At 38.9% G+C, this 65,371-nt stretch overlaps 2 protein-coding genes across 3 annotated transcripts; one reads left to right on the top strand and one right to left on the bottom strand.

Annotated features, from left to right (window-relative positions):
• Nucleotides 1-5,388: 5,388 nt before the first annotated feature.
• On the top strand, nt 5,389-50,126 carry FAM151B (family with sequence similarity 151 member B). Of its 2 annotated transcripts, XM_080804702.1 has the most exons (9): nt 5,389-5,532; nt 12,401-12,526; nt 15,390-15,555; nt 23,782-23,999; nt 27,461-27,596; nt 35,041-35,139; nt 35,626-35,773; nt 39,637-39,732; nt 50,005-50,126. In XM_080804702.1, exons 1-9 carry the CDS (start codon nt 5,508-5,510, stop codon nt 50,026-50,028), a joined length of 1,038 nt encoding a protein of 345 aa, XP_080660828.1. In that variant the 5' UTR covers nt 5,389-5,507; the 3' UTR covers nt 50,029-50,126. The 2 variants fall into 2 exon arrangements, with proteins under 2 accessions (XP_080660828.1, XP_080660829.1); XM_080804703.1 differs by lacking the exon at nt 35,041-35,139.
• On the bottom strand, nt 48,236-59,726 carry ANKRD34B (ankyrin repeat domain 34B). The gene is made up of 3 exons (XM_080804701.1): nt 59,639-59,726; nt 56,565-56,653; nt 48,236-51,488 (listed from the first exon to the last, which is right to left on the bottom strand). Exon 3 carries the CDS (start codon nt 51,464-51,466, stop codon nt 49,922-49,924), a length of 1,545 nt encoding a protein of 514 aa, XP_080660827.1. The 5' UTR covers nt 51,467-51,488; nt 56,565-56,653; nt 59,639-59,726; the 3' UTR covers nt 48,236-49,921.
• Nucleotides 59,727-65,371: the final 5,645 nt, after the last annotated feature.

The following is a 65,371-nucleotide window of genomic DNA, read 5'->3' as shown; positions in this document are numbered from 1 at the left end:
GAGGTGAGTAACGGGACATATTTGGTAGTAAGGTTTCTATATTTTACTTGAAGTGGTAATAAATTCTAAGCAGATTATAAAAAGTTTGGTATAATAACGTTTAGAGGGACACCTGGGTGCCTCAGTCCATTAAGCATCTACTTTCCACTCAGGTAGTGATCCTGGGGTCTGGGATCAAGCCCTACATCAGGCTCCCTGCTCAGCAGGGAGACTGCTCCTTCTCCCTGTCTGCCCCCCACTCGCACTCTCTCTCACACTTTCTCTCTCTCAAATAAAATCTAAAAAAAATAAAACTCTGCAGTAATCACTAAAAAATATAGCATGGAGAGATATTTTTAAAAAGCCAATATATAAATTAAAATGAAATTCTATAAAATAATAAAAAAAATTTTTGAAAGGAGGCCAGAAAGGAAAACAGAACTGAAAAGCAGAGAGACAGACAATTAATGATAAGTGGTAGACCTAAATCCAACGAAATAAAAAATTAAACTGAAATGGTGTAGTATAGTAATTAAAACACACAGACTAGCTAAAAAAACAAGACTTGATTATATACTATCTACAAGAAACTTTCTGAAACATAATGGGATATATAGGCTAAAAAGTAAAAAGAAGAGTAAAAAATACACCTTGCAGGCACTTAAATTAAAAAAAAAAAAAAAATCTGGAGTGGCTTTGGTGATTCCCAGAGAGAGCAGACTTCAGTAAAAGGAAATTTACCTGTGGTTTATTATTGCATTTCATAGGCAAGATAATAAAAGAATAACTTGCTTAAAGTCACACATCTAGGAACTAACTATTGGAATTTAAGGAGAAACTTTTTAGCAATTAGGACTCTCCAAACTAATCTCTATTAAATTTATGCAGAGTTTTGATGGCTCTGCTTATAATTTCAGAAGCAGGAAAAAAAAAGCATTAAGGTCATCTAATGAAACGTCCCTACTTTCACTAACAAAATGAAATCCTAGTTCAAGGGCGCAAAGACTACTTATATAGCTAGAGGTCACATAGCTGAAACTAGAACCCAATGGTCTCCTTCTGACTATTGCTCTTCTCACTATAACCAGTGCTCATATTCTACATGGTGTGTAAGGTTTATTTTTAATTCCATAAATATATGTGTTTTCATGAATTGTTTAACACTAAGTAAACACAGCTAATAGGGTGAAGTAGCAAAAATGTCTGACAAATCCATTAAATTTTAAAAAAAATTTTTTTAAAATTTTAAAAAAAAATTTTAAGCAGCTAAAGGGAACCAAGTTATATAATATTTAATTTCTCAATTTTCAAAACCTTGAATTACAATGAATTACATTAGTTTTTTGTTTTCAATCAAAATTTAGAGAATTTATAATTAGTGGGATCCTCAGATTTTAGCATTAAGTTATGTAGAAGAGAGAATACATTGCAGACTCCAAATATGGCAGATGACATTAAGGAACGTTCACTTTAAAAAAAAAATTCCTCTGAACTGCAGAGTAAGCCTGAGAAAAGGATATCAAAGTAAGTGGAAGCTATCAATGTAAGCATATCTAAAAAGTAATTACAGGCAACCAGAGAGTGAAAATAGACTGCTTTATACTTAAAAGAATAAGCAGTTGGGCTGGCAGAAAACTTGTAAAGAACAAGATACAGACCAGAAAACTATAAAAAATATATTTAATATCATAAACATTAATAATTACAAATATTATATATACATACATAGACACACACACATACGGTTGACACTTGAAGAACATAGTTTTGAACTACGCAGGTCTCTTATACACAGATTTTTTTTATTAAGTACAGTACTGTAAATGTTACTTTCTCTTATGATTTTTTAATGATTTTCTTAATTTTCTTTTCTCTAGCTTACTTTCTTATAAGAGTACAATATACAATACATATGACATACAAAATGTCTGTTAATCAACTGTTTATATTATTGGTAAGGCTTTGGGTCAACAGTCAGCTATCAGTAGCTAAGGTTTGGGGGAGTCAAAAGTTATACACAGATTTTCAACTGTGCAGGGGGGTCAGTGCTCCTAACCCTCTATGTCTCCACATTGTTCAGGGTCAATCATACATGTAAGAAAAAATTTTACATATATATATGTATATATACATACACACACAAAGAAACAAAGAAACAGACACACATAAGTGCTGACTGGAAAATAAATTCTAAGGCCAGCTATACTTACTCAAGAGTGAGTTATGTATACTAAATCAAAGCTCATACTTCCACAAATGGCACCTTGTATAAAGTTACCACTCCCACCCAGATTAGGTTACTCAGAACTAATAGTACACACTTTATTCCTATTTATAAATATGCATCATCAAAAGTATCTCGAAATTCTCAGGTCAATGCTTAATTTTCACACTCTAACCTCATAAGGCTCTGTTTATCTGCTATTCTTCCTTCAATGCGCCATATACCCTTAACATATGAAACCTTTCCTTTGTGCCAAAAAAAAGTAATCAGATATGTATTTGGTACAAAAATATTTTTTCCCCTACACAAAAGTAGAGAAAATAGGATGATATAGCTCCATGTGCCCATTCTATGACAAACCTCAGATTCAACAATTTTCAAGATTTTCTACTTTTGTTTCATCTATCCCTTTATTTCTTTGCTGGAGTACCTTCAACCAAATCTCAGACATCATCGTTTCATGCCACACATACTTCAGTGTACAGCTCTCACAACTTAACAGTACAGAGTAATTTTTTTTTTAAAGAGTTTATTTATTTATTTGACAGAGAGATCACAAGTAGGCAGAGAGGCAGGCAGAGAGAGAGAAGGGGAAGCAGACTCCCCGCCGAGCAGAGAGCCCGACGCGGGGCTCGATCCCAGCACCCTGAGATCATGACCTGAGCCGAAGGCAGAGGCTTAACCCACTGAGCCACCCAGGCGCCCCTACAGTACAGAGTAATTTTAATTGAATCAATTCATAACTGTAAAATCTATGAAAACTGACCTAATACCATAACCAATAGGCCATAAAAACTTCTGAAGTACAGCTGATAACATCAAGAAAGTGAAAAGACAACCTACAAAAGGGAGAAAATATTTGCAAATCATGTATGTTAAGGGACTAGGAGTCAGACCTCATAAAGAATTTTTATAATTCAACAAAGAAAGCCCACAAATGACCCAACTAAAAATGAGCAAAAAGGGGCACATGGGTGGCTCAGTCAGTTAAGTGTCCAACTCTTGGGGTTTCAGCTCAGGTCATGATCTCAGGTCATGAGACTGAGCCCTGCATCGGGCTCTGCACTCAGCATGGAATATGCTTGGGATTCTCTCTCTCTCTTTCCCTCTGCTCCCCCAGCTTGCATACTTTCTCTCCCTCTGTCTCTTTCTTAAATAAATAAGTAGATAAAATCTTTTTTAAAAATGGGCAAATGATTTGAATAAACATTTCCCCAAAGAAAATAGTCAATAAGCACTTGAAAATATGCTCAACATTATTAATCATCTAGGGAAATGCAAATCAAGACCAGAATGAGATACTACTTCATTATCCATTTAGATAGCTACAATTTTTTAAAAAAAATCAACAGATAACAATTATTCTTTAGGATATAGAGACATTGGAACTTTATTTTATTTTATTTTATTTATTCATTTGACAGTGATCACAAGGAGGCAGAGAGGCAGGCGGGGGCAGGGGGGAGCAGGCTCCCTGCTGAGCAGAGAGCCCGATGCAGGACCCAGAATCCTGAGATCATGACCTGAGCTGAAGGCAGAGGCTTAACCCACTGAGCCACCCAGGTGCCCTGAGAAATTGGAACTCTTAATCCTTGCTGGAGAGAATGCAAAAACAGGAGATCTGCCTTTAAAAACTGTTCAGCAGGGGTGGTGCAGTCAGTTAAGCATCCGATTCTTGATTTCAGCTGAGGTCATGATCTCAGGGTCTTCAGATCAAGCCCTGTGTCAGTCCCTAAACTCAGCATGGAGTCAGCTTGAGATTCTCTCTCTCTCTCTGCCCCTCCCGCTCGTGCTCTCTCTCAAATAAATAAGTAAAATAAAATAAATAAAAACTGTTTGGCAATTCCTCAAAAAGTTAAACATAAGGTTACCATATTAACCAGCAATTCTACTTCAAGAGAAATTCCTTCCACATACTTCCATATAGAATCTATGCAAGAATGCTTATAAGCAGTATTAGTTATTAGCAGTCAGAAAGCAAAAACAATGCAAATGTCCATTAATTGGTGAATGGACAAATAAAGTGTGGTATATACAAAAATGGAATTTTACTTGGCTACAAAGAATAAAGTACTGATGCATGCTACAGTACTGAGGGACCTTGCCAAGACATGCTAAGTGAAAGAAGCCAGTCACAAAAGACTAACACTGTATGATTCCGTTTAAGTGAAGTGTCCAGCACAGGCAAATCTACAGAGACAAAAAGTAGATTTGTGGTTGCACAGCGTTGGGGAAGAAATGGAAAGTAACTGCCCTGGGGTGACGAAAATGTTGATTGTGGTGTGGTTACAAAATTCTATGAATACACTGCCTAGGACACTTTAAATGGATAACATTCTTATCATTAGGGAACTGCAAATCAAACAGGAGTCAACCAACTGTATATCTCAAAGATTAAAAAAACAACAACAACACTGAAATCATTAGAATTTAGCGTTTTCTGAAACTCTGGAAATCTTTTTGACTCAGCTGGAGAACCTCCAGAGAACACTGAAAGCCTGACTGGAGACAAACTGAAATAATTACAACCCAAGTGGGGAAAGATTACAATATATTAAAATCTGAAGGGCTGCCATCTGCGTTATGTGTCAGGTGATGTGTCATCCTAATTTTATGACTGACTGAAATGTATTAGAGTCACAGGGAGAGAAAATGTCAGTGCTCTGACTGAAACCTCCCACTGAGGTCTTTCTCTAGTTTCAGCTTGGCTGCGGAAAATAAAGAGTTGTGGGCAAAAAAGGCAACGGGTGAGAGAATCCAGTTGCTACAAGTGTTTCGTGAATGAACACTGGTAGGAAGAGGGAGACAGAAAACTCTGAAGTTATCACTTTGGTACCCTTGTGAAGAAACACTCGTTTTTACGAAGAAATGATTCCGTGTCATTTTAGGATCTTACTAAAATAAAAAAGAGAAAATATATTCAAATTTGGAAAATCGTACCCCACACCAGTGACTTCTTTCAATCTCTGAGCTTCATCCTCCGCCTTCCCTGACGTAGAGTTCTTCAGAACTACCCGTTTTCTTACTCTCTCTCAAAGGAGCAATTCGCGCGACACTTGCACGGCGCACGCCAACCTCGAGACTGCGCGCTGGAGAAACTCGAGCCACAGCCTCTGCGCGTGCGCACCGCTTCTCTTTCCGCCTCCGCTTGGAAACCTCACGTAGGAGGTCCGTGGCCCGAGGGAGGCGGCTTCTTTGTGTGTCGTTTGTTGAGTCGGGTTTCCAGGGTTTCCACGCCACCTGTGAAGGTCAACAGCGGTGGCCCACGGCTCCGCGCCTCCGCGGACTGCTGTTGGCCGTCGCCATGACAGCGACCGCTGGGGGCCCTGGTAAGCGCGGATCCCGCCTCTGTGGGTCCCTGAAGGGCTGCCCACGATTGGCTCGCAGTCCGGCACTCTCTCTGGCCTCCGACCTATAGTTGGAGCGCTTTGCGAGACTCCTGCGGCAGCACCACGCCCTGTTGCTCATGGGGGTCCGAGTCCTCACTGCGCGCTCAGTGGACTGGCTTAGAATCTTGGTTCCTCGCGTGGGTGTTAAAGCCTATGATGCGGCCAAGTATTAATAGCAAGAATATTGGGCCCTTTTAAAAAAGGAATTCTTTTTTAGGGTGGTTTTGGATTCATCGGATAATTGAGCTGGAAGTCACCGAGATTCTCCATATACCCCTTAACTGAATACGTGCAGAGCCTCCGCTTACTACCAACCTTTCCGATTCTTGTGACTCTACATTGACACATCATAATCGAAGTCCATAGTTTACCTTTGGGTTCACTGTTGGTGGTGTCTGTTCTTTCGGTTTAGACAGGTGTTTAATGCTTTGTATCCCTCATTATGGTATCATACAAAATAGTTCTACTGATCCCCAAATCCTCTGTGCTCCACTTATTCGCACCCACCTCCTATAACCACTAGTCGTTGTTTTGTCTTTTCTAGAACGTCATATAGTTGGAATCATACAGTATGTAGCCTTTACAGATTGACCTCTTTCACTTAATAGTGTGCATTGAAGGTTCTTTTCATGACTTGAGAGCTCATTTCTTTTTAGCACTGGAGTAATATTCCTGGTGGTTGTCTGGATGTACCAACGTTTATTGATCTATTCATCCACTGAAAGACATGTTGGTTGCTTCTAATTTTTGGCCGTTATGAATAAAGCCAATGTAAACATCCTCGTGCAGGTTTTTGTAACTTGAAAACTTAAATTTTCAACTCCTCAGTAAATATCAAGGAGCACAACTGCTGGATTGTATGATAAGAATATGTTTAGGGGCGCCTGGGTGGCTCAGTGGGTTAAAGCCTCTGCCTTCGGCTGGGGTCGTGATCCCAGGGTGCTGGGATCGAGCCCCGCATCAGGCTCTCTGCTCAGCGGGGAGCCTGCTTCCCCCCCCCCCCCCGCCTGCCTCTCTGCCTATTTGTGATCTGTCTGTCAAATAAATAAAATAAAATCTTAAAAAAAAAAAAGAACATGTTTAGTAAGAAACTGCCTAACTTTTAAAGTGGCTGTACCATTTTGCATTCCCACAAACAGTGAATGAAAGTTCCTTTTGCTCCACTCTCACCAGCATTTGGTGTTGTCAGGGTTCCAGCTTTTGGATATTGTAATAGGTGGGTTGTTGTACCTCATTGTTTTCTGTTTCTCTGATGACATATTATGACTTTTTCAAATGCTTGGCATTTCTTTATATTTGATGATAAAGTGACCTTTTTTCTAATTTATTTTATTTTTTTATAAACATAATAATGTATTATTAGCCCCAGGGGTACAGGTCTGTGAATCGCCAGGTTTACACGCTTCACAGCACTCACCATAGCACATACCCTCCCCAATGTCCATAACCCCAACCCCCTCTCCCTACCCCCCTCCCCCTGCAACCCTCAGTTTGTTTTGTGAGATTAAGAGTCTCTTACAGTTTGTAAAGTGACCTACTTTTAAAATCACATTGTTTATTTTCTTACTGTTGAGATTTAAGTGTTCTTTGTATATTTTGGATAACAGTCCAAGATCAGATATGTCTTTTGCAAGTATTTTCTGCCAGTCTGTGGCTTGTTTTCTCATTTTCTTGATACTATCTTTTGTAGAGCAAAAGTTTTTTTCATTTTAGTGAAGTCCAGCTTACCTATTCTTTCTTTCATGGGTGATGCCTTTGGTGTTGTATCTAAAGAGTCTTCACCATACCCAAGGTCATCTAGGTTTTCTCCTGTATTATCTTAAAGGAGTTCTATAGTTTTGCATTTAATTTTTGTGAAGGATGTAAGGTCTGTTTCTAGATTCATTGTTTTCCAGGTGGATGTCCAGTTGTTCCTGCATCATTATTTCAAAGATTTTCTTTACTCCATTGTATTTCCTTTGTTCCTTTGCCAAAGATCAGGGCTCTATATTTACAGGGCGTTTACTTCAGGGCTCTCTGTTCTAGTCCATTGATCTTTCTGTCTGTTTTTTCACCAGTATTGCCTGGCCTTGATTACTGTAGCTTTATAGTAAGTCTTGATGTTGGGTTGTGTCACCTCTTTGTTATTCTCCCTTAGGATTGTGTTGGCTACTTTGGTTTCTATGCCCTCCGTATAAACTTTAGAGTCAGTTTGTCCATATCTATAAAATAACTTAGTGGGATTTTTATTGTGATCACTCAAATCTGTAGATCAAGTTGGAAGAACTGATGTCATGACAATATTGAGTCTTTCTGTCCATGAACATTGAATATCTCCATTTAGTTCTTTTATTTCATTTATTAGAGTTTTGTGGTTTTCCTTTCATAGATCTTGTACATATTTTGTTAGAGTTATACCTAAGTATTTTTGGGTTGTGGGTGCCAATATAAATGGTATTGCATTTTTCATTTCAAATTCCACTTGTTTTTTTGCTAGTAAGTGGAAAAACAATTGACTTTTTAAAAAATATTAACCCTGTATCCTTCAAGCTTGCAAAAATTACTTACTAATTCTGGGAGTTTTTGTGTTGATTCCTTCAGATTCTTTGCGTATAAAATCATGTTGTCTGTGAACAAAGACTGTTTTATATTTTCTTCCCCAATTTACATACTTTTTATTTACTTTTATTGTCTTAGTGCATAGCTAGTATTTCTAGTATGATGTTGCAAAGGAGTGGTGAGGGGATAGGAATGTTGTAGGAATGTTGCATCTTAAGGTCCTGGTTGAAAGGGACATTTACCTGATCTATAATTTCAGTAGATCAAATGGAGAGTAGTTTTGGTTAGTCTGATTTCTCCTGGAATTGGGCAAGAGTGAGAAATGAAGACAAAGAGATGTGGCCAAGCATTATTCCAGCTTTTTGTTATACAACTTCCAGAAGCTGGTAACTAGTGTGTCCCTGTCACTTGACCCCAGAGTGGGGAGCCTGTTTCTCCCTCTCCTACTCCCCCTTCTGTATTCTCTCTCTCTCTCTCTCTCTCTGTCAAATAAATAAATAAAATCTTTTTTTTTAAAACGAATGTATAGAAAAAGAAAAATTTAAACCAGGCTGTTCCACTCCAGAAGGTTATAGTATCTTTGTTATTTTTTTAAGATTTATTTATTTATTTGAGAGAGATTGAGGGGTGGGAGGGAGGGGGAGAGAACCTTAAGCAGACTCCCTGCTGAGCAAGGAGCTGGATGCAACACTAGATCCCAGGCCCCTGAGATCATGACCTGAGCTGAAATCGAGAGTGAGATGTTTAACTGACTGAGCCACCTAGGGGCCCTAACCGATCAAGCCCCACAGGAATGCCCAGAAGCTTACAGTATTTTTTTACATAATCCTAAGTAGTAACATTAGACAGCTTTGGTGACATATTCTTTTTTCAGCTTAAGTTTTTTCCTGTTTGTAAATATAATACATGCTCATTATAGAACATTTGTAGAATATGTTGAAGTAGGAAAAAATGTCCACAGAATGCCAATAGTAACTTTTTGATATATTTTCTAATGTGACTGGTAAAATAAAATGGAATAACTTATGTCAAGGGCTTATAAAATGGGGCCAGAAGGCAATTAATGAGGAGGGACTTATGCACCTTCTCATCAGGTAGAACCTTGAACTTTTGAACTGGGATAACCTGCAAATATTCCAAGGACTCTGCAGGAGTACCTGCAACTTACTACAGTAACAGACTTTTTCTTATTGATAGACTTAGCAACTAACTCTGTTTAGCTAAAATTAATCTTCTGCCCTCAACAGCAGTTAAAATGTTTTGTAAAACAACATATAGAAGCATTCTTTGTCTTAAAAAACCCCTGACTTTGAATTTTTTAAAAACTCCCTAAATTGCAATTCTCAGACCTCAGCTAAATGCTTTTATTTCAGTTCTGCCTCTTCTTTTCATTGACACTGACAATCCTGAATTTTAAGAACATAGTCTACATGCATGCCACCATATACTATGTATCTCGTTTTTTGTTTTCTCCTACTTTTTAAAAATATACAGACTACTTTTTTTAGAGCATTAGTTTTTGTTACTGAAACAACACACATTTATTATCTTACAGTTCTGTAGGTCAGAAGTCTAAAATGGTCTCACTGACCTAAAATCAAAGTGGCAGCATGACTGCATTCCTTCTGGAGGCTCTCGGAGAGAATCTGTGTTTTAGCCTTCTCCATCCTCTAGAGACTGCTTGAGTTCCTTGGCTTTTGGTCTCTTCCCCCAATTCAGAGCCAACAATAGCTAGTGAAGTTTTTTGTTTGTTTTTTGTTTTTACATTGTATCACTCTGACACCACTCTCCTGCCTCTCTCTTTCACTTGCAAGGATTTTGTGGTTCAGTGGGCCCACCTGGATAATCACAGCTAATCTCCACACCTCAAAATCAGATGAATAGCAACCTTAATTCTGTTTGTCACTTTAAGTCCCCTTGCCATGTAATATAACATATTCACAATTTACAGGAATTAGAACATGGACATCTTTGGCGGGGGAGGGGGTCCCTCCCCCTTATTCTTCCTGCCGGAGTCCCATACATATTGTTCTCCATTGTGCTTTTATTCCATTTAACATATCTGTGAGATTATATCAGTAGATATGGATTTGCCTCATTCTTTTTAATGGCTTTTTAATGGCTGCATAATGTTCCTTTGCTCGGGTATACCATAATTTATTATGGTATCATAATTTTTTTAATGAATCACTGTTGATGGGTGTTTAGGTTATTTTCACTCTTGCTATTACAAACAATTTTTTTAAAGATTTACTTATTGACAGAGAGAGAACAGCAAGAGAGTGAACACAAGCAGGGGGAGTGGGAGAGGGAGAAGCAGGCTTCCTGCCCAGCGGGGATGCAGGGCTTGATCCCAAGACCCTGAGATCATGACCTGAGCCAAAAGCAGATTCTTAACCAGCTGCGTCACCCAGGCACCCCATCTCAAAAACTTTTTAAACAACTCTATCAGTCACATATTTTATCATGAAGATATACTATGTTTTAATTGTTTTTCCATTATAGGACATTTCTGTTTTAGCCTATAATTAATGTGCCTTCTAAAAATGCCTAACTCAAGGTGCTCCTGGGTGGCTCAGTGGGTTAAAGCCTCTGCCTTCAGCTCAGGTCATGATCCCAGGGTCCTGGGATCGAGCCCCACATTGGGCTCTCTGCTCAGCGGGGAGCCTGCTTCTCCCTCTCCCTCTGCCTGCCTTTCTGCCCACTTGTGATCTCTCTCTGTCAAATAAATAAATAAAATCTTTAAAAATGCCTAACTCAAGTATTTAAAAAATTGCTATGTATTTTCATCTGAGTCTGAATAGTCTGTGACTGTTGCATATGCTAAATAGAACCATGTAATTTTGGATTATAGTGGATGCTATAGCTAACTCTTACCTTTATTCTGTAGCTCAATATACAGAGTGGTTGCTAAATTCCATGCATATTAAGAAGTTCTCTTTTTTATGTCCCTCCATTCTCTAATCAAAATTTGCTTTTTCCTTGATGTCTTAATTGGCAGTTTCTGCTGGCCATTTGTAGGTTTTTAACAGTTATTAGGCAGAGTTAATTAAAAAAATAATTAACAGAAGACATAATCTCATGCGTAAGGAATTTGCAACCAATTGGTAGGCACTAAAATGTTTAAGTGACAAGAATTAGGTACGTAACTATTTTTCTCATTGTTATATTGGGATATGACATAGAATGGAGTAGACTTGGATTCAAGTATTTTAGTCTTAACTCACATATTTTAAGGTTTAATTAAGAGAAAATACGGTGAGCCAAAAAGTAGTTGATAGGGAATTATGTGTATTTTTACATGCTCGATAAATCTATAATTACTAATTCAGAAGCTTAGTCACTCATATAAATATTGTTGAGATTCATAATCCGAAGGTGAATATACTTACATGTGTTGTTTAAGATTCTAAATTGTTATATGAATATAGAATGGGGCCTCAGGTGAAGAAAACAATTAAGTTGCACAAAATTTAAGAAGTTTTAATATAGCTTTTAATATGACTTCACATACATTTTACTTATTTATAGTCCAGGATTGGAAACAATATCATGTGAAAATTCTTGCTTTAGAATAACTGCTTCTTGGGGCGCCTGGGTGGCTCGGTGGGTTAAAGCCTCTGCCTTTGGCTCAGGTCATGATCTCAGGGTCCTGGGATGGAGCCCCGCATCAGGCTCTCTGCTCAGCGGGGAGCCTACTTCCCCCTCTCACTCTCTGCCTGCCTCTCTGACTACTTGTGATCTCTGTCAAATAAATTTTAAAAAAAATCTTTAAAATAACTGCTTCTTACCATTTATTTTTCTTCCTCCCTACTTCCTCATGCTTCTGAGTTTCAGATAGACTATCCTATATGCTTACTAATTATTACTTATATATAGCAAGTTTATATATATAATATACACCTGCCACATCATAATGTTTGTTCTCAATTTTTGAAATCTTATATAATTTCCAGTTTAATTACTTTTTATTCTCCCCCAAAATATACTCTGCCCAATATTATTAAAAAATGTTTGCCCTAGGGCGCCTGGGTGGCTCAGTGGGTTAAGCCTCTGCCTTCGGATCAGGTCATGATCTCAGGGTCCTGGAATCGAGTCCCGCGTCGGGCTCTCTGTTTGTCAGGGAGCCTGCTTCCTCCTCTCTCTCTCTCTCTGCCTGCCTCTCTGCCTGCTTGGTCTCTCTCTGTCAAATAAATAAATAAAATCTTTTAAAAAAAATGTTTGCCCCATGAAAAACAATCCATTCATTTTGATTTAAATGTTGTTTTAGGATCTTGGAGTGAAAATGTACTAGAATATTTTCTGAGAAATAACCTGATCACAACAGAAGATGGCGCTGAGATCGTCTGGTATCATGCAGCTAACCATAAGGCACAACTGAATGAGGCACTGAAAAGTAAGTCAATACAGTTTCTTGTATTTACACTGGATAATAGATTGATTCAGGTCTTTTTGTGATATGTAAGCATATTTGTGGGTATCAAAGACGTAGATGATCAAAGTGCAAATTGTAGGCTGACATAAGTACTTTTATAAAAGGTCTCATTTTGTTTACAAAATGAACAAATTTGCATAATGGAAGAATTTTCTTATTTTCCAGAAGTGATTTACTTTTTCTGTGTCTACTTGAAACTCTCAATATATTATTACACTTGCTTATACATTGTAGTTATTTGAGCAAATTTTTAAGATCAGTGTTGTATGACTTACATATTTTTGTGTCCTTCATAGTGTACTAAGGAGAAGTTCAGCAAGTATATGTTGAATGAATGGATGAAGCCATTGTGTACTAATTTATAATTAATTGCCTTGGGCTAGAAACCAGGACTTTGGTTTACTGACTTAATCTATTAAAAAAAAATATATATATATATATATATATCTCACATGTATGTATTTATCTGTCTATATCTATCTTTTGTCTATATCTCTATATATCTATATAGGATATATAGTTATATATATCCCTTCATTTTAGATGAACACTATAGCAGTTTTTTTAGCTACTTCCTATGAAGTACCCATGTTGGCTGCAGCAGCACAGAAGACTGAAAGCATATCACCCGAGAGGTCTAGGGCATAGCTCAAAGTGACCTGGTACAACAAGGAAAACTCCACAGTCCCAAGTTTTATTGTAAAAATTAATGTATCTTTTGCATCCTACTCAATTATGTATCTGGATAATATATCTGAATATATATTTCTTTTACAATAAAGATTTTTTTTAACTATTATTCTTTCTCCTCAAAAGGAGGAACTTTGGTTTAATATGGAGTCCTTGATACCTAAAGCAGTGCCTAGCACATAATAACCACACAGTGATTGTGTAATAAATGAATTTTAGCAAAAGCAACACTCAAGAAAAAGTTGTTTAGTGGATGCCAGGAGCTGGTGGGAGTAGAGAATAGGGAGGGAATGCTAATGGATACAGAGTTTCTTTTTGGGATAATGAAAATTTTCTGGCATTAGGTACTGGTGGTGGTTGCATGGCCTTTTGAATATCCTAAAAAAACACTGAATTGGGGCGCCTGGGAGGCTCAGTTGGTTAAGTGTCTACCTTTGGCTCAGGTCATGGTCCCGAGGTGCTAGATGGAGCCAACATCAGGCTCCCTGCTCAGCAGGGTTCCTGCTTCTCCCTCTTCCTCTGCCTGCTGCTCCTCCTGCTTATGCTCTCTCTCTCTGTGTCAAATAAATAAATTTTTTAAAAATCTAAAAAATAAAAAATAAGAAACTATTGAATGTATACCTTAAAAGTGGAATTTTATGGTCTGTGAATTATATGTCAATTTTTTAAAGATTTTATTCATTTATTTGAGAGAGAGAGAGAGAAAGAGAGCATGAGCAGGGGAGAGGGTCAGAGGGAGAAGCAGACTCCCTGCTAAGTAGGGAGCCCTCAGGATTGGATCCCAGATCCCCGGGATCATGATCCCAGCCAAAGGCAGATGCCTAACCAACTAAGCCACCCAGGTGCCCCATGTTAATTTTTAAAAATGGAAAAAAGGAAGAAATAAAGTACTACTTACAGACATAATGGTTGTATATATAGAAAATCAAAAAATTGCTACAGATAAATGATTGAAATTCATGGGTAAATTTAGAAAAATCTCAGGATACAAAGTCAAAACAGAAAATAAATTTTATTTCTATGTAACAGCAACTAAAAATTTGGAAAAAATGTTAAAAATTTATAATTTATAATAGTATATGCTGAAATCTTATACTAAAAATATAGTATTTTTTAGTATACGATACTAAAAATAGTATAGAGATCAATAGATCAATATATTGATCCAGCAAGTTTTCATAGGTTACTTAGTCTTCAGGTAATGTCCTTTTTACATTCTGTTAGGCAAAACCAGAGCCCCAAATTTTATAGTTTGGAAATGCTCTTCACAAATCCCTTTTTTCAGCCATGGTTAGTTTTGTGATTTCTTTTTAGGCTAAAGGAAAAGAGAAAGGATCCTAGCGATATGAAGGCTATATTTCAGTGGTTTATCTTATTTCTCCCAGAATATTTAAACATAGTATAACTATTATTAATAGATCTGTTTCAGTTTGGTTAACATGGGAAACTGGATTTTCAACAATGTCTATGATTTTTAAAAAAACAGAGTACAGGAGGAACAATGTAAAAGTACCACTTGGTATTTGTTGCACTTTTCAACACATCCAGAGCTCAGAATAGTCAAAGTTGTTACAGAAGTTATTAAATATAGTGTAATTTTATTTTATGATTTCAGCATTTAAATTTTATTTATTTATTAACATTTAGATTTTAAACACATTCATATTTAAAAATGTGCTGGTGAGAAAAACAGAAAACATTGAGTCTTTTTGAGAATAAAATATGTATTTAAAAAACTTTTGTAACATCTTCAGGAACAGTGTTACTATAAGCAATAAATATCTATAGTTTCTAATGTGAGGAGTGAGAAGATAAAAGTACTATTTTATTCTCAGAAACTTCAATGAACACATATTAATCCTTCCTTTTGTATACTCACCTTGCTATGTACTGGAAAGAAATTAATATTTTAACATTGACTTAAGAGCTGTATGATCTACAGAAAGGCATTTAACTCCTCACCTGTTTGCTCATCTGTGAAACAAACAAACTTGTGAAGGCCTAGTACAGTACCTGGTACTTAGTAGTTATTCAGTAAATGTTAGTTTTTATCTTCCTCAAAAGACTACTGGACCTGACATCTTCTTCAGCCCCTATTTTATTAGCATTAACTTAAGTTCTTTTATTTGAACAGGTACTGCTCACATGATAGAGGCTGATGTCCTTCTTCCAAGTGATGGGTCAGAATATAGCCAACCAATCATGGCCCATCCTCCTGAAACAAATAGTGATAATACTTTACAGGAATGGCTGACTGCAGTTATAAAAAGCAATAAAGGCATCAAGCTGGATTTCAAGAGGTATTTGTATAAACATTTTCAGTCTTTTAGTTGCTGTAGAGTAACAATGGAAATAAAAGGTTAATAGCTTCATATATCTGTACTTGACTAAGTTTATACTTCAAACTGAAAATGAAATTACAAACTAGTATGTTTCAAGAAGGGACCTCAGACCTATTGAGTTGTTCACTTAAATTGTTTCTTAGGAACCCTTTGAAGCTAAAATTCAGTTCATTTTTACAAAGGAATTTATCACAAATGACCATTGTGATAATAGAATGGTAAAATTTAAAATGCTACTTTCACTAAAAGTAGTCCGAAGGGAACCTGGATGGCTCAGTCAGTTAAGCATCAGACTCTTGATTTTAGCTCAGATCATGATCTCAGGGTTGTGAGATCACGTCCCACATTGCACTAAGTGCTGGGCATGGAGCCTGCATAGGATTCTGTCTCCTACCTCCCAACCCTGCCCCCACAACTTACCCTCTTTAAAAAAAAAAAAAAAAAAAAAAGTAGTCTAAGAGAGAGTTGGTAGTAGTTTGGGTAGTTAATGCATATCCTACCTGATTTACATTGTATTTGTATATGGGAAGTTATCTAGAAGTCTTTCAATAATCCAAGAGTTCCTTATAAATTATATTTTGGAAGCATTGACAGTGAAGAGCAAGATTAAATGTTACTTCCTTTTCTATGACTGTCATGGAAAATTTTACTTTTGCGGTATTTTGGCAGTGTAAAAATTTTAGGTAAAGCCAGGAATATACTGTGCTACCACAAAAGCTCACCATAAGCCCTGTGAAGGTGACTGCTATGAAAGTCTAGGATTTAGGGCGCCTGGGTGGCTCAGTGGGTTAAGCGTCTGCCTTCTGCTCAGGTCATGATCCCAGTGTGTGGGGATCAAGCCCTGCATCAGGCTCCCTGCTCAGCGCTAAGTCTGCTTCTCCCTCTCACTTTGCCTCTCCCTCCGTGCCCCTCCCCCACCAGCTTGTACTCTCGCTTGCTCTCTCTGTCAAATAAATAAAATCTAAAAAAAAAAAAAAAAAAAAAAATCTAGGGCTTGTGGTAAAACCTACCTTATCTATGAACAATACTTTTATATGGAATTTTCTCAAGAAATTAATAAAGATTTGGAAATCTCACTTATAGAATTATTAACGTGACTCTGCTTGTTGTAGGACTAAATATACCAGTAAACCTCACTATACTCTTGGTGAATGATAGAGCTAATTTTTTTAAATTTTATTTATTTATTTATTTGAGAGAGTAAGCAAGAGAGAGCGTAAGCCGGGGGAGAGGTAGAGGGAGAAGCATACTCTCCCCTCTGAGCAGGGAGCCCCCAGCATGGCTTAATGCCAGGACCCTGGGATCCATGACCTGAGCCAAAGGCAGGTGCTTAGCCGACTGAGCCAACCAGGCCCCGGGAGAGAGCTATTTTAAGATCTTAAAGCTCTTAGAGTGGTGAATGGCCCAACTCTGTTTTATTGACAAAGAGACTTAATCCTAGAGAAGTTAAATAATTGACTCAAGAACAAGAGCTGAACTTGACAGCTGAGCTAGGACAAGAGCCCAGGTTTCCTGGAGCTAATTCAGTTTTCTCTATACCATGAAATGAAGCATTTGATCTTTAATGTTTGGTGACTCAGAATTTTAGCTCTCCTTGCCTTTTCATGTATATGTTTACTATTGCCCATTGAATTGTTCTCTCTAATATATCCTGTGGCTCCTCACTAGTCGGATCAGCTCATTCATTCCTAGCAGCTACCATACACACATATGCTGAGCCACTAAGATTGCAGATTTTTTGGTCAGAACATATTTGAAGAGAAATGAATTTACCTAACAGTTCTATGGACATGTATACCATGTCAGATACTTTTCTAAGAACACTGAATGTGTTGATTCATTTGATCCTCATAGCAATCCTAGGAGGTAGCTTATTGCTATCATCCTCATTTCCAGATGAGGAAAGAGAGGCAAAGAGGAGTCAGTAGACTGCTTATTGTCACAGAGTTGGTAGGAAATCTGCCAGCCTGGCTGGAGAGTTCACACTGTGAAGGAAGACTCTGTGCTACCTCTGTAAAAGGAGCTGATGGACCTATTAGTCAAATTTTACTGGTTCTTATTTTATGGCTCTAAGTTATTTTGGTTGGTATACAAATAATAACTAAGTACTAAAATTTATCTGAAACATGGTATGTTATTCTTTGAAGTATACCTTATATGTTGCTATTGGGCAAAATGCATCCTCAGCCTTTGTTTTTCCCCAAAAATGTTAGGGCTTTTCCTCGACATTTACTCTTCAAGAAGGATTTTACCATTGTTTTGTCAGCTTTCTGTTCCAGAAAAATAAAAATTACAACACAAAAAGTTTTATTTTCTTCAGTAAGTTTTTAGGTTTTTCTTAATATAGGTTTTGTTTTTCTTATTTAAGTTACTGATAAGGGCAAGTAACATTAACATAGTCTATATCAGCAATAATTAAAATATTTACATGTAGAATATATATATTAAATTCTTTTTCATTATGTTCTATGCCATAACTCCTTAGGTTTAACTGCACAGTGCTTTGCACATGGTCAACCCTTCATATATGCTGGTGGGATTTCAATTTTGGGGAGAATATGCTGTCTGCTGATGTTATCCAGTAGTAAGCCATTATTGAATGCCCTATATCACCTTACTAAATTGAGAAAGCCTAAGAATCTCCTCCCTGAATGTAAACTGGAAATTAGTGGGGGTTTTTAAATTTTTTTTTAAAGATTTTATTTATGTATTTGACACAGAGAGAGAAAGAGATCACGAGTAGGCAGAGAGGCAGGCAGAGGGCGAGGGGGAAGCAGGCTCCCTGCTGAGCAGGGAGCCCGATGTGGGACTCTATCCCGGGTCTCCAGGATCATGACCTGAGCTGAAGGCAGTCGCTTAACCAACTGAGCCACCCAGGTGCCCTGGAAATTAGTGTTTAATCCAACCTTCACAGACACCAGATTTCTTAAGAAATCAGAATTCATTCTGGAAAAAGAGATGTTGGTGGCAGACATGTGTGAATTAATTCAGGTTATCTTCCTGTTCCACCCATGAAGAGCAGGACCCCACTGGAACTTGGCTGCTGCTATAGGACTTGCAGATAAGCAAGCTTTGGGGTCACAGGTACAAGTTGCTTGCTACCAAAAATGGAGGTGCCTGATCTCAGAATTGTATTTTTTTTTTAAAGATTTTATTTATTTATTTATTTGACAGAGAGATCACAAGTAGGCAGAGAGGCAGGCAGAGAGAGAGGAAGGGAAGCAGGCTCCCTGCCGAGCAGAGGCTTTAACCCACTGAGCCACCCAGGTACCCCTCAGAATTGTATTTTAACATGGCACTGATATTAATCAAGGCAGAAAGCATTTGAGACAGAGAAATGATAGCATCTGAATTAAAGTCTGCAAGGTCCAGCATTAGAGTTTAGTAATCCACTAACATTTAGGGCCTCTATTTCAGAGCTAGAAGAATGAACAAAAAGAAATTCGTGGGGCACCTGGGTGGCTCAGTCAGTTAAGTGTCTGCCTTTGGCTCAGGTCATGATCCCAAGGTCCTGGGTTGGAGCCCCACATTAGGCTCCCTGCTGGGCAGGAAGCCTGCTTCTCCCTCTCCCTCTGCCCGCTGCTCTGTCTACTTGTGCTCTCTCTCTATCTCTCTAATAAATAAGTAAATAAAATGTATTTTAAAAAAAAAGAAGTTCACTACACGGGAGCAGAGTGAAAGAGAGGCTGGAGGCTAGATTCCTCTGGTTTTAATGAATAGTATCCTTTCTCACTAATAAATATGACCTAATAAATAGGGAAGTTATTACTTTTTCTTCTTATGTAGGAGGCCTGAAAGGAGTGAGTTGAAGAGTGCTGGAAGCATAGGCAGGTGGACTCGAATCCACTAAGAAAGACGGAAATGTGAGGAGAGGATACTGAATGTTCCCCTCTGACAGCCATCTCCCCAACTCTTAGCCTCCCACTGTAGTAGTCACTAAAACCTAATTTTCTCAGAAGTAAACTTAGGCCTTAAAGATTTGGAAGAGATTCAGAATTATAAGTAGTGTAGTAGTCCAGTAAAGTTCTTATGTGTATTTTTTTTTTAATTTATTTATTTGACAGAGAGAGAGATCACAAGGAGGCAGAGAGGCAGGCGGGGGTGCGGAAGCAGGCTCCCTGCTGAGCAAAGAACCCGATATGGGGCTCGATCCCAGGACCCTGAGATCATGACCCGAGCCGAAGGCAGAGGCTTAACCCACTGAGCCACCCAGGCGCCCCCTTATGTGTATTTTTTTAAAAAGTAAAATTTATGGGGATGCCTGGGTGGCTCAGTTGGTTAAGCATCCAACTCTTCATTTCAGCTCAGGTCATGATCTCAGGGTCCTGGGATGGAGTCCTTCTTTGGGCTCTGCTCTTAGCAAAGAGTCTGCTTGAGGATTCTCTCTCTTCCTTTCCCTCTGCCCCTCACGCTGCTCGCTCTCTCTAAAGTAAATAAATATATCTTTAAAAATAAGTAAAATTTATGTAGGCTGATTAGAACCTTACTGTTTCAAAATCTATAGATGTCAGTTAGAATAGATGTAGAGAAAAGAGTAAAACTGCTTTTTTATTTAAGTAGTAACTAAAGGGGCACATGGTAGCTCAGTTGGTTAAGTGTCTGCCTTTTAAATGGATGCATTCTTGGAAATCTATAAACTTCCAAGACTGAAACAGGAAGAAATTGACAACCTGACTAGATCAATATCTAGTAATGAGATTGAAGCAGTGATCAAAAACCTCCCCAAAAACAAGAGCCCAGGACCTGACAGATCCCCTGGGGAATACTACCAAACATTCAAAGAAGAAATAATACCTATTCTCCTGAAGCTGTTTCAAAAAATAGAAACAGAAGGAAAACTTCCAGAGTCTTTCTATGAAGCCAGCATTACCCTGATCCCCAAACCAGGCAAAGACCCCATCAAAAAGGAGAATTTCAGACCAATATCCCTGATGAATATGGATGCCAAGATTCTCAACAAGATCCTAGCTAATAGGATCCAACAGTACATTCCACCATGACCAGGTGGGATTTATCCCTGGGATGCAAGGGTGGTTCAACATTTGCAAATCAATAAATGTGATAGAACAAATCAATAAGAGAAGAGTGAAGAACCACATGGTCCTCTCAGTTGATGCAGAAAAAGCATTTGACAAAATACAGCATCCATTCCTGATTAAAATTTCAAAGTATAGGGATCGAGGACCGTTTCTCAACTTCATAAAATCTATTTATGAAAAACCCACAGCAAATATCATTCTCAATGGGGAAAAGCTGACAGCCTTCCCTTTGAGATCAGGAACACAACAAGGATGCCCACCCTTGCCACTGTTGTTCAACATCGTACTAGAAGTCCTAGCAACAGCAATGAGAAAACAAAAAGAAATAAAAGGTATTCAAATTGACAAAGAAGAAGTCAAACTCTGTCTCTGCAGATGACATGATACTTTATATGGAAAACCCAGAAGACTCCACTCATACAGCAATTCAGTAATGTGGCAGGATAAAAAATCAATGCACAGAAATCAGTTGCTTTCTTATACACTAAAAGTGAAAATATAGAAAGGGAAATTAGAGAATAGATTGCCTTTACTATAGCACCAAGAACCATAAGATACCTCGGAATAAACCTAACCAAAGAGGTAAAGGATCTGTATTGAGGAACTACAGAACACTCATGAAAGAAATTGAAGAAGACACAAAAAGATGGAAAAGCATTCCATGCCCATGGATCGGAAGAATAAACATTGTTAAAATGTCTATACTGCCCAGAGCAAACTATACTTTCAGTGCCATCCTGATCAAAATTTCACCGGCATTTTTCAAAGTGCTGGAATAAACAATCCTAAATTTTGTATGGAACCAAAAAGGACCCCGAATTGCTAAGGAAATGTTGAAAAAGAAAAACAAAACTGGGGACATCATGTTGCCTGATTTCGAGCTTTACTACAAAGCTGTGATCACCAAGACAGCATGGTGCTGGCACAAAAACGGACACATAGACCAGTGGAACAGAGTAGAGAGGCCAGATATGGACCTGCAACTCCGTGGTCAAATAATCTTCGACAAAGCAGAAGAAAATATCCAGTGGGAAAAAAGACAGTCTCTTCAATAAATGGTGCTGGGAAAATTGGACAGCTATGTATAGAAGAATGAAACTCAACCATTCTCTTACACCATACACAAAGATAAACTCAAATGGATAAAAGACCTTAACGTGAAGCAGGAATCTATCAAAATCCTAGAGAAGAACATAGGCAGTAACCTCTTTGACATAGGCCAGAGCAACTTCTTTCAAGACATGTCTCCAAAGGCAAAGGAAACAAAAGTAAAAATGAACTTTTAGGATTTCATCAAGATAAAAAGCTTCTGCACAGCAAAGGAAAGAGTCAACAAAACAAAGAGGCAACCCACAGAATGGGAGAAGATATTCACAAATGACACTACAGACAAAGGGCTGATATCCAAGATCTATAAAGAACTCCTCAAACTCAACACTCAAAAAACAGATAATCACGTCAAAAAAAATTGGGCAGAAGACATGAACAGACACTTCTCCAAAAAAGACATACAAATGGCCAACAGACACATGAAAAAATGTTCATCCTCATTAGCTATCAGGGAGATTCAAATCAGAACCACATTGAGACACAACCTTACACCAGTTAGAATGGCCAAAATTAACAAGACAGGAAACAACAAGTGTTGGAGAGGATGTGGAGAAAGGGGAACCCTCTTACACTGTTGGTGGGAATGCAAGTTGGTGCAGCCACTTTGGAAAACAGTGTGGAGATTCCTTAAGAAATTAAAAATAGAGCTACCCTATGACCCTGCAATTGCACTACTGGATATTTACCCCAAAGATACAGATGTCTTGAAAAGAAGGGCCATATGTACCCCAATATTCATAGCAGCAATGACCACAATAGCCAAACTGTGGAAAGAGCCAAGATGCCCTTCAATAGACAAATGGATAAAGAAGATATGGGCCATATATACAATGGAATATTACAACTCCATCAGAAAGGATGAATACCCAACTTTTGTATCAACATGAATGGGACTGGAGGAGATTATGCTGAGTGAAATAAGCCAAGAAGAGACAGTCAATTATCATATGGTTTCACTTACTTGTGGAGCATAAGGAATATCATGGAGGACATTAGGAGAAGGAAAGGAAAAGTGAATTGGGGGAAATCGGAGGGGGAGATGAAGCATGAGAGACTGTGGACTCTGAGAAACAAACTGAGGGTTTTGGAAGGGAGGGGTGGGGGATGGGTGAGCCTGGTAATGGGTATTAAGGAGTGGGGGATGGGTGAGCCTGGTGATGAGTATTAAGGAGGGCACGTATTGCATGGAGCACTGGGTGTGGTGCATAAACAATAAATCTTGGAATACTGAAAAAATAAAATAAAATGAAAAAAAATTGTCTGCCTTCTGCTCGGGTCATGATCCCAGGGCCCCTGCCCTGCTCAGTGGAGAGTCTGCTTATCCCTCTCCCTCTGCCTGCCACTCCCCTTGCTTGTGCTCGCTCCCTCTCCCTGCCCAGTGAATAAATAAAGTCTTTTAAAAAATAAATATAGTAACCAAAATATGGTTGTCTCTAGACTCCAGAAAAGATGTTTATGAAGTGAAAATGAAATTTATAAAAGTTTTAAGAGGATATTATAATTTTATACTTTGCAATCAGTTTTAGAAACATGTTTATGCACCCAAACTTAAAAGAATACATGAAAGAATAGAGGCTCTTTTCTCTGAGGTCATGAGCCAGTAGAGACACAGGGCCTAGATATACTGTAGATATTTTCATAAATGTGAATTTTCAGGTTATGAGTATATCTAATTTTTAAGTCTTATATATACATTCTCTGAAGACTGAGTATTTATGTCTTTTCTTAAATTATTTTATACTAACTGTTCCTAATACAGTTTTGAAACTTCAGTCTTTCTACAAATAGTGGTATTCCTCATGTGTTTTTAGAACCCTTAAGGTATCCTCATGAATAATAAGTATAAGTCAACAATTTGAGATATGGCGTATGTTAACTTTTCCTCTGGTGTTAATGTGATACTTGATTTTATTTAATTCAGGCATTATCATATTACAATTTTGTTAGGAAGTTGAAAACATTGAAACCACTAGTCTAAAAGAACTTTTTACTTTTACTTTGGAATGTATCTCATTGACAACAACTATGTTTTTAGTCTGGCAGCTGTGGAACCATCCATGATGCTCCTGGAAAATGTGAAGAGGCATCTGAAACGTCCTGTGTGGATTAATGCTGATATTCTTCCTGGTCCAAATGGAAATAGCAGGGTAGTGGATGCAAAACCTTTTATAGACACGGTGACATCCTTCTTTCCAGATGTGACATTTTCCCTGGGTTGGACAACAGGATGGCATCCTGAGAAAGTCAATGAAGGTAATAATTTTAAAAATGTATTTCTTATCAGTCAAATTAAAATCTGCTCAAAATACAAAAATAACAGGTTTAAATACAAAACCAAACTCTTATTCCAAAATCTAAGAGCCTAATGGAGATAAAGCTCTGGCCCTAAGGCATCTGTATGCCTCTTCTTTCTTTTCTTTCAGATAGACTGCATTTGTTGGTGACATTGTATCACCAAGCTTGGATGGAAAATTTGAATGGTCTAGATTAACCAAAGTTGCCTCTACAAACTTTAAAGAATCCTGAATTGGTTTCTTTGAACTTGCAAATCACTCTATATTCTTTTTTTTCCCCTTTTTACCTTGGAGCAAACTTCCTACATCAGATGAACGATAAAGAAGTACTTCTCCGGTGATGTGAGGCCAGAAGGAGGGGGAGTGTTGTTGAAGAGCCCAAGTTCTACTCCATGGACATTGAAAAGGGCTCCACAAGTAGTTTGCTGGTTTCATCTCTTTGGACAGGGGAGTGGGAGGCCATGAGACTCTCTAGGCTGGATCCCTTCTTCCCTTTCATCTGTTCACTTCAGGATGGACCTGAATTTCAGCTTTTTTTCCCCCAGTTGAAACTGATTATGCTGTTTGGGTTCATCTTTCTATTTCTTCATACATCCTTAGGCAGTGATTTACAGGTAAACAGCTCGAAAGCCGTCAGATGCTCTGGAGCTCCTGTCCACATGGTAAAAATAAATGAAGAAGGTATTTAGAGCCTATGGAGATGTTAGTCCTTACCCTGTGTTCAGGGAATTCATCTTTTACTTATTTTCAGTTATTGTTTTTTTTTAAGCTTTTACTTATTTATTTGACAGAGAGAGAGAGAGCATAAGCAGGGGGAGAGCCAGAGGGAGAAGCAGGATCCCCATTGAGCAGAGGGCCTGATGTGGGGCTGGATTCCAGGACCCTGGGATCATGACTGAGCTGAAGGCAAAGGCCCAACTGACTGAGCTGCCCAGGCACCCCTGCAATTATTGTATTTAGATGTTAACTTTTTAGTCCAACATAAGATCAGAATAACTGCTATCTAGTGAGAAGTGACATTTACGTTCTAACCCTCTGGACCAACAATTGATGTGATTGAGACAAAGAATAATATGCTTATCATAATTCTAATTTTTAAAGCATTTTAATTTTAATTAGCTTCATTAAAGAATATTGCTTGTAATTCAAAGTGTTCAAAGAAGGTAAATGAGAAATAGTTTATTAGCTTCCTAACTGATTCTAAACTCCTTTTGTCACTGTTTGGTATAATTCTGGCTTAACCTCAGGCTTTAACTAATTAGAATATATATGGATTTTGAAGTCATTTTGGTGTTGAATGTGTCCAGGCTGCTTTTCTCCCATCGGCCTCTTGTCATTACCAACATATGCTTTATACTTCCTTACTTTTTATTTCTTATAAATAAATATTTATTTATTTTAGAGAGAGAGAGAAAGAGAGGGAGTGCTTGTGAGTGAGGGGTGGGGCAGAGGCAGAGGGAGAGAGAGAATCCCCAGCAGACTGCACACTGAGCTGGAGCCAGATCATACAATCCCGAGATTGTGACCCAAGCAGAAATCAAGAGTCAGATGCCCAACCAACTGAACTACCCAGGCACCCCATGTTTCACAGATTTAGAAAAGAGTTTATAAATGTATAGTCATGCAAATGTAGCTTCTGTTAGCAATCCCTTTTTCTAATTATAAAGATTTTCAGATTTTCAAGGAAAGCAGAACATTGCCCTTCTTTTATGAGGAATTCAGCTGCTAAACTAACATATTCACGTAAGCTTTCTGTAAAGTATTCCTTTATTTACCAGTACTTTTTATAGGCTGTTTTTGATAGAGACTGTTATTTATTTATTTATTTATTTATTTATTCTGTGGGGGACGGACAGAGGGACAGGGAGATAAGAGTCTCAAGCAGATTCCACACTGAGTGTAGAGCCCAACATGGGGCTCAGTCCTTCAACCCTGAGATCACCACCTGAGCAGAAACCAAGAATTGGGCATTTTAGCCTACTGCATCATGCAGATGCCCCATAGAGGCTATTATTTTGAAAATATAATTTTTTTCTTTTTTTTTAGAGACAGAGAAGGGGGGAGAGAGGCAGAAGAAGAGGGAGAGAAAGAATCCCAAGCAGGCTCTACACCCAGTGCAGAGCCTGACAAGGGACTCAGTCTCACAGCCCTGAGATCATGACCTGAGCTGAAATCCAGAGTTGGTCGCTCAACTGAATGAGCTACCCAGGTGCCCCCCAAAATATAAATTTTTTTCCCAAAGCTTTTGTAAACAAGCAAGTGTGTTTCCACAATCTCTTAACATGATTTAAAACCCATATATAAAAGTCATTTTGGGGATGCCTGGTGGCTTATTCAGTTAAGCATCCAACTCTTGATTTTGTCTCAGGTCATGATCTCAGTGACATGGGGTCGAGCCCGGTGTCAGGCTCCACGCTAAAAGTGTGGTCTGCTTGGGATTCTCTCTCTCTCCCTCTGGCCCTCCCCCACTTGCATACATGTTTGCTCCCTAAATAAAATTATTTTTTAAAAAAGTCATTTTTCTACTATTTCTACTTTAGGTAAAATGTATAAGTAGTTTGTACTAGCCAAAAAATAATCATGAAGATAATTATTTCTTAAACATCTACTACCTAGCAACCATCTTTCTGTTGGAAAAAAATACTTAAGTAACAAACACTTATGTACCTTTTTAAAAAGATTATATTTATTTATTTGAGAGAGAGAGACAGAGCAAGCATGAGCAGGGGGCGGGACAGAGAGACAAGCAGACTCCCCACTGAGTACGAACCCCGACATGCTCGATTCCAGGACCCTGAGATCAGGACCTCAGCTGAAGGCAGATGCCTAGCCAAATGAGCCACCCAGACACCCCCAGAAAATCTAAGTTTATAGAAAATATTAGTGAGGGAGATAAGGTCGTCAGGGTGGCTTAGTCTGTTGGGCCTCTGCCTTTAGCTCAGGTCATGATCCCTGGGATCGAGCCCTTCATCCGGCTCCCTGCTCAGCAGGGAGTCAGCTTCTCCCTCCTGCTGCTCTTGAGCTCTCACTCACTCTCTCCCTCTCAAAGAAATAAAATCTTTAAAAAGAAAATGAGGCAGATATACCTAAGGTAAGAGCCTTAGAATCTTTAAGATATAGTATAAAAGTTTGAGTTTTTTGTCCTTGAGAGATTAGTAAAACCTTTTTATTATTTTAATGTTTTATTAAATTTGCTCTTAAGTCACTTGTGGCATGATTTTAGAATTGATTTTTTGTCTCTATTTTCCATTCAAAATATTTTCATGTATTAAGTGGTAATTTAATTCACTCTGAATCCAAATAAAACTTTTTATAAAATACCTATGAATTACCTACTCATAGGTAATTTAATTTAGTTTTCTTTTTAACTGACTTTTAGGATTCCAGTTAGAAAAATTGAATTTCTTTCTTTCATTTCAGGTTACAGTTGGACAATGGTGAAAGAAATGGAGTATATATGTAAGGAGCTAAATCAGCCTGTAACATTTCCTGTCAGAGCAGCATTAGTCAGGCAGTCTTGTTCTCAGTTACTTTGGCTATTAAAGAAATCAAACAGGTATGTGTAAGTTTAACAAAATAGCGTATGCGTGTGAGATGTGTGAGAAAGAGACTGAGGATGAAAACTGATTATGGAAACACAGTGCGTGGGGATGCCAGGGTGGCTCAGTCGGTTAAGCGTCTGCTTTCGACTCACATCGTGTTCCCAGAGTTATGGAATCGAGCCCCACATTAGGCTTCCCTGCTTCTCCCTCTGCCTCTGCCCCTTCCCCCACTCATGCATGCACTCTCTCTCTCTCTCTCAAAAATAAATGAATAAAATCTTAAAAAAAAAAAAAAGACAGTGTGTGTGAGAAAAAGATGGAGACAGAGAATGAACACTGATTGTGTAAGTGAACAGATCCCCTCACTTGAAAGAAGCTTCTAATTAATCTTCACTTACATAACATCATGTCTTTCACCTCTATTCCTCACAAAAGTTTCTGAACTCAGTAGGTGCCCAGTAGATGTCCTTTTTCTATTATGTTATACACTCTCAAAAAGTTTTAAGTCGATAAAATAGTTTCTCTTTGAATTCTATCTTAATTTCAGAAGTTTTTTCCATATAAAAATTTTATTATTTTAATATATAATAAAAATTATTTGGACCACCTATTAAATATCAAAAGAGACTATAAATGTACAGATATTGAAACAATTTTGGTACTCTTTTTAATATACTAGTCAGTAGAACAAGGAAAATCCAGAAATAAACCCAAATCTATCATGGAAATTAGTTTAGGGAAAGCTAGCATTTCAAATCATTGGTGCAAAAGTTCAGTATGGTATGTGAGAATAGGCCAACTGTGCAGAAAAAAAACAAAACAAAACTGGCACCTTTCATTCATCTTTCCTCCAAAATGAATTCCAGGTGAATTAAAGACTTGAAAATCAAGCATTAAATACAAAAAGAAAAATATGATATTTTCTGTAGTTTCAGAGTGGAGAAGACCTTTCTTAGTAAGGCACAAAATTTAGAAGCTATTGTCACTGCAAAGTTACCAGAGAAAGAAGTCTAATATTAAAAAAAAAAAAAAATTTTTTTTTTACTTGAGCTCAAATTAAGATAGCTACCTCAGAAACACAGGGAAGAAAGTGTTCCAGAGAATGAATGGGTTTATAGGGTTATATACTATTTTAATCTTCTAAAATAAATAAAATAATAAATATAATAAATTTAATAATATATTTATAATAAAATTTTATATTTTATAATAATATAATAAATATATAATATATTATGTATAATATAATACTACTACTATACTATAATATAATATAATAAATAATACCTATTATGTAGGTAAGTTTCTGTTAAGAGCAATCTCTATTAATAGCTCTCTTCCTGGTACAAGCTGGCTGTTGAGGAGGAGGTAAAGAGATTTTCCTGTATCTGCTGGGGTTTTGTTTTTTAACTCAAAATAATGTTTGTGCCATCTTGGGGTGGCCTGCTCTTGGCTCCCACATTTCTATGTCTTTATTTTCTTTATTTGAGCTTTCCGTCTTGTTTCTCGATTAAACTAGATGCACAATAAACTAGAGAAGGCAATATCCTAAGGAAAGCAAGCGCATCAAGATAGGAGTCTTCTGGGTCCTTGACATGTGGAGGCACAAAATCAGCCCTGAATTATTTGTGCTTTCCCAGCTATGTGAGAGAGAGCTAGGCTTGTTTAAGCTATTTTTAATTTAGGTTTCTATTATAACAGCCGAACTATATTCTCATACAATACATGAACTCATACAAATACCTATATATGAAGCCCTTAAGAAAATCTACAAAGTAAAATAAGATGTTTTCTGATTACAATACAGTAAACCTAGAAACTATAATAAACCCAAAATAAAAAAATAATTCTACTACCTAGATGCCTAAAAAATTTCTCTTAAAACAACTTTTGAGGAAAAACTTACAATTGTGTGATACTTACAAATTGACAATAATGAAAACCTACACAAAAGGAACAATGGGACACTGCTAAAGCAGTGGTCAGAGAAAAAAGAAAAATCTTAAATACTTGCATTAATAAATATAAATATGTTAATAAATTTAAAAATGAAAGTAAGGCATCCAACTCAAGAAATTATGAAGCTATATAAAACATAATTTTAAAAGATAAAAGACAGAAATTAGTGAATCATTAATCAAAAACATGAATAAATCTAAGAGCTGGTTTTTAAAAAAAAGAGAGAAATCCATTATCTAGGTTTTTGGGTTTTTTTAAAGATTTATTTATTTATTTATTTGACAGAGAAAGATCACAAGTAGACAGAGAGGCAGGCAGAAAGAGAGAGAGAGAGAGGAGGAGGAGGAAACAGGCTCCCCGCTGAGCAGAGAGCCTGATGCAGAACTCGAGCCCAGGACCCTGAGATCATGACCCAAGCCAAAGGCAGAGGCCCAACCCACTGAGCCACCCAGGCACCCCACCCTTTTTTTAATTTAAATGTTTTTAAAATTTATCTGACAGAGAGAGAGAGAGCGAGCGAGCACAAGCAGGGGGAGCGGCAGAGGGAGAGGGAGAAGCAGGCTCCTCGCAGAGCAGGGAGTCCGATGCAGGGCTTGATTCCAGGACCTTGAGATCATGACCTGAGCTGAAGGCAGATGCTTAACTGACTGAGCCACCCAGGCACCCCTCTAAGTAAAATATTTTATCTGTTTCTTAAATTTTAAATTTTGAGTTACTACAGGAATAGCCTGATACCCACAACTATGGCTTTTCCATGTTCACTCTTTCCCTATCTTCATAGTGTCTTGGGACCAAACCTAATTGAAGAAAGCTTCCACTTGTAGCTCAGGGATGCCATTCCCACTGTTGCAAAGTGTTTAGGTGGAATGTGCCCCTCATCTAGCAATGTCTTTGGTAGGCTTTCTCTGTCCTCTACAGACATGGACAGATTCTCTTCACTTCTTTACATGCAGTTGATTAAGTATCTGCCTTCCGCTTCGGTCAGATCTTGGATCCTAGAATCAAGCCCTGAATCAGGCTTCCCGATCAGCTGAGAGTCTGCTTCTCCCTCTTCCCCTCCCCCACTTAGTGCACATGTGCTTGCTCTCTCTGTGTCTCTCCATCTCCCAAATAGATGAAATCTTAAAAAAAAAAAAAAAAAGGAGCAAGACCAAAAAAATATTATGCATCATATGATTCCATTTATATAAAATTAAGTAACAGGCAAAAATTAAACTGTACTGATTAGGGATGGCTATATAGGTAGTAAATAAAGAAAAGTAAGAATCTGACTACCACAAAGGTCAAGGTTGTGAGCAGTCCAGGGTAGAGGAAATGTTGTGATTACAGAGTGCCATATGGGTACTTCCCAGTGTACTGGTGGTTCTCTACTTCTTGATTTGTGTTTTGGTTAACTAGAGTTCATTTTATAATAATTCATTAAAATGCATATTTATGTATTATGCATTTTTCCTATATAATTTCACAATAAAAAGGGCTTAAAAATGAAACCTGAGAATTGATTTGAATAAATACAATTTAGGTACCCTGAGGTAATTTTTTTTCCTATTTCACTTTAAATATAATAGAGAGAGGATTAAAAGAGGCAGAGTAAGACTGGAGAGCTCCTTTTTTTTTTTTTTTTAAAGATTTTATTTATTTATTTGACAGAGAGAGAGATCACAAGTAGGCAGAGAGGCAGGCAGAGAGAGAGGGGGAAGCAGGCTCCCCGCCGAGCAGACAGCCTGATGCGGGGCTTGATCCCAGGACCCTGGGATCATGACTTGAGCTGAAGGCAGAGGCTCCAACCCACTGAGCCACCCAGGCACCTCTGGAGAGCTCCTTTTTTAACCTGAATTCATATCTGTTTTTCATAAGGTTAGTCACCGTTGTGTTCAAATAAAATAATAAAGATGCCATTTTAGCAAAAAAATACAGGGTTTTTTTTAGTATTTTTGTTTGTTTTATTGAGAAATAAATGAAATTACATCACTGTATAAGTCTTTTTCTAAGATTTATTTATTTATTTGAGAGAGAGAGTGACCCAACGGGGAGGGATAGAGGGAGAGGGAGAAAGAGTCCTAAGAAGACTCCGTGCTGAGCGTGGAGCCCAACTTGAGGCTTGATTCCATGATCCTGAGATTACAACCTGAGCCAAAACTAGGCGTCTGACGCCTAAACAACCGTGCCACCCAGATGCCCCCATCACTGTATGAGTTTAAGGTGTACAGCATCATGGTTAGATTTATTTATATTGTGAAATGATTACCACCACATGTTCAGATGTTCGGTTAACCTCTGTCTTCCCATATAAATACAATAAAAAGAATGAAGAAAAGGAAAAAGAAAAACGATTTCTCCTTGTGATGAGAACTCAGGATTTACTCTCTAAAAAACTTGCCTATGTAATCATAGAGCAGTGTTAGCTCTAGGCATCATGTTGTACATTAGATCCTTAGTACTTACCTTATAACTCTAAGTTTGTACCTTTGACCACCTGCCCATTTCCCCCTCCGCACCCTCTACCTCTGGTAACCGCAAGTCTAATCTCTTTGTTTATGAGGGGTTTTTTCCTTTTAGATTCTACATGTGTGAGATTGTACTGTATTGTCTTTTTCTGTCTGACTTATTTTACTTAGCTAATGCCTTCAAGGTCCATCCATGTTGTCACAAATGGTAAGGTTTCCTCATTTTTTTATGGCTGAATAATACTACACTGTATAAATGTATATACCACAACCTTTTTATCCGTTCATCCATTGATGGACATTTAGGTTGTTTCCATGTCTTGGCTATTGTAAACAATGGTTCTGTGAGCATGAGGGTGTGTATATTTTTTCAAGTTAATGTTTTTGTTTCCTTTGGATATATTCCCAGAAGTAGAATTGCTGGATCATAGGGTAGTTGTGAGGATCCTCTGTACTATTTTCCATAGTGGCTAAACCAATTTATAATCCCACCAAAAGCACTCAAGGATTCCCTTTTCTTAACATCCACACCAGCATTTGTTATCTCTTGTTTTGTTGATGATGGCCATTCTAACCTGCATAAGGTGATATGTCATTGTGGTTTAGATTTACATTTCCATAATGACTGATGATGTTGAGCATCTTTTTATGTACCTGTTGGCCTTTCATATATCTTCTTTGGAAAAATGTCTGTTTAGGTCTTTTTTTTTTTTAACCCATTTTTAAAATGGGTTTTTTGTTTTTTTATAATTTGTTACCATTAGTTTTTTTCTGAGTTCTTTATGTATTTTGGATATTAGCACCTTATCTATAGTTTGCAAATATTTTTACCCACTCCCATTCCAGAGGCTGTGTTTTCACTTTGTTGATTTTTTTTTTTGCTGTGCAAAAGCCTTTTAGTTTGATTTAGTCCCACTTGATTATTTTTTATTTTGTTTCTTGTGCTTTAGGTGTCATATCCAAAAAATCATTACAAAGACCCATGTCAAGGAGCTTTATTCCTATGCTTTCTTCTTGGAGTTTAATGGTTTCAGATCCTACATTTAATTGTTTAACTCATTTTAAGTTAATTTTTGTGTCTGATATAAGATAGAGATTCAACTTCATTCTTTTACACGTGACTATCTAATTATCCTAGCACCATTTATTGAAGAGACTTTTTTCCCATTGAGTAATCTTGGCTCCTTTGTCAAATATTAGTTGACCATATATGCTTGGCTCTTGATTCTGTTCTGTTGGTCTATTTGTCCATTTTTATGCCACTACCACACTCTTTTGATGACTATTGCTATCTAGTATAATTTGAAATCAGGAAGTATGATGCCTCCTGCTTTGTTCTTCTTTATTAAGATTTCTTTGTCTATTTAGGGTCTTTTGTGGTTCCATATAAATTTTAGGAGAGTTTTTCCTACTTCTGTAAAAAATGCCATTGGAATCTTGATAGGGATTGCATTGAATCTCTTGGTAGTATTGACATTTTAGTATTAATTCTTCTAAAACATGAAGACAGGATATTTTTCCATTTATTTATGTCCTCTTTGATTTCTTTCATCAGTGTCATAATTTTTGCATAAACATCTTTTACCTCTTGATTAAATTTATTCCCATGTCTTTTACTATTTTTGATGCTATTGTAAATGAGATCAATTTATTTCTTCTTCAGAAATTTCACTGTTAGTGTATAGAAATCCTACTGATTTGTAAATTAATTTTGTATCCTGCAACTTTACTGAATTCATTGATTAGATCTAACAGGTTTTTGGTTGAGTCTTTATACAAAGTCTATGTACAGAGTCATGTCATCTGCAAATAGAGGCAATTTGACTTCTTTCTAATTCTTACACTTTTTATTTCTTTTTCTTGCCTCATTTCTGTAGCTAGGACTTTCAAGACTATGTTGAATAAGAGTGGTGAGAGTAGGCACCCTAGTCTTGTTCCTGATCTTAGAGGAAAAGCTTTCATCCTGTCATCATAGAGTATGTTGTTAGCTGTAGACTTGTCATAAATGGCCTTTATTGTTGAGATATGTTCCTTCTGAGCCTGATTTATTGAGTTTTTTCATGAGTGGATGTTGAATTTTGTCAGATGCTTTTTCTGCACCTACTAAAATGATCATATGATTCTATTCTTTCATTCTATTAAATGTGATGTATAACATTGATTTGTGTGTGTTGAACTATCTTCGCATCACAGGGATAAATCCCACTTGATCATGGTGAATGCTTCTTTTATTGTGCTGCAGATTTTGGTTTGGTAGTATTTAAATGAGAATTTTTGCATCTATATTCATCAGGGATATTGACTTAACAGTTTTCTTTACTAATAGTGTCCTTTTCTGGATTTGGTATCAAGATAATGCTGGTCTTGTAAAATAAATTTGGGATTGTTTCTTGCTCTTCAGTTACTTGGAAGAGTTGGAGAAGAATCGGTGTTAATTCTTTATGTTTGGAAATACTCACCAAAAGCTGTCTGGTTCTGGGCTTTTCTTCATTGGGAGATTTTTTAATTGTTGATTCAATTTGTTTACTAGTAGTTAATCTATCCAGATTTTTAAATTCTTTCTGATTCAGTCTTGGTAGGTCGTAAAAATATAGATCTTAAAGAAATTCTCATTGGTGTGTGTGTCTGTGTGTGTCCTCACCTGTAGCTTAAAATTTCTTTTTGGTTTGCTGCTGTGCACACCAAATGCTGCTGTGGAATAAAATTCCACATAAAATTCAAAGTGCATCTCTAGAATGGTATCACAATCCTTAAGGACAGGAATGTGCCAACATAGCAAGAGCACATACCTTGGTTAGACTTTCTTAGTAGTAGTAGAAGAAGGACTTTGGAGATTTTTTTCCTGCTTTCTGAAATTTTTATGGGGAAAATAAGTGTGGAACTACTTAGCAGCTTTGCATTTTCTTAGACTCTGATGCAATAGTTTTGTAATAGAAGTGATGTCTACTGGAAGAAATGAAAATATATAATTTAAATAACTTTAAAATTCTGAGTATATTCTTAACACCCATGATAAATCTGCATATATTATTATTGTTTTTTTAACGCCCAGAAATGGATCTAAATTTATTCTGTTTGGCATCCTTACCGACATCCCTTGGCAGTCTTATATCTCATACAAACACCCCCAGAAGCGAGAGTGGGGCCACATGTAAGTGAATATGAATGTTGGTAATGTCAGTGACATATGTATCTTTTCATAGTCCCTTGCAGTCATGCCTTTGACTCTACCCAGGCTACCGAAAAAAAAACCCCAAATTAGAGCTGTAGGTTTTGTGTAGGGAACAAATTCCTTATTCAGCATTATAATCTCTTCAGTTTTTTTGTCCAAAATTTGGCCCATTTTCAGGGTTACCAGTCTGGGTTTCCAAAGCCATTTCACATTCCTGTAATTCAGATATAGCAGTTACCTAATTTAGATGATGGCAATGTGAATTCTTTTCTCTCTAGTCCTTTTGATGTTCATGAAGGAATGAAACAGGAACTATATGTTCCAGCACTGCTAATTAATTTTTTTGTCTGTGTGAATTTGGGTTAAAGATAAATGAGAGTAACTATTTTTAGGCTTATTGGAATTCCTCATCACTGTTTCTTATCTTTACTTTTCACTATAAAATTCTGTTTTATTTTAATGCAGGTACAGCCTGACTATTTGGACTGGGAAAAATGATAACTATTCCATTGAAGATTTGCTTTGCATTAGAGACCGTTTTGACAAAAAACAAGTTTTCTATGATATCTTGGAACCACAAAACCATGAATTTAAACAAGCCATTGGAGTCAAAGTTAATCTCTAAGAAGATTCTTCTAAATTATTTCATGTTTTGGTTTCATAACCCTCTGCTTTGGTCTGAATTAATTACCATATAAATTGTGATGATTATATGCTCTAATTCATCTAATCAAAAAACACTTAGTGCTTATTTTATTAGGCTTATATCCTTATGATACTGTGTGTATTTAAAAGATTTGGAAAGAAAATATTTCAGTGGGCCTGGTCTAATAATAATTTAGGACAATTATGTTTTAAACCCCTTTATAAAATGTAATTTTGATATATTGAAGGTAATTGAAAGAATTTACATGTCATAACCTATAATCACATTCCATGTGATACAGGTATAAATCACATTTTGGTTGGCCTTGCATTACAGAGATTCCACTAATTTATGGTAACTTCTTTCTTTTTTCCTGAAAAACTGGGTATTTCAGAGACTAAGGAAGAGTAAGAGGGCTTTAAAGATGTTTTAATTTTCACAGAGGTGAGAAGCTTTGTTGTAACAGAATAAAATCCATTTACTGAAAACAATATAGATCAAATTAGATGGATCTAGAATTTCCATATTGTTGAGAGCATGCTGACAACTATATATGTTTTTTTATATTCGTTGTTTCAATTATAGTATTTTATCTGTAGTAAGTACAATACTACTGGAGAGCAGAATTTTAATCCTAGTAACATATCATTTGATTTTCAAGTTTATCACCAGGACCACCTTAGTTCAGGCCCTTGTTTTACTGCTAGAATTTTAAAAAGTTCTTCATGACTTCATTGTTCATATTCTACTCAGAAATGTGCTGAGTATTTCTGCTGAAGAAAACTTTTGTAAGCACGTCTTGCCAGATCAGAAAGCTCCAAGGGTCTCTTAAATATCACTTTATTTAGTTTAACTCTTTCAAGATCTTTCATAATGTAGCCCACTCTAAACATTACCTCAGTGACCTTCAGCATGGTCATCATCTCAAAAATGCCTGCAACAACAATGGTGTCCAGATCTTACTTTAACAGTTAACTTTAACTATTTGATATTGTTCACTAATTATGTCATACATGTTAGTTTTATCTGCTCAGCTAGGTTATATAAAGTCCTTCATGGTAAGTGAACGTTCTTAACTGTCCTTTATAGTATGTGCCATAATCTTAAGCAAGGTATTCAGAAAAACACATTACTTCTTTCATTATTGAAAAGAAACTTACCAATGAATGTCTTAAGATACATAATTTGTCTTTGTTTATCAACCATTTTCTCCCAGAGAATAGTAGTGTATAGAGAAAAGAGCTTGGGTTTTGAATTCAGATAGACTTCCCTTACAGCCCCACTTCTTTCCCTTCCTAGCTGTAGATTTTGGGAAATATTTAACCCCATTGAGTCTTGGTTTCCTTACCTGTAAGATGGAGGGAAAATGAGGATTCTTTCGAAAAGTTGTTATGAAGATTGAGATTCATGGAATAGAGGCATCTAACTCAATGCTTAATACACAGAAGGTACTCAACAAAGTTAGTTCCCTTCTTCTAGACCTGTCATGTGATCATGTCCATTGTAGATAGAGAACAGTAAGGGGTATAACACGAAACATTGTAGACATATATTTAAAGAAGACAGTTATATTTCCACTTAAAATTTTAGCTCCGCTAAATGCAGTGCTATTTGTCAAATAACACCTAAAACTTCACTTTCTATGGTTGTTTGCCAAAAGCAAAAATGCAATTTTATGATTATAAAATTTTAACAGTAGCAACAAAGAATAACTCTTAAAATTATAGTAAAAATTAATGTTTACTTTATAAATTTTCTAAAATAACCACTCTTTTATAGAGTTGAATTTATGAATGAACTGCATTTTAATGAAGTTTTAAATAAAACTAATTTGTCCAGAAGATTATTTTTGCTACTTGATTTGACCCTTGATAATACACACACACACACACACACACACACACTCATATATATATATATATATATATATATATGCATATATATATTTATTTACTTATTTTTTTAGAGGGAGGTAGAGGGGCAGAAGGAGAGGGAGAGAGAGACTTTTTTTTAAGATTTTATTTATTTATTTGACAGACAGAGATCACAAGTAGGCAGAGAAGCAGGCAGAGAGAGAGAGAGGAGGAAGCAGGCCCCCTGCTGAGCAGAGTGCACAATGCAGGGCTCAATCCCAAGACCCTGACATCATGACCTAAACTGAAGGCAGAGGCTTTAATCCACTGAGCCACCCAGGCACCCCGAGAGAGAGACTTTTAAGCAGGCTCTATGCCCAGTGTGGAGCCAGACACAGGGCTCGATCTCATGACCGTGAAATCACAAACTGAGATGAAATCAAGAGTCAAATGCTTAACCAACTGAGTCATCCAGGGAACACATGACCCTTGATAATATTTTTTAAAATACTAATCTTTAGGAAAAATGCTTTTATATTAAGAAATTTATCAGCTGATTATTACTTAGGTTAAGATTCAAAGGTGTATTTTAAATCATTCTTGGGAACAAAAATATGTAAGAGAATTATAAAATGTATTCTAATGAAAAATAAATTTTTAATGGATAATCACATGGAAAAAAATAACTGATCCCTACTTCACACCATATGCAAATGATAATTGGAGTTGGATCTTGGGCCCAAATGTGAAAGATAAAACTAAAGCATTTAGAAGAGGGGTGCCTGGGTGGCTCAGTCGTTAAGCATCTACCTTTAGCTCAGCGGGAAGCCTGCTTCCCTCTTCCGCTCCTCCTGCTGTGTTTCCTCTTGCGCTGTGTCTCTCTCTGTCAAATAAATGAATAAAATCTTAAAAAAACACACACACACACAACATTAAAGCATTTAGAAGAAAATACAGGAGAATATTTTCATGACTTGAGAGTAGGCAGTCATTTCTTCTTTTAAATTTCAGCTTTATAGGAGTATGATTGACCTATGAAAGTGTAAGGTGTTAACAGTTTTTCCCTATTTCCATACCCAAGGCAATGATTAAAAAAAAAAAAAAATGGGGGGGGGGTTGTGGGGAGAAGGGCAGAGGAGAGGGAAAGAGAGAATCTTAAGCAGGCTCCACATCTGGTGTGGAGCCCGACCCAGGACTCTGGATCTCACAACCCTGAGATCATGACATGAGCCAAAATCAAGAGTCTGATGCTTAACCAACTGAGCCACCCAGGTGCCCTGGCAATGATTTCCTATAACACAACACTAATCATAAAAGAAAAAAATTGATTAATGGGTTTTATCAAAATTCACCTCCTCTCATCAAAAGACACCATTAACATATATTTGACAAAAGGTTCATACTCAGAATCTATGGAGAACTCCTATAAACTGATATTTAAAAAGAAGCTAAAGAACCCAGACAAAAATAGTCAAAAGAACAGATAATTCATAACTTGGTTAATAAATAATAATGATACAAAGGTCTTAATGTGTAAGAATGCAATACAATAGGGGCACCTGGGTGGCTCAGTGGGTTAAAGCCTCTGCCTTCAGCTCAGGTCATGATCCCAGGATCCTGGGATCGAGCCCCACATCGGGCTCTCTGCTCAGCAGGGAGCCTGCTTCCTCCTCTCTCTCTGCCTGCTTCTCTACCTACTTGTGATCTCTGTCTGTCAAATAAATAAATAAAATCCTTTAAATAAATAAATAAATAAATAATAAATTAAAAAAAGAATGCAGTACAATAGTATATAAACACTGAGAATCTACATTTATTAATATGAAAAGGTGTTATATTTCAGGCAGCAAAACAAATATCTGGTATCATACTATTTATGTAAAATTGTATGTCTTTATGTGCATTTGTATACATAGAAAAATATTTGAGAAGAAGTTCCCAGACACAAAATAAGTATAACCTATTTTTCCCCTCCAGGTTCTCAAGTCTAATGTATTGGTGTTGAAAACTCATAGCATCCAAGGGCTATTTCCCAAGCCTGGCAGAGTAATCCTGGTCCTAGAAGAAACTTTGGTACGAGATCCAATTTTTTAAAAAATCAGCTTTATAAAGTACAGTAGTTTATGGCCCTATAAAATTGATGTAACTATATTTAGTCAGATATGTACTCATCTGTCGAGGGGGGAAATTGCTAAAAATTATTCAGAACAGTTTTTGTTTATTTGCTTGTTTGTTGGAGTTAGGGTCTTAGATTTTTTTCCTTCTAATTATAAAAAATAATTACCTAGTGAATATATAAAAAATGCCCTATCTCTGTCCTTGAAATTTAAGATATGAACTTGCCTAGTAGGAGCCTACATTCTGCTAATCATCATAAATTCATGAATTAATGCAAGGAAAATAGTTGAATGATAGAAGGATGAAGACAGTAGTACTAAAGAACTGTTTTTATCTAGAAATGGCAGTATAATGAATGAAACCATGAAGTTCTGATAACCACTTGGAAGAAGGGGGGCAGGATCGAGGAGTTCTTGGGACTTCAGCAGCAGGAGCTCAGGGTCTTTGTTCTAGTGTCTAGTGTCCCCATTGGTGTCATTCTTTTACTCATGACTGTGACTGCTCCTCTCTCTTCTTTGTACCTACCATCCAGGGACTGTAATTTGTCTAGTCATTTGTGTCTTCAGGGCTCACTGGGGAGTACTGCGGGAGGGAAGGGGACAGGCACTTAATGGCTGTCTGATGTGCCGAGGCTGATAATTCAGATAGTTCAGAAATGATTTCTACCAGAAGGATCTTACAGTCTAGGTGGGGGAGAGAGACCCATAAACAGTAAGTTGGATATTTGCCATAACCCCTGTGATGGAGCTATGCACCAGGTTGCAGTGACAGCATTTTGTTCAGATTAAGAAAAAACATGTAAGTTGTGTCTTGAATGATGAGTAAGATTCACCGGGTAGTCCAAGAGGAGGAAGGGCCTTTCAGACAGAGACACAGAAGCAAAGGAACTCTAATTGGGAAGGAGACTGATCTGACTTGTTCAAAAAGTATATGGAGGCACCATGCTATGAGGCTGGGCATTTATGCAGGGACCAGATTGATTTTCTCAGCCAAGCAGTTTGCTTCTTTTGTTGTAGGTCATAGGAATCATTGCACCATTTTAAGTAGGGGAGCCTTATTATCAGTTTGAGTTAGAAATGTGTTTACAATGCATGAGAAGGAGATTTGGAATTCTAGAAGTGAAAGATGAAACCCTGAGGTAAGGTGATAGCAAAAGGGAATGGAAATGCTCAAGAGGCAGAGGAAAGAGGTTATGAAGGAAGAATTTGTAAGACTTTTTAAACCAGTTGAATGGAGAGTATGGGAGAGAGGGAGGAGTCTACCATACATGTTTTTCACTTGGGTAACAAAGGGTCAGGTGCTGTTACTAACCCAAACAGAATAGACAGAGGCCAAGTGGAGCTATATTTCTCAGTGATTTGTTGATATTGCTCCTTTATACCAACTTGGAAAGAAAACTCAAAATCCCATCTGCCTGCCCCTTAACTCACTTACCTCTTACTCTAACTTTAGGAAGGATGCTCTTCTTTATTTAATTCGACCAGTTTCTTAAAGACCTCCTCCCCCAAGTAATTGCTACTTTACTACGTATTTTAATTATTCCATAATTTTATTTTATTTATTTTTTTATTCTTTTTTTTTATTCCATAATTTTAAATAAGAAAACTATTTTTTGTAGTCCCACCATCAGTGAAGAGAGAAAACAGTCAGGACTTGAAAGGGGCTCACTTGGCCTCCTACCCTCTAGGGAGGTTCTTGTTTCTGTGTTTCTGGCCAGTAAGGGGACCAGTCCAACTAAATCTGGTGGCTGAGCACTTCTGGGTTTGCTTGCTACTACAGAATGTTCATGAACGCTGGTCATTACCTCTTTCTTCGTTATCTTTTCCTTGGGATGAGAGAATGTAATAAGAGTTCAGAAAATTTAACTGAAATATTGACTGCAAGAGTCTGTTGCTACTTTGTGAATTCAAGAGCTAAACAAAAACTCTGGATTAAAGTAGAAAGGCATGGCCTTTTCACAGAGCCTGTTGAGCTCAGCGCCTAAACCAGGGTTCCTTTGAGGAGTCTTGTAACTTCCCCAGGCAGCCCTGTGGGCCTTCTCCTGAGGCACCTCCTCTGCTAGGGTATAATTATTCTACAGGCTTGTGTTTTGTTCTCATCTGTGTTGTTTTAGAGGAAGAAACTATTCATTTTAACGTGATGTCTAGTCAGAATAGCCCCGTAACAAATGGGATGGATGGATGGATGGATTGATGGATGGGTAGATAGATGGTAGACACAAAACCTCAGTAATTATTATGACCAGCTGTTCTTACCGTATGGGTGACAAACCCCTCAGTCCCCCTGAGATGCTTTTAGGAGATTCATGAGGTCAGAACCATTTGTGAAATTGTTATTATTCACAAATAATAGCATTTGCCTGTTTCATGTAGACATTTACACTGATGTTAGAAAAACAATGGTAGGTTATATTGTTGATGCCTTAGTATAAATCAAGTTCATGGCATCAACTGATAATGATACTCTTCACTGCCACCACTCACATTAAAAAGGAAAAAAAAGACTTAGAAGTATCATCACTGATTCAGCAAAAATTATTAATTTTTGATGCCGAGCCAAGATTTAACATCCCTGAGTTAAGATCTTGGGGCACCCTCTTACACTGTTAGTGGGAATGCAAGCTGGTACAGCCACTCTGGAAAACAGTATGGAGGTTCCTCTAGACATTAAAAATACCCAGCAATTGCACTACAAGGGATTTGCCCCAAAGATACAGATGTAGTGAAAAGAAAGGGCATATGTACCCCAATGTTCATAGCAGTAATGACCACCTATAGCCAAACTGTTCATCAACAGATGAACAGACAAAGATGTGGTCATATATACAGTGGAATATTACTCAGCCATCAGAAAGGATGAATACCCACCATTTGCATCGACATAGATGGAGCTGGAGGGGATTATGCTAAGTGAAATAAGTCAAGCAGAGAAAGACAATTATCATATAATTTCATTCATATGTGGGATATAAGGAATAGCGCAGAGAACCATAGGCTAAAGAGGGAAAAGTGAATGGGAAGAAATCAGACAGGGAGACAAACCATGACAGACTCTGGACTCTGGGAACCAAATTGAGGGTTTCAGAAGGGAAGGGGTTGGGGGGAAGGGGAAACTGGTTGCTGGATATTAAGGAGGGCACATGTGGTGATGAGCACTGGGTGTTATCCACAACTAGTGAATCATTGAACACTACATCAAAAATTAATGATGGCTGGGGGCGCCTGGGTGGCTCAGTGGGTTAAAGCCTCTGCCTTCGGCTCAGGTCACAATCCCAGAGTCGAGGGGTCGAGCCCTGCATCGGGCTCTCTGCTTAGCAGGGAGCCTGCTTCCCCCACCCGCCCTCTGCCTGCCTTTCTGCCTACTTGTGATCTCTGTCTATCAAATGAATAAATAAAATCTTAAAAAAAAAACAAAAACAAAACTAATGATGGCTGGCTGGCTAATTGAACATAATAATAATTTTAAAATTAATTTAAAAAAGATCTTGGGGCACCTGTCTGGCTCAGTTGGTAGAGCATTTGACTCTTGGTCTTAGGGGTTGTAAGTTTGAGCCCCATATTGAGTGTAGAGATTACTTAAAAATAAACTCAAGGGGGTGTCTGGGTGGCTAGGTGGTTAAGCAGCTGCCTTTGGCTCAGTTCATGATCCCATGGTCCTGGGTTCAAGTCCTGTGTCAGGCTCCCTGTGGGGAGTCTGCTTTTCCCTCTCCCTCTGCCCCTTCCCCTGCTCATGCTCTCATTTACTCTCTCTCTTTCAAATAAATAAATAAAATCCTAAAAAAATTTTTTTTGAATCTTAAAAAAAAGATTAACATCTTGACTCTTTTTTTTTTTTTAAAGATTTTATTTATTTGACAGACAGAGATCACAAGCAGGCAGAGAGGCAGGCAGAGAGAGAGGGAAGCAGGCTCCCCGCTGAGCAGAGAGCCTGATGCGGGGCTCGATCCCAGGACCCTGGGACCATGACCTGAGCTGAAGGCAGAGGCTTTAACCCACTGAGCCACCCAGGCACCCCAACATCTTGACTCTTTAATAGTCAGGGTGATGAATTGGAAGGTAAATACAGAACAGTTCCGCTGTATACTGAAATTCAATGGTAGTCCTAAAGAAAAGCACTTGTTGCAAGCAGAACTAGTCATTTTTTTTCATGGAAAAAATATTTACTTGAAAGAATTGACAGACTAATTATTTCATCTTGGGTATTTGGCAAATATTTTCTAAAAAATGAACAAAATGAGTTTGCCACTTCAAGGAAAACAACTGACAGTCTGTTGCCAATGACAGAACCTAAACTTTTATAATGAAAAATTAGAATTTGAATAAATTTGAATCAATCATTGTGATTGATTCCCATTGCTTAAGGACTTTTTTTCTGATATCAATGCTAATATTAATAAAATGTGCCAACATTTGGAAGATCTACATAACTCAAAGAGTCTTTATTTTCCAAATAACTAATGCATGATATTATAAAACAGTGCATGAGTAAGGAATCCTTCAAATTACAGGACAAAATAGTGAAATTTAGTGTAATAGAATATGGAAATTCATTGATATTGTTTCAGATTCCACATTACAGCTAACCTTTGAAGAAACTACCACTTACCCAAGTTTGAGCATAGTATCAAAAAGACTATCCATAATTATCTGAAAAGCCTATTAAGTTATTTCTTCCTTTTCCATTTATGTATCTATGTGAAACCATATTTTCTTTATATGCTTCAATTGAAACAACATATTACAACAGACTGAATGCAGAAACAGGAGAATCCAGCTGTTTCCTATTAAGCCAAACATTAAAGAGATTTGCAAAAACATAAACCGATACCACTTTTTTCACTAAATGTATTTTGGATAATATAGTTACTTTTCATAAAATATTTATGCTAACATGTATTGGGTTTGTAAAGTTTTCCAGGTTTAAATTTTTTTTTAAAGATTTTTTTAAAAAATTTGTTTGACAGAGACACAGAGAGAGAGGGAACACAAGCAAGAGGAGTGGAAGGGGAAGGAGCAGGCTTCCTACAGAGTAGGGACCTGGATGTGGAGCTTGATCCCAGGACCCTGGGATCCTGACCTGAGCCAAAGGCAGATGCTTAATGACTAAGCCACCCAGGTGCCCCTCCGGGTTTGAATTTTTTTTAAACATGTATTTATTTGAGAGAGAGAACATTCTAGGGGGAGGCAGAGGGAGAGAATCTCAGGCAGACTCCACACTGAGCACAGAGCCCATATATGGGGTTCGATCTTGGGACCCTGAGATCATGACCTGAGCTGAAACCAAGAGTTGGACACTTAACCTACTGAGACACCCAGGCACCCCTTTCTAGGTTTAATTTTTAATGTAGCAAACACTGAGATATGTAACCTGGATTTTTTTTTAAAGCCCTTAGGCACCTCAGTTTTTAAGAATGTAAAGGTCCTGAGGCTGTAAGGTTTGAAAACCAAGGTCTACAGATGTTTTCAGTATTCAGAATATATGGATAAAAAGCTAATACCATTTCTGCTTTAATCATCCTAAAATCAAGGCATTAAAAAATAATAATAAAATAAAGCCATTGTTTCTTTAACTATAAAATGTGTCATTTACATATATTTAATGTATTTGAAATTTAAATACATTTGTGTCTAAATATATTTAATTCTTGAAAAGTAGTTTTATTGGTTTTTAAATTGAACAAAATACATATGGATGGTTTTTAAAAATTCAAACAGTACAAAGATACACTTTAAATTCTTTTTGAGTTAAAAGGGATGTATAAGGGATACCTGAGTGGCTCAGTCAGTTAAGTGTTTGCCTTCAGCTCAGGTCATGATCCCAGGGTCCTGGGATGGAGCCCCACAACAGGCTCCCTGCTCCGAGGGGAGCCTGCTTCTCCCTCTCCCTCTGCCTGTTGCTCCCCCTTCTTCAACTCTCTCCTCTCAAATACATAAATAAAAAGTCTTTTAAAAAAGGGGTCCTTTGGAAATTTGTAGGGGAAAGAATATAATTATAACCATTGTTTTACCAATTTATCAAATAATCTTTTCAGTTTTCCCAAATTCCTTATCCACACATTTATGGTAATGATAAGAAGCAATAAAATTTCAGAGTGTATACTCTATACATATATACATTATACCAAATAATGTCAGGCACCTTTCTAAAATGCCTCAATGACAATGATGATATTACTGATGAAAACCTGTCTCCCCGGGCACCGGATGGCTCAGTCGGCTAAGCAGGGTCCTTGCTGAGTAGGGAGCCGGATGTGGGGTTTAGTCCCAGGACCCGGAGATTATGACCTGAGTTGAAGGCAGTTGCTTAACCTACTAAGACACCCAGGCACCCAGTAACTGATTTTCAAAACCTAAATGTAGCTTACTCATAATCATTACACTTTGACCCAGTATTCCAGCTAACTGAAAGTCTTATAAATTGTTTTTGTTGCTGTTTGTTGTGTTAGCTACTCCTGCCAGATTTTGGTTTCCTGACCTTCCCTTTAAGACTTGTAGACATTTGGGATGCCCGGGTGGCTCAGTAGTTAAGTGTCTGCCTTCGGCTCAGATCATGATCCCAGGGTCCTGGGATCAAGCCCCACATCAGGCTCCCCACTTGGCGGGAAGCCTGCTTCTCCCACTCCCACTTCCGCTGCTTGTATCCCCTCTCTCGCTGTCTCTTTCTCTCTCTGTCAAATAAATAAATAAAAAAAATCTTTAAAAAAAGAGAGAGACTTGTAGACATTCAGGGGGGCCTGGCAGGCTTGCTTATTCAGGGGTGGTGTGTTCAAGCCCCATACTGGGTGTAGAAATTACTTACATACATGCATACACTTTTTAAAAAAGAATTATAGACATTCAAAGAAGGTACACAAGAAGTTAGGATATCACCTTGGAAAGGCCAGTGGAAAGCTCCACTAAATCTAGTGGATTTATCATGGTCCATGTTCTGACCCTCTTGGCGACTTGGAAATCACTTAAAAATGTGACTTAGATCTAAGGAGTATTGGCATTAAACAAGGCTATATAAACTCAAACATTATTTTATTAAGAATTATGACTTCCAAGAAGACTATGCCTTCTTGTTTGAAAATGTAGGTTTTATTATTATTCACATATGTTGAGGCCAACAGGAGACAGTTACATTGAAAATACCATTTGTTACTCACAGTTGCCAAGAGGAGGCAGGGAGACCACGTCACACAGGGCCAGTGTGGGGAAGCACCAGGGTCTGCCTGGAGACAGAGTGTGAGGGAAAACTGGGCCAAGACCCTTAATTATAGTTTCTGTAGGAAGGAATGGGTGAGGCAAGGTAATCAGGTTTAGGATTGGCTAGTTTGAATAATTTCAGTGGTTTCTGGGGTGTGGGAGCTGTCACTGGTTGTTTGGTACCTGACCCTGCAGTGACTAGGATGGGAGGTAGTGGCCCTGAGAAGGCCTGTGAGAGCCTGATAAAGGAGTTGGTTGGTTGGAGTATGGACTCTGAGTTGGCTGGTTTGCACATGAAAGATGCATTCTGGGGCAAGTTGTTTTCTATCCCTAGGAATTAGCTAACCCTGGGAGGGGCGGTCCCTCTAGTGTTAGCAAGGCCCCAAAATATCAAAGCATCAGCACATACCAAAACAAAACAAAATAACCCAACAACAACAACAACAACAAACCCAGAAAACAAAACCAACAACAACAACAAAAAATCCATGATTAATACAGTTGTCATCACCCTGACAGTTCATTCCTTCCTTTAAACAAGCTATCTGGAAATCAAGTTATTAGAAGGCTACATAGTATTTAATCAGAATAAGTGTAGTTAATCATTTGAGATTTTAAAATGTCCAGGTACTGGATAACTGATGGATACATCTCTACCAAAGAATATGCCAGGAAGGTGTTCATAACCTTCCCTGGCACTGCTTGGATGGGACACTGTCAGCAATTGTCTCTGTAACTAGGACTGCCCTATGTCCTCCCTAGGAGGACGCACTGAATCAGTATTAGCTGTACTCTGTGGAAATCCTAGCCACAAGTAACTAAGAATTGTACCTGTAAAACTAATGAATGAAGGGTCATCACACCTTTAAATTAAAGTTAAATCGAACTTTTATGTTATGTTAAGATATAACACATATATACATATCTGACTCCTGTTACAAACATCTGTGACTTACCTACCATTGGAATCCCAGTGATACATTCCACTTAATGGAGTGAAAAGTCCCCATAGGATTGTTTTATAACCCAACTCAAGCAACCTTAGCCCCTAAAATGTTCTCAGGATTGAGAGAAGTCTAAAAGCTCTTCCAAATACAGCCAACAAAGGTTTAGTCTTATTAAATATTTTTTGCATATTGGGATTAGAATAGCAACAAACGTTATTCTCAGTTTCCTATTTACTTAAAGTAACTGGCACAATTTCTCTTGAGATTATTTTGAAATATTTGTTAGTATTTGAGATAAATAAAAATGATAATCAAAATAACGTTTAAAATTTTTATTGATAACATTTTGTTTCTGAACTAATCTATTTACATATTCTTCCAAACTGTATCCTTGCAACTTAAAGCCAAGCACTTTTCTCAATATTAAAACTTGCAAAAAGGGTTTAGCTACTTATAAACATCAGGTACAATTCTAAGTTCTGAATCAAAAAATATTTCTAATGTAATTTACAGTAATGTTCTTTAAAACATTAAATGGAAAACCTCCAATTATTTTATTCAAATGAAAGCCACAAAAAAATTAAATAATTACCATGTACATTACAACTTGCTTATATCAAATTACCAAGAAAAGCATCATGCCAATTGTTAGGATCTCCTCTACTAATAGAAGGCAAAGAAATAAAGTTGTATATGTCAATCATCAAATTAATACACTCCTGTTTTGTATAATTTGACTTACTCTTTGTTGTAAAACTGCTAGATTGAAATAAGGATTCTTTATATAAACACCACATTTTGAAGTCGTTTAGATAATATAGTCATTTTGTAATATTTTATGATAGTAACGGTATTCATTTATTTTGTTAGAAGTTATTCACAGGTCCTAAGTAGTAGATGATTGGAATGTCACACTAAGGAAATTATCCTTATTATATAAATGTCTAATAATTATATGTTAGAAATTAAGAGATATTGTTTAATCTTGACCGAATAGTGTATTTTGTAATTAAGTTTCTATTGGCTTTCCTAATTTTACCTAACCTAAGAGAATCTAATAATCAGTTTTTCTTTTCTAAAATGAAGCAAGCACATAGTTTCTATTTGTGATAAACTCCCAGATTTTTTTTTTTTTTGGTTGTCTGTAGAAAGACAAGAATAATTTGATATAAGTAAAGAGGAATGCTGTTAAACTTCTGCTTTTTCTTGTTATTGGGAACCTATGGATAGACTTAAAAAATAATAGCAGGAATTAAAGGATATGAAGAAAGAATTTATGAGATAACATTAAAGACAAAATAAAACCAAGCAAAAAACAACACACTAACACTTAGCATAGATTATTACTAGCTTATAAAACTCCGATCTGTTATTTGACATTGATAAAGCTGACAACATGAATATTAGCTGCCCAGTATACTATAATGGTTGGCCTTTTAAATTTTTAATTAGATTTCATACACTTGCAATCAACATTTTTAAGAATTAGTTCATTCTTTCCTTATACCTTATACCTTGCCTTATACCGTACAGGCTTATTGAACATAGAACTGTTTCATGGTTTTTTTTTTTAATGCTTTTGGCATCTCAGAAAATTACAATCATTTATTGACTCGTAATGTTAAAAACGTTTATTGACTTGAATGCAGTGTTTCCTAATAAAATACTTGAAAAATCTGAAAAAAATGTCAAAGTCATCTCCAACATATTTGACCTTCTTTTTTTTTACTGATTTTTGTTTAAATTAAAAACTTGGGCCACATGAAGGTTGTTACATATTAGAAATTTTGAGAAATACAGCTTTAATTTTGTTTAAATTTCCTTAGTAGAAACTACATATTATTTGTATATCCATAGTACCTAGGACAATACGCAGTATATTTTGATACCCCTAACAATGATGGACCAACCAATTACAAGATTTAAAAGGATGAACATTTGAGATTTCTTCTCTGGTTCTATATTTCTCTGATGTAGACAACTGAACAAAATGTGCTTTCTAGGCATCTCTTAAAAATTTACTAATTGCTTAATTTGTTCTGTTTGCAATGATTGTCTCCTTAACAACATTTTTTTGCTTTTGAATTCTTTAGGGAACATGGGAACTGTTGGCATAAGCACTTTTTGACCACAAGAAAGGAGGCTGGAAATCTTATTATTGGCGTTGATATCTGAAATGGGAGGGTGAGGATTCACATTTAAGGGTGGCAGAAATCCTGGTCTGGCTTGAGTAATATTGTGATCTAAAGAAAAAGCTCCTGACCCACGCCTTTCTAAAAGTGCATGATTTCTCCTGCTCAAGGGACCTGGTGAGATATTCTCCAGCAATTCTCTAGGCCCTGACAGCAAGGAAGGAGATGGCGAGAAGACCTTTTTCTTTCCTATAAGTGCTTTGCCATCTTCTAAAGTTGTAGGGATAAGACCAGCGGAGAGCTGGGAATCAGAGCTGTAGTGATTTGCCCCTGAGTTTCTTTTTTGAACTATACTTCTTAAGGTGGAAGCAAAGATTGTCTGGTTAGAGTCTGGATCTGGGTCAGCAGGGATTTCAGTGCATTGCTGGCTTCCTTCTGAAAAAAATGCCTGATGATTTATTTCATCGTATGACATCTTTCTTGAGCTGGCCTGATCAAAGGCTCTTAATAAATGTGCCGTGTCTTTTACATCAATACTTTGGTGCCTAGTGATGAAGCGCTTGGAAAGTGCCACCCCATTGGTTTTGTAGGATAATTCTTCCTCTGGAGTAATATCCTGGAGCTCCTCTTGCAAGGAGGCCACCCTGTTTTGGTGCATTAGTAAGGGAGGACTCTTGATCCAGGTTGGAGGTTGGGGTAGCTTGGGCCCATTAGTGGCCACAGCAGGCTTCCTCACAGGGGAGCCTGGGTCCTGTGTATCATCACTACTTCCTGAGAGCTCCAGACCTTTAAGGCCAAAAAAGGTCGTTTCAGTTTCAGAAGAATGTGTAAGTGGCAATGAGGCTGTTTTTATGTCTATTTCTGAAGGAGTGGCACAGGAAGCTGGGGAATGACCCCCATCTATATCTACAGGAGGCATATTTAAGTACTGTTTGGTAGTGTGCCTACCAGAGGGGGATTTCGCTGTCGTTATGATAATGACCTCTTTCCCTTTTGCCTTGCAAGCACTAAGTAGAACTTTCAGGGTTTCTCTATCCTCTGAATTTATAGCATAAACAAGGGCTGAATAACTAGAATGGTCTTGCAAGCTGAGATCAGCCCCATTGTTTAGGAGCAGGGAAACAACTTCAGGACCAGCTTTTTCTAAGCAAGCGTGCATCAAAGCAGTTTTCCCAGATTTGTCCTGTATGTTGGGGTCAGCATTGTTTTCTAACAGGTATTTAACCATTTTGGCTTTACTGACACTCTGATGATCAACATGTTTGGTCTTACAAGCGATCATCAAAGGTGTTTCCCCACGGTCATTGCTCTCGTTAATGTAGGCACCACCTTCTAGTAAGAGTCTTGTGAGGCGAAGCCGGCTCTGATGGACTGCTTTGATGAGGGAATTTCCATCACTTGAAATTTCTACACCTTCATCCATCTTCAAAAGTCAGAATCAATACCTGGTTATCAAAGAATATGAAGAACAAAAGATCAGCCAGAATCCCAGTCTTTATTCATGTTATTATTCATAACTTCTGAAATATGTATATATAGAGTAACAGGACATAAATGAGATTGTTAATAATACAGAACACAATAGTGAATTGCAGAATTAAAGAAATTTTAGATTAGTAACAGCCTGTAGGGAATCACATACTAAAATTTACTTTCAAAATCCTCATTGAATATTTATGATATAATACCAACCTAGTACTTCCGAAAATTCCACATTAATTAAACAACAATCCATTTACTTTCCACTTGTGAAAAATATTTTTAAAATAACACTAAAATGTAGATTTAAGGAAAAATTCCAAAATTCTGTGTAATTGCAACTGAATCAATGAAAATACAGATATTTATGGCAGATAAATCTAAAAATTTCTTAGGGTCAAATTACTTACATGTGCTCTTAAGTTAGATAATGCAACTATTATCTAGATTTTTAATTTGAGGAACTTTTTTTTTTTAAGATTTTATTTATTTATTTGACAGAGAGAGATCACAAGTAGGCAGAGAGGCAGGCAGAGGGAGAGGGGGAAGCAGACTCCCTACCAAGCAGGGAGCCCAATGTGGAGCTCGATCCCAGGACCCTGAGATCATGACCTGAGCCGAAAGCAGAGGTTTAACCCACTGAGCCACCCAGGCGCCCCGAGGAACTTTTTTAAAAAAAGATTTTATTTATTCATTTGAGAGAGAAAGAGCATGAGCAGAGGAGAGCGGCAGAGGGAGAAGCAGACCCCACTGAACACTGACTGAGCCACCCAGGTGTCCCTTGAGGAACATTTTTTTTGTTTCTTTTAAATGATGAAAAGTCATCTGAACTACAAGACATTAAAATACCTGACACAATGTCTGAAACTCACACTGAGATGGGAATGGTGAACATGTGATTATGCATTTTCCTTGATTTCATTATTTAAATCACACACTAGATTATGGATGGGGTTGGCCACATACTGTTTGGTTAAATTTTGACGGAGTACCTTTTTTTTTTTTTTAAAGATTTTATTTATTTATTTGACACACAGAGAGAGATCACAAGTAGGCAGAGAGGCAGGCAGAGAGAGAGAGGGGGAAGCAGGCTCCCTGCTGAGCAGAGAGCCTGATGTGGAGCTCGATCCTAGGACCCTGAGATCATGACCTGAGCTGAAGGCAGAGGCTTAACCCACTGAGCCACCCAGGCGCCCCCTGACAGAGTACCTTTGCTCTGTAGAAGGAGTTTTCTAGGCTAAAAATATGAATAAGGACATGTAGTGTTTATAAACATTTTTCTACCACTAAAACTAAAAATTACATTTAATTTATTTAAATAATTTGGATTCAAATTCCTTCAACAGATAATTCCATTAGTTGATAAGAATTATGTTTTTGGGGGTGCCTGGCTGGCTCAGGTGGTAGAATATCATACAACTTTTGATCTCGGGGACATGATTTCAAGCCCCAAGTTGGGTGTAGAGCTATTTAAAAAAAAAAAATTACGTCTTTATCTAGAGCTGAGGAAATGTTTGTCTCTGAACAATACTTAGAGCTGGGTAGAAAAATCAAATAGAGTTCACATAATATTTAAAGCTATTTTATTTAATGAGGTAGGTTTTAGAAATTGAGAAGTATTATTTATTCCACGTATTTACTTTTTTTTTCTTTTTTAAAGATTTGATTTATTTGACAGAGATCACAAGTAGGCTGAGAGGCAGGCAGAGAGAGAGGGGAAGGGAAGCAGGCTCCCCGCTGAGCAGAGAGCCGGATGCGGGGCTCGATCCCAGGACCCCGAGATCATGACCTGAGCCGAAGGCAGAGGCTTTAACCCACTGAGCCACCCAGGCGCCCCTTAAATTAACAATATAGGACATAAATTTTTTTTTATTGGATAATGGAATAGATAATAAATATAGGGACCTCTTAATGGACAGAAAAAGAGATGAAGGGAACAGAAAGAAAATGAAGGGAGGAAGAAAGACATGCACACAGAACTTAGAATCTAAGTGTTAAATAGCTGCAAGCTCCTGTTACGTCCTGGGCACTGAGCTACAAGGCACATGCCCTAGCCCTGCAGAGCTTGCTCAGTCATTTGGAAGATATACTAAATAAGCAGCTGGTTATGAGTTAAAGTCATGAGACTATACAGGCTTGGGGCACCTGGGTGGCTCAGTCATTAAGCGTCTGCCTTCAGCTCAGGTCAGGATCCTTGGGGCCTGGGATGAAGCCCCACGCTGGGCTCCCTGCTCCATGGGAAGCCTGCTTCCCCCGCTCCCGCTCCCCCTGCTTGTGTTCCCTCTCTTGCTGTGTCTGTCTCCCTGTCAAATAAATAAGTAAAATATTTTTTAAAAAAAGACTATACAGGCTTTGGTGGTTTGGAGACAGGGAATTCACAGAGGGCGGCCATTTGAGCTGGGTCTTAAAGACTACATGAGAGTTTGGTAAGCAGATAAAGTAGGAAGAGAGAAGTAGAGAATATTCTTTGTGCAAAAACCTAAAGGCTCAAAATAGCAGTTATTTATCATAAATCAGGCTCTATTTATGCTGATATAACCAAACTTTAGAAAAATATTTTAGCAGATGGTTATAGTTAGGGTAAATATGGCAGAACACACACATTTAATTTTGCCTCTTCCTGAACAATCCTCTGAAACTAAAGATTTAATTTTATTTTTTATTTAAAATTTTTTTAATATTTTATTTTTATTTGTTTAAATATTTTATTTATTTATTTGAGAGAGAGAGAGAGAGAGAGAACACAAGCAGGGAGGAGGGGCAGAGGGAGAGGGAGAAGCAGACCCCCTACTGAACAGGGACCTGGATGCAGGGTTCGATCCCAGGACTCTGGGATCATGACCTCAGCCGAAAGCAAATGCTTAAACAACGGAGCCAGCCAAGTGCCCCAAGGTTTTGTTTTTAAGTAATCTCTTCACCCAAAATGGGGTTCCAAGTCATAACCCTGAGATCAAGAGTTGCACATTCCACTGACTGAGCCATCCAGGTGCCCCAAGAATTTTTTAAAAGACATAAATTCATAAGGATAGCACGAAAAGGAGACAACGGCAATATTTTGAAAGCCAGAAAGCAGATGGGCCAGTATTAAGGAACTTAGCCAACCTGAGAAGGCTGTGCCTCAGATCATTCATGATAAAGCTGAGAACTCAGCCCACGTACACTCCAGAATCCTCGCAAGAGGCAGTAATGGCAGAAGTTCTAGAACTGGGCAGGTGGCGGTGGTGGTGGAGAGTATAGCTAAAATAATGAGTACTAGGGGCACCTGGGTGGCTCAGTGGGTTAAGTCTCTGCCTTCGGCTCAGGTCATGATCTCAGGGTCCTAGGATCGAGCCCCGCATTGGGCTCTCTGCTCAGTGGGGAGCCTGCTTCCCCTTCTCTCTCTGCCTACCTCTCTGCCTACTTGTGATCTCTCTCTGTCAAATAAATAAATAAAACATTAAAAAAAATAATGAGGACTAGGTGAAAAGCTGTCAGGAGAAGCAATTAGATCCCTCGGTCCTCACCAGCCGAAATGTGATCCTACCTTGGACCAGCAGCTGCACCACCATTACCTGAGGCTTCATCTCAGGCTCCATCCTGGACCTACTGAATCAGAGCCTACATTTTAATTAGATCCTTGGGTGATTTATACATGCATTGAAATTTGACTGCCTCAGGTGATTCTCCTACTCCAAGCCACTAAGAGATAGGATATTAGTCCTCCAACTTGAGTTGTTCTTTATTCTGGAGAGACCTTTATTCTTCAGAAATGATGAAATTGGAGGGTCTCTGGACTGGAAGACACCTGACATATTTGAGGACTAGAAAACAGGGACTAAGTGACTGAAAGCTCACTGATCACTGAATGAAGAGACTCAGAGCCTTCTCCTCAATTCAACTCTAAGAAAGCTGGCAGCCTGTACCCTTATTATGCAGCCGAATATTGCTATACTCTTCTCTTGAGAATCTGACCCACTGAGAAGAAAATACGAAGAGTAATAACCACAGGGATTCCCTAACATGACACTCAGATCATCCTACAGCAAGATTTAAGGATTACAAGCCTCACCCATGTGCTCCAGTCTTCTCATCAGCTTTTTAATCCAAGCCCTTTAATCATGAGCAGATAATCAAAATAAAAAACAAAACAAAATAGAAAAGCCTCTTCATTAGAGACCAGAACACATAGAGAAAAAGCAACTTGGAGGAGACAGATATTGGTCAGGAAGATAAAAACTTCAAAAGCTCTTTATCTTTAGATATAAGCTGTTGTAACCATGAAACAAAAACAAAGTTCTAGGAAAAAGAGTATTCAGAGACCATTAAAAAGCATTCTCAAAAGGCAAAAACAGGCACACCTGGGTGGCTCAGTTGGTTGAGCAACTGCCTTCGGCTTGGTTATGATCTCAGGGTTGTGGGATCGAGCCCCGCATCGGCTCTCTGCTCAGTGGGGAGCCTGCTTCCCCCTCTCTCTCTCTGCCAGCCTCTCTGCCTACTTGTACTCTCTCCCTCTCTGTCAAATAAATAAATAAAATCTTTGGGGGAAAAAAAGGCAAAAACACCATACAAACTGCAAAACTAAATAGGTTTAGATGACAATATTGATAAAAATCTCTAACAGTTAAACAAAAAGAATAGAGAGGGGAAATTAGAGGTCTACACTAGGAAATTCAACATTCAACTACTAGAAGTTCTGCCAAGACAAGCTTGCTGAGCTTGATCCCAGACCCCAGGGTTCATAACCTGAGCTGAAGGCAGATTGAGCTCCCCAGATGCCCCATTCCATAATTAAAATTTGAAAAGAGCGATATGTTTATGACATCATTCAGTTCTGTGTTATTATCAATAGTATTTATGCCTACACTTTCAAGGAGTTTCAACTAGGGAGCTCCTGAAAGGCAGTACTCAAAAGAATATACTTACTCATTCTACTCTAGTATCACTCATGATGTTAAGCAAAGAACTATTCCATATATACATACATAAGTACAATGAAAATGAATGCTACGTTTTTCGTTCCCCTGTGCAATATTCTATGAAAAGTATTCCAAAGCCAGGCATACCTGCAATTTGAGACCTTAGGAATATAGGATTGGTTGACAGCTTGGATCCCACCAGAGGTCTATTCTGAATGCAAAGCATCTGAAAAGAGCTAGCAAAAAAAAAAAAAAAAAAAAAACCTTCTTTTAGCATTTTTCATATACTAATGTGTTTAATAAAGCAAAGAGATGTAGAGAAATTAGCTGGAACATAATGTCAAATATAGAAACCATTTGGTAACCACAGTTGGAGAAGAGATACAGTATCAGTCACATAAAAACACCTTTGACCAAAAGTGGCATTTCAGAAACATATTCAAATAAGAACAAGTTTGCCAGATAGCAGATTTCTTTTTTTATTTTTTTAGATTTTATTTATGTATATGACAGGGAGAGAGAGAGGGAGCACAAACAGGGGGGCAGCAAAGGGAGAGGGAGAAGCAGGCTCCCCACCCTACATGGGGCTCAATCCTAGGACCCTGAGCTGAAGGCAGACACTTAACCAACTGAGCCACCCAGGCACCCCATAAATTTCAATACTATATTCTCATATAGTTTCTAGTGTTGGGGCCAGTCTTGTTTGTTTGTTTTTTAAAAAGTCTTTTTTTAAAAAAAGATTTTATTTATTTGACAGAGAGAGAGATCACAAGTAGGCAGAGAGGCAGGCAGAGAGAGAGGAGGAAGCAGGCTCCCTGCTGAGCAGAGAGCCCAATGCGGGGCTTGATCCCAGGACCCTGAGATCGTGACCTGAGCCGAAGGCAGAGGCTTAACCACCGAGCCCCCCAGGGGCCCCTGTTTAAAAAAAAAAAAAAAGTCTTATAAGAATCTTTTGGAAAGACTTTCAAATCTTTTCACTCAACCTCATGTAAATGTTTTCTCCATAACACTAAACCTGACAACTTTCTGTCATAACTTTGTCTCACCAAGGTTAGTGTCAGAAGGTTCTGGGAAAAGAAGAGGAACTGGCAATGTACTGCTGACTGGGCTGCTTGAGGTGGGCAGTGGCCCACCGTGGTCCTGCAGAAAAGGCGGGCGTTGTGGGCCCCAGGGCTCTCTGAAGAAGCTGGGCAATGGCACCAACTAGCTACTGGCAACTAGTGAATCTGTCTCATGGATGTAGGCATACCCCCTCTAGAACTGTCTAGAATAAAAGCAACAACAACAGAGCCTTACTCTTTGTTCATTTTAAAGGCTTCTAAAGCCCCTTGGGTTGCTCACTTTTTAAACTGTTCACATTTAATAAAACAATTCTAAAACTGTTTAAAATTAAAGTTCATGGAGCAAAAAGCTATCAGATACACATGAATTGTCCACATGAATACACGCTTGTTTTCCTACTGTCTCATATTCAGTTCCTTATTGGGACAGTCCCCTTGTCTTTAAGCCTTTACTCTCTTCCAATTCTTTTATCACGGTCATCCACTTGCACATCAAAAATGCTGAAACTGAAGCTCAATTTTTCTACTTTTTTTTTTTAAGATTTTATTTATTTATTTCACAGACAGAGATCACAAGTCAGACAGAGATCACAAGTAGGCAGAGAGGCAGGCAGAGAGAGAGGGAGAAGCAGGCTCCCTGCCGAGCAGAGAGCCCGATGCGGGGCTCCATCCCAGGACCCTGGGATCATGACCTGAGCTGAAGGCAGAGGCTTTAACCCACTGAGCCACCCAGGCGCCCCTTTTTTACTCTTCATAGACCTAAGCCCTACCTGTGATGAAGATCACTTCTCTAGCCTACAATTATCCTGGTTCAGGAATGTTCTTGCTTCCTGTCTCATTCTGTGAAACATCCTCACGGAGCACCCACTGCTGACACTGTATTAACATTCAGTCAGACCCTTTGTTATAATATAGCATATAAATAATCCCCACACTCAGCTACACCTTCCAAACAGATAACAGGTGGACTGGAGAAAGTTCTGGACTCAGACCAACATTTCCATCTTGACTCCCCTACTTACGAGCTGTACACCACAGTCAGATCTCTTAGCCTTTCGGTCTTGGGTCCCTCCTCTGTAACATGACAAGGACCAAACCTTTATTCAAGGCGGGGAGGGGGTGGGAGGAGGTGATGAAATCAGACGTCTAGAAAAAGACTTTCCTATTGTGCCTCACTACTCAGTGTATTCTTTTTAAAAATTCTATCTCAGAATTTAGCCTTCTTTTATTTTTATCATGTCTCCAATTCACAGACTACTTAAATAACATAAAATATTAAAATTTTTTTAAAGATCTGTAAATAATGTTTTGTAAACATAAATGTAATCTATCAAGTGAATATGGAAAAAAGATAGCCTTAAATGTATTTTCCTTATAACTTCCAAATACAATAATTTCCACATATTATAAGATTAATTATTAAACAGCTGGACAAATTGCTTTTTATTTTAAAATTAGAATGTCTTTAACATCATTTATGATTCATCATGGCATATTTACTATACTCTTTCAGTGCCTCTCTCTACTTCCAAGACTTCACAGAAATTACAGTTTGGTTACTTAAAAATTAAAAATATATATATACTCTGAAGAACGAAAACTTGGGAAGAGATGTATCATCAAATGACAGAGTCCAGGAAGCTTTGGAAACAGAGTGGGGATGGTGGTGTGGTAAACTGCCTTAGCATAACAGAGGCATGATAGAGGTGGTCCCATGACCAGGAGCCAGCTGACCCACAGGCCCTGGGAAGCTCAGTGCTGAGAGGCCCCACGTGACACAGAAAGTGGCAATGAGGTGCAGGGCTGACAGTGGGGATGGTTTGACATCTCTGGACAAATCTACTGGACTCCCAGTTACTTTTCTCCACTCCAAGTAGATAACCACTCTTCTAGGCAAGAAAACAAGATTTATTTTCTGAGCACATCGACCAGAAAGGCTAAAAATAGGGGATAAAGTGAGAGTTTACAGGCTGAATGGTGGAATTCCCAGACCTCTGCCCTGCTAGCAGGAGACTAGAAGGCCAGGAAAAAAAGGAAGTAAAAAAGCACTGGGTCTTAAAATTATTAGCCCTATTAAAAATCTCTGTTGATAAATGAAGCAATTCAAATAACTACATTCGCCCCTCTAGACACCCACTCTAAATGGAAATAGAAAGTTACCTGAAAATGTTATTCAAAATTTCATACTTCACTTATGCCTTTTCTCTCCCCGGATGAGTTTTTTTGTCAGCCAGCTGTCAGTTCCTACTGAAGGAAATCAAAGCTATTCAGAGTTACATAAATACCAATAATTTGTTCCACACATCTCTCCCCTTTGGAGTCTAGTTTTTTAATTCCTTGTTGAGACATCCCTACAGTGTTTCTTTGGTTAATTATATTTCAGCGATTATGAGTAAAAGTGTCTGGAGTGGATCCCATGCACCACAGTCCTGTGTATACAGGCCAAGGCTTGCCCTGCAAGGATGCTGGGGTTGAAAGGGCTCAGCGCTCACCTGGTCCAGCCCTCCCCCACCCCACACCAGTCCATGCAGCTGAGGAGGCCCAGGAAGGAAGGGTCGGAGAACTCCCAGTCATTCCTCTTATTCGCCTGCTCACCAGGACTTAATTAGATCTTCCTGTGTCCTTTCCTTCAGGTTTCTCTTCTGTTTCCTTGCTTCTTGGAGAGCAGCTTCCCACAGAGTAGGGTTCTGTTCTGAGTACCTGATTTGAGTGGTATCAACAATGGTAGTGCCACACGGGCTGAGGTATTTTAGAAGCCTTTTTAGAGATGACAAGCTTGGCCTTCCCTGTGGCTCTTTCTCTCCAAGCCACCCCATTTTCCTTGCATGCAGAGAGAAATGTTATTTTCCTTTCAGATTCTTACCCTACCTCCGAATAGGATCGGTGTTCCCTTCCATAAAGGGCCATGGTGGGAGAGGGCAGCAAGGGGAGGGTGGACAGTAACAAACGGGTTTCAAGCTGGATATTCAGCCCCTCACTCTTGCCCTGGGTCGTCCTGTCTTTGCGCTGCCCACAAGGGGACAGAAGCTCAGAAGCAGCAGCAGGATGTATGTATCAGAGATAGGGGCTCTGTTTATTCCCAAGTTACCAACCCTTGGGAAGCCGATCCTCTGAGGTTCATCCTAAAATGGGGATAGTTATCAACAGAAGATGATTGTGAAAATTTTAGAAGATCCTAATATAATTGCCCTTTAGGAATTAAATAAACGTCAGTTTCTAAACATGCATCACTAAATATGAATCCTGGGCTGATGGGGTCTGACAACTGGGAGGCCAAAGTGCCTACACCAATGGGCTTTCCATCTCTGTGGGCGTAATCACATGGAGAGCTTATTACAAATGAGATTTCAGGCTCCAGTCCCACATAGTCAATAGGGGACGCTTCCTAGGCAGACTTGGAGAAAATCTGTGACAAACTCTTCCTTCTTCATTCTAGTCTCACTTCCTATTTGCTGTCAAACCCTGCTTCAGGCTCGAACCAGGATGCAAAGGGCAGAGATGACTGCCATGGCCTAGAGAGGGATGAAGAAGCCCACAGGGCTAGAGAAAAGTACAGCCTTGACTTAGAACGAGCCAGGCACTGGAAGTTTGCAGTCCCACCCTTCCCAGACAGGTCTGAAAAAATCCAGAGGTACAGTGGGCAGCCCAAGGCCAGGATGTGGGGGCTAGTGGCACTTAGAATGAAGCAAGTCGGCCTGCCACAAGCAGAACATGTGTCTTCTTGCCATGCAAGCAAAAGGGCAAAGCCAGAACAAAAGACGCACCAGAGATTGTCCCAGGAAATGTAAAGACTTGCCAAGAAAAGTGTTCTTTTCTGGCACCAGCTTGTAAGAAATATTTCGAAACTGCCCAAGGGAAGGAGTGAGTAAGGTTTGCTCTGTTTGCTCACACAAAGCCAAAAGGGGCTGGTGTCTTTTAGTTACTTGTATGTCCCCTAGGCCTCTGGGCTAGGTCCCCACCTCTCTTAGCAGACACCCCTCCCAGCACACACGCAGACACGCAAACCTATACCTCCAAGTCTCGGGAAGCCAAGGTGATCGGATTTCCAAGCTGTTGAGGATTCTGGTAGCGTCTCCACAGTCCCCGCCGGCTCCGGGAACCAAGCTTGTTTCCTCAGTTTGTCCTGAGAGCGAGAGCGAGCGAGTCCGTGGTGCTGTCGGAGAAGGGCAAAGGAAGGTGACTGGGGCGACAGCGCCGGGGCACCGATGGGGGCGGGGTGTGCGTTCTGTCGCCTCGTCTCTGAGACAAGACAGGCAGCCGGCGAGCTGAGGCGATCGCCATCCACGTGAAGGGGTTCTGGCCAGAGCCGCAGCCGATCGGTGGCCGCACCGCCAGGCCGGAGAACTCGGCCCTCCCTTGGGAAATGGCGCGTCCGAGGGGAGCAGCCATTGCCCCCATCCCCGGGCAGAGGCACCTCTGGACCCCGGACCTCCCGTAAGGGGGTTCGGGGTCCTCGTGCCAAGGCGCGCCCGAGAGACGCCGGGACCGGCTGCCCGCCCCCGTTTGACTCCCATTTGTCGAGCCAGTGATTGCAAACGGCTCCGCAGCCCCCAGCCCGCCTCCCGCGCCCAGCCAGTACCTCCCGCCTCCCAGCGGCCGGAGGCACCTGCGGAGACGCGCGCAAGTCGGGCCCCCAGACCCGCGCGCTCCTGCGGCCTCGCGCGCGCCGTTCCCGCTGCGGCGCTAACCCGCGCCCGCGAGCCCTTGCCCGGATGCTCCCTGACATCCCGCAGCCGCGGGGCTGCCCCTATCCACTCTCCCGTGCTGCAAGGCCGAGTAGGAGGCGAAACCCGTATCCTCGGCGGGGTGCAAGCTCGAGCCGCTGCAAAGCCCGAGCCGAAAGCAGGCAGGGATTGAGGGAGAGGGGAGAGCAGACTCGGGTGGAGTCTGGACAGGCCCCTGCCCACCAGCAGCCTTCGGTTGACGCCTGGTCTCCGTCCCCGCTCAAGGCACTGCAGTGTCAGGGTGCGCGAGAGGTGCCGGCTCCGAGGGCCTGAGCGTACCCGCCGGGGCGCACGGAGGCCGCGGGGCCCCAGGCAGCGCCCTCCATCCCCTCCTCCCGGCAGCCAACACGCCGAACCAAAGTTTCTCCAAGTGCAGCCCGCAGAGACGCCGTCGCACACGAACCTGGGACGCGCTGTCAAGTCGGCGTCGGCGCCTCCCACCCACGGGTAGCCTCGGACCCTCCGCGCCAGTCTCCAGGCTGCCGTCCGGGCTGGCTTGTCTTCGGGGTCCCCTCGGCGGTTGGAGTCACGGATCCCGGTAGGTGCTGCCCTGTCCCCGCCCCTGCTCGGCTGAGAGAGGGGGGCGGCGGGCCCGGAGCAGCGAAGCGTCGGAGCGGGGGCCGGGAGGCGCGCACCTCGCCAGACGCCCGGGCGGTGCGGCGTTTCCGCTGGGAGTGACGCGCGGGTTCCCAGCTGCGCGGCAGGTGGGGGCGGCGGGGCCAAAGTCTGTTCGGACCCCGGGGCCGAAGTCTGTCTCTGAAGCTCCGCCCTCTGTCCCCAAAAGTAGCCCCACCACACGCACACAGACACCTCACCGCAGCCGCGGCGCTTTGGCGGGGCCGGCTTTGCCCAGGGCAGTGGCGGCAGGGTCTTCTCCACTGCAGGGAGACCGCCACCCCTACGTCCCGGCTTCTGGTTTCCCCTGTCCACGCCTGCATCTCTCCCTCCAGGTCATATTCGACCAGGCTGGCCCTGTATGTGACTCCCACGGCTCCTTCCTCCCCCTTCTCGTCCTTCTACCCGCTTTAGATAGAACCTGAGTCTCGCTTCAGGTTGGGCTGTTGGAGGGAGCAATCGTTCTTGTTTATATGAGTTTATAACTTCATTACACTGTTATTAAAACATTAATGTAACGCTTTAAAACAAAATGTAACAAAATGTGTATTTTATGTGTTAAACTGTGCTGTAGTGGTCTTAACTCTTCATTTACCAGGGATCATCAGGGTGGAGAAAAGGCTATGACCATTTTTTGTTGTTGTTCGGTTAATGTCAATCAAAACTAGTTAGTAGTTTTGAGTTCTCAAAGGGGTAAGTAAACTTACCTGTGGGCAGGCTTCTTTCACTTAGGAAAATAACCTGCTGAAATGGGCCCTTTAGTAAAAATAGGTAAAGAAAGATCACAGGACATTTTAACCTGGCGTTGGCCACTAGAGAGTTGGAATCCTGGATATGGGTTACCGTGTAACCCCATCCATTTTTGAGGGAAGATTGGAGGGTCCCAAGGGGGCAAATTTGGATGAAGGCATGGACTTCCTTTCCTCCATTAAAAAAAAAAGTTTTTATTAATGTATAGTACATATTAAAAGGTGCACTTTTCACAGACTCAACGGTATTGTGCAAAATGAAGCATCCTTAAGATCAAGGCACAGAACATTAGCAGCTTCCCAGAAGACTTCCTCATATCCTCCCTTTGGAGGGGCAGGGTAGTAGCTTCACCCAACATAGACTTTTTGCTTATATTTGCACTTTACAACAATCAAATTATATGGAATTTACTCTGTTGTCTGATTTCTTTCACTTGACATTATGTTAAAGAGATGCAAACTGTCTATGGTCATAGTTTGTTCTTTTATTTCTGTATAGAATTATGCTGTATGAATTTATCTAAACTTATGCATTATACTACTGATAGACATTTGGGTAATTCTCAGGTTTGAGACATTATAAGTAATGCTGCTAGGAATATTATAGTAGATGTCTTTGGTGAATGTATATACACATTTTTGTTGGGTATACATAGGAAACAGACATACATACATATGTGTTCAACTTCTGCAGATGTTGCAAAATAGTTTTTCAAAGTAGATGACCTAATTTTCACTCTATTAATTTTCTTTTGCTACTTGTAACAAATTACCATAAATTAAGTGACTTAAAACAACACAAATTTATTGTTTTAAAGTTTTGGAGGTCAGATGTCCCAACTGTTTGCCTTTTCCAGTTTCTAGAGGCTGACTACATTTTTTTGCTTGTGGCCCCTTACTCTGACTTCCAATCTCAATCTCTCTCTCTCTATCTCTCTCTCAACTCTGCTGCTCTTGTCACATGTCCTTTTCTCCCTCGGCTTCCTTCTCTCCCTTTGATCCTCTTTGCCTCACTTTTATAAAGACCTTTGTGTATATTGTGTATATTGGGCCCACTCAGATAATCCACAATAATCTCCCATCTGAAGATCCTTAATTTAATCACATATGCAAAGTTCCTTTGTGATATAAGGTAACATATTCATAGATTCCAGAGATAAGGATGTGAAACTCTTTGGGGGCCATTATTCACTCTACTACACCTATCAGCAGGGTATTGAATCCTGCTATGTTGAATGGGTAGAGAGAGGCTGGACTGAAAAAAGAAAAGGAAAGAGAAACAAAAGAGAAAAGGATAATGAAGCCCTGAGGTTCAATTCACCTGGAGGATTGGCTCTTTTGCCCTAAGGGCTATGCCAGGACTGGTAGGCAGGAGAGGGTGCCTGATGCTGGAAAATCACCTCTGGCCAATATGATCCTGACACACCAACAGGTCTGGGGCCAAGGGCTTTCATAAAGAGAATGAGAGCCTAGGTTGATTTTGTCTTGGGCACCCTGCCAAGTGAAATGTTAGGGAAGGATTGGTAACAGCAAGAAAACAATGGTGAACAGATCACATTATGCCCTGTGGGTAAGGTCCTATGGTCAGCAGACAGTGACCCACCCCATCCATGTCACTGTCCATCCAACAGGCTCTGGGACTGATCTTTTTCAGGGTTGATGGTGGAATTATGGAGTAAGGTGAGAATGTGATGGGATAGCAGAGCCTGCCAATCTAGGCAGGCGTGCCCATGCCTTCATTGTAACTTAAATGTTAAAGGATGATGGAGGGCTTTAACACTCTAGACTTAAGGATGGGGACATAT

Source organism: Martes martes (genome assembly GCF_963455335.1).
Source record: "Martes martes genome assembly, chromosome: 5".
NCBI lineage: Eukaryota > Metazoa > Chordata > Mammalia > Carnivora > Mustelidae > Martes > Martes martes.
Note: the sequence above shows the minus strand (reverse complement) of the source record. Positions and strands in the feature narration are given on the sequence as shown.

Excerpts from the sequence above, each read along its gene's own strand:
- FAM151B (XM_080804702.1), top strand. The coding sequence starts at position 5,508 with ATGACAGCGACCGCTGGGGGCCCTG. Across the intron at positions 5,533-12,400 it reads AGCGACCGCTGGGGGCCCTG|GATCTTGGAGTGAAAATGTA; the intron begins GTAAGCGCGGAT and ends ATGTTGTTTTAG. Across the intron at positions 15,556-23,781 it reads ATCAAGCTGGATTTCAAGAG|TCTGGCAGCTGTGGAACCAT; the intron begins GTATTTGTATAA and ends CTATGTTTTTAG.
- ANKRD34B (XM_080804701.1), bottom strand. The coding sequence starts at position 51,466 with ATGGATGAAGGTGTAGAAATTTCAAGTGATGGAAATTCCCTCATCAAA.